This window comes from Solanum dulcamara, chromosome 3, assembly GCF_947179165.1.
Source record: "Solanum dulcamara chromosome 3, daSolDulc1.2, whole genome shotgun sequence".
In the NCBI taxonomy this organism is placed as follows: Eukaryota; Viridiplantae; Streptophyta; class Magnoliopsida; order Solanales; family Solanaceae; genus Solanum; species Solanum dulcamara.
In genome coordinates, this window is record NC_077239.1 from 6,310,632 (window position 1) to 6,382,720 (window position 72,089).

Sequence of the window (72,089 nt, forward strand, 5' to 3'; positions counted from 1 at the left end):
GTAACTTTTACAATTCAGTCAAAATTTTATGGGTTAGACTCAAGATAATATAAAGTACAGATTACACAAATCACATAGTGTTAAGAGCTAATTATATCATATCCCTACTCTTTTACAAATTACAAAATTTCTTAAATTTGGTGGAATCCGGATACATCCCAAAAATGCTCTGATACATCGCGTCTCAGTTTCGGGTACATATCTCAACTTCTTGATACATCACGTCTCAGTTTTGGATACATTACTCAATATTTTGAGACATCACGTAAAGTGATGTATCTGATCTATACATCACTTAAAGTGATGTATCTGATCTATACATCACTTAAAGTGATGTATCCTACATCCTGATACATCACGTAAAGTGATATATTCGACCGATACATCGCGTAAAGTGATGTATCCACGGAGAATGTAGAGAATTTTGTAATTTTTTCAAATGGTAGGGAATTTTAGAGAATATGGTAAAATAAGTTTTGTATTTAGGTAAGTTTTACTAATTTAAATTGGGTCAATCTTAACACATTCAAGCCTTAACCCATTTTAAAAAGGAAAAATTACTTAAATACACAACTTATTTTACCATATTATCTAAAATTTCCTACCATTTGAAAAAATTACAAAAATCTCTACTCTCTCCTATTCTCGGATACATCACTTTATGCGATATATCAGTCAGATACATCACTTTACGTAATGTATCGAAACATAGGATATAGCACTTTACGCGATATATTGATCGAATACATTATTTTACGTGATGTATTGGAACGTAAAGTCGAGCATGAGAATGATGTAGAAAAATGTGTTCAAGTACTTTAAAGCTTATTATAAGTTAAGTTTTAATTTATTTTTATTTTTTAATATTCAAATTATAAATAAGGAAAACAGTTGTAGAAGGCAACTAGGACTCTATATTTACTCTGTACCATTTTTTTTTATTTTTTTTTAGAATTAGGACTTAAATGCTAAAAATTGGGAAGGATTCAATATTGTATTGTTTTCATTGATGTCAATTTCTACTTTATTGTTGTTTAACACCATCGAAATTTGAATTAATTACAGCATCAACCTTTAAAGCAATCAGCAAAATAAACCTAAGCAATCAGCAAAATAAACCTAAGTAATCACCATCATCATTTTATTAAATATTAATTTTTAATGTTTCAATTTATAACGTGATACTTTTCACTTCGTGAGATTCAATTTTTTTTAATTTTGACATTAATTTTTTTAGTTTTTCGAAATAAATTTACATATTTGAAAAATACTATAGTATAAGTTATAGTAATAATTAATAATTTAAAATATTTAACATGCATATAAATTTTTTTTAATAAAAGTTAACTATTTAACTATCAAAATCCAAACATCATTACCTAAATTGGGACTAAGTTTTTTTTTAAAAATTTGTTAACTATGATTCTACAATCTTTGTAGAATAACTGTTAGTAGAATTTTTGGGATAAAGAGTGGTACAACAATTATCTTTTTAACACTGAGATGATATCGGCAGTAGCAAGGGAAATAATAAGTCCTAAGATTAACGGGTGGAAAGAGAAAAAAGTCAATAATTAAGGAAATGATTTAGAGAAAATCATGTGATAATTAGCTATTATTAAAATTACATGCCGTATAAAATAAAGTTTCCACTTTCCACTGTGGATATTTCACGGAGTTAAAAGGGCACATATGACTTTTTCTCCTATTCTAAATATTCCTTCACGGAAAAAGATATCTAACGAATCAATAATTAGTCCTAAATTTTAATCCAAACTGACTATGGCACCAATTTAAAATGAATAGAGCTATCAATTACAACCACATTTTAATATTCCCTGACTTTGCAAATATCACGTTCATCAAAATAATCAATAGATATAATATATAATTTACTAAATTATTCATATTTAATAAATATCATTTGAAAATTGAACACTACTAATAAAATAAGTATAAAGGTATAGTTTAAACAATATATTAATTTTTTATTTTAAATCTAATGTGATATTTATTTTGGGACAATTTTTTTGTCAAAATAACACTTATTTTTAGATAGAATACAATAATATTTATTCTAAGCCTTTAGAGTTTAGTCAATGTGGAAACATTACAAAATTACAAAACTAAGAGCTCATTTGTATTGGCTTATAAATTACTTATAAGTTGTTTTTAGTTTTTTTGAGTATTTGGCTGGCCAATTTAAAGTCATTTTCTATTTAAAATAAGTCCCAATAAATAATTGGGTTGTTTGGATGAACTTATTTTAAGTAACTTATAAGTTGAAAATAGCTTATAAGTCAAAAAAATAAATTGGGCTACACCTAATTTTTTTAAAAACTTATAAGCAATTTTCAACTTATAAGTTACTTAAAATAAGTTCATCCAAACATGTTCTAAATTGTCAAATAATAATAAACATTATTGCATTTGCTGTATTGCTAAGTAACTTCCCTGTTTGTTCCTCGATAAAAGAAGATTAGGCCTCAAGGGAGAATAACCACATAAAATTCCCTCAATATAGTAAAGATAAAAAAGAGTTGACCAGATTTGAGAGATGGCAGATGTTAAGTTGTTTGGTTTATGGTATAGCCCTTTTAGTCATAGAGTTGAGTGGGCTCTCAAGATTAAGGGTGTCAAATATGAATATATTGAAGATGATCTACACAATAAGAGCCCTTTCCTTCTTCAATCCAATCCAATTCACAAGAAAATTCCCATTAGTAAGTCTCTGGTAATTATTGAATACATTGATGAGACATTTGAAGGCCCTTCCATCTTGCCTAAAGATCCTTATGATCGAGTTATTGCACGTTTCTAGGCTAAGTTCTTTGGAGATAAGGTATATTCATTTCAGTACTTCATCTATTTCAATTAGTTTGTCTTAGGAATTATTAAAATAGTCAAAAAAAATTCTTTAATTATAACTTTTTAAAATACTTTCTAAATATTTTTAATTGCCAACGAAGTATAACTTAAACATTTTTTTACATAATTTTTAAATATATAAATTTTAGTTCCGAAAAATAAAGATTCTATGAACAAAGATTAGTTAGTTTGACTCTCATACTCAATCTAATAGGGACGGAGCCACATTGTGGCTGAATTCCCTTCGACGAAAAATTATACTATTTATAAATGGTTAATATAATTTTTTATGTATGAATAGTAGATGCCGAACCCCCTTCAGCTAGTTTGTATGTCTACTTTTTCAGATTTTGAACCCTTTATTGAAAATTGTGACTCCGTCATTGTTATCAAACCAAACAAATTGAAACAGAGGATGTAGTTCTTTTTTTCTTTAGATTTTATGTTTCTTTCCTCTAGAAAATATAGTGAATTTGTTGTGTATGCATCTAGTGTACGAGTTTGTTAGTATAAGTTTGTTAGTGGTTGTTACAAGTTGGTTAGAAAGTTAGTTATTTGTTAACTCTAGTTAAGTTAAGTTAACTAGTCTAGATAGTTTAGCTCTTGTTAATTGCACACTATATAAAGTGTAGCTTTGTTGTAATTGAACATAACAAACTATTATGAATCTATCTCTTAGCTTCTCCATCTTCTCTCATATGGCTTGATCACTAAGATCACCATTATTGAAGCTTGATAGAAGCTTAACATGGTATCAGAGCTCTAGGTATAGAGTTTTAAGATCTCTCTGTTTTCAGTACAACCATAGGATCTCGAAAGAGTAGTTGCATTGTTCGAAGAAGCAGTTAAGATCGTGACTATGATTCAAGGAAGATTCATCAATGACGCCTAATGATAATGCTACACCTTCAGTACTAGAAGAGTCACAACAGTTGATGCTCATCATCCTCTGCATCTTCAAGCTTGTGATACTCCAGGTAGTTCTTTGGTTTCCATTCAACTCATTGGATCCAAAAATTACTCATTATGGAGTAGATCAATGACAATAGGTCTACTAGGTAAAGAAAAATTAGGATTCATAAATGGTAAATGCTCCAAAGATAAGTTTGATGCATCACTGCATGATCTTTGAGAAAAATGCAATGCGGTTGTTCTTTCATGGATTATGATCTCTATTAGTAGGGAATTACAGAGTGGGATAGTCTATGCTAGTAGTGCTCAACAAGTGTGGACTGATTTGAGGGTGAGATTTGATAAGGTAAATGGCTCTAGGATCTTCTACCTACATAAGGAGATTGCTACTCTTAATCAAGGAATGTTGTCAGTTTCTACATATTTCTGCAGGCTTAAGAGTTAGGGATGGAATTTGACTCACTTATGCCTTGTCCTGGTTGTGCATGTGAAGTATCAAAGACTTATGTAGCTCACTTTGAATATCAAAGGTTAATGCAGTTTCTTTTGGGGTTGAATGAGTCCTACAATCAGTGTAGAAGCCAAATTATGATGTTGGATCCACCACCAAGAGTGAACAAAGCCTACTCTCTAGTTATGTTTGAGGAAATCCAAAGGATACTTGATAAAGCTAATGCAATAGGAAGTGAAAATACTGATTCTACCAACACTAAATATTTGAATGAGGCCGTGTTATTCTTCAGTGGTGGTAAAGGAAATATGAATATGACTCATTCAGGTTCTAGTTCACAATCAAGATCTAACTCACATTCAGGTAATGATCATAGGTCTCATCAGAAAAATTATAATAACAATCTGTACTGTGACTACTGCTACTAGAAAGGCCATATTAAAGGTATTTGCTATAGGTTGCATGGTTATCCTGCTAATTAGAAAGGTAAGAAAAGGACTAGTGCTAGTCCTATTACTGCAGCTAATCTTGCATCAGCCAACATGAGTAATGGATAGAGCATGCATTACCAGAATAATCCAAGTTACAATACACAAGTAGCTACTGGAAATAACTATCTTGACAAATCTCAGTCCAAGATTCCTAAGCAAGGTATTGACAATATAAATTCTAATATTTCTTATGCTCTTATGACTAATATGCAGCTTCAGCAAGGTCATTATACACAGCCTCTTATAACTAATATGCAGCCTCAGCAAGGTCATTATCCATAGTTACAACATCCTCATTTTCACCACAGAAATACAATAGATTCTCCATATACTAGACTAAGAGACAGAGAATAATAATTGTGATAACTCTATGAGAACTACAGGTATGTTGAACTATCCTAATCTCATCACTGATGATGATAAATGGATTATTGACTCTATAGCTTCCAAGCATATGGTCAGCAAATTAAATATGTTAACTAACTCTATTCCCTTAAATGAGAAAGTTCACTTACCTATTGATTCTTTTGCTCATGTCAGTCATATTGGTTCATCTCAGATCCTTGGAGGGATTGAGATAACAAATGTACTGCATATACCTGAGTTTAAGTATAATTTGTTGTTTGTATCCAAACTAACAAGAGAGTTGAACTACTGTGCTTTCTTCTATCCTGATTTCTGCCTCTTTTAGGACCTTTTCAGTGGGAAATTGAGGGGAATTGACAGATTGGAGAATGATTTGTATATGGTTCATGTTGATTGTTAGTTGAAGTCTCAAGGAACTCAATTGAATTCTCCAAAGAATCAAGCTAATGCAGTAACATCTAATAAGTCATGTGCTTCAAAATATTCTGTAAATTTGTCTATATGGCATTAGAGATTAGGTCATGTACCTGTGTCTACTATTAGAAAACTTAGTTGTTTCAAACATATGCCAATTCATTCTGATGTTCTTTGCACTGTATGTCCATTAGCTAAATAGTCAAGATAAGTTTTTCCCTTAAGTAATACAACTACTACTGCTTGTTTTCACATTTTACATGCTAATGTTTGCGGTCCCTATAGAGTGCCTACTTATGATGAAAAAAGATATTTTTTTACTTTGGTTGATGATTACTTAAGGCATACTTGGCTGATTTTGTTGAATTCCAAAGCTGAAGTCATAGTAGCTCTTAAACATTTCTTTAGTATGGTAAGCAGTGTATTTTCTTTCACTATAAAGGTCTTCAGAACTGACAATGGGAGTGAGTTCTTCAACTCACATGTAGTTTCTTTACTTCAGTCATTAGGTATACTACACCAAAGTTCTTGTACTTATACTTCTCAGCAAAATGGAGTGGTGGAAAGGAAACATAGGCACATTCTAGACACAGCCAGGTAACTGAGATTTCATTCTAGTTTGCTATTGAAGTTCTAGGGTGAATGTGTATCCACTAGTGTCTATTTGATTAAGAGAATACCATCTAGTGTCCTTAAAGGCAAGACTCCTCATGAGCTTCTATATCATGCTCCTTCACCTCTGGATCATCTAAGAGTATTTGGTTATCTTGTGTTTGCTACTAAGGTTAGAAAGGTTGATAAGCTTGCTTCTAGAGCTATTCTTACTATCTTGCTTGATTATGCCACCTTTCAAAAGGGTTACAAAGTTTATGCTTTGCATACAAAGGAGTTTTTTATGAGCAGAGATGTTGTCTTTAAAGAGGATGTTTTTTCCTTTAAACACATGAGTCCATCTTGTCCTTCAATATTTCCTGTTCTGTAACTTATAGAGGATGCTCCTACTTCCCTAGTAGTGTTTTTTTTACTAATGCTTCTTATCATGATCCTGATCCCACTACACTTCTTGATTCTTCAGTATTTCCATCTACTGAGAGTATTCCTACTCCTATTACTAAGTCTTCATCTTCCACTACACTTCCTATTATTAATAATCCCACTATTTTGAAGAGATCCACTAGATATACCAAACCTTCTATATGGATGCATGATTTTCACACTACTTAATCTAAGAGCAATTATCTATATCCAGTTATCAAGCATGTCAGCTATGCCAATCTTTCCATATCGTATGGTGAGGCCTTATCTGCTTATTCTAGTATTACTAAGCCTACATCCTTTGTTGTAGCTTCATTTCATCGTTAATGGGTTGCAGCAATGAAAGCTGAAATCGGTGCTTTAGAGGAACCACACTTGGAGAATTATTGATCTTTCACCTGGTAAACATCCTATTGGATGCAAATGGGTGTTTAATATTAAGTATCTAGCTTTAGGGGCCATTGAAAGATATAAGGCTAGACTAGTTACCAAAGGATCCAGTCAGAAAGAAGGCTTGAATTATTCAGAATTTTTTCCCTAATGGCTAAGATGGTTACTGTCAGATCAGTTATAGCTGTTATTGTTGCTAAACATTGGCATGTCTTTCAGATGGATGTGCACAATGCCTTTTTACAAGAAGATCTTTCAGAGGATGTGTACATGGTTATAACTCCTGATTTTTGCAGATAGAGGGAATATGGTAAAGTTTGCAAGCTTCATAAGTCTTTTTATGGACTCAACCAGGCACCTAGACAATGGAATCTTAAGTTGATTGAAGCCTTGATACAACTAGGCTTTGTTCAAAGTCATTATGATTATTCCATCTTTACCAAGAAAGTTGATTAGGACCTACTAATGAATCTTGTTTATGTGGATGATCTTTTAGTTACAAGAAGTTGTGACACTCTAATTGTTCAGAATAGAAGTGATCTGCAACTCAAGTTTAAAATGAAGGACTTAGGTGAGATGAAGTTCTTTCTTGGAATATAGTTTGCCAGATCAAAAGAGGGGTATGTGATGAGCCAATGCAAGTATACATTGGAACTAATATCTGAAATGGGATTAAGTGGTGCAAATCCTATACATACACCATTAGATCCTAATATAAGCCTAACATCTATTGAATATGACTCACATGTACAAGGGATAGATACTACAATAACAGACAAGCCTTTAAAATATCCTAGAAGATATCAAAATTTGGTAGGCAAACTATTATATTTGACTATGACTAGAGTAGATATCTCTTTTTCAGTGCAAGCTTTAAGTCAATACATGCATGCTCCAAAAGAGTCTCATATAAAAGCAGCGACCAGAGTAGTTAAATACATCAAAACAGCTCCTGGTTTAGGCTTATTCATGCCCTCACAAAGTTCAGAATTACTAACTACATACTGTGACTCTGATTGGGGTACTTGTGTACCAACTAGAAGGTCTGTTACTGAATATATGGTGAAATTTGGAGAAGCTCTCATCTCTTGAAAGTCTAAGAAACAAGAGACTGTGGATAGAAGCTCTACTGAAGCTGAATTCAGAAGTATGGCATCATCAACTGCATAGACCACTTGGATTATTAGCCTGTACAAAGAGCTAGGAGTGAATATTAAACAACCAGTGAATCTATTTTGTGATAGTAAGGATGCAATTCAAATTGCATCTTATCCTATATTCCATGAAAGAACCAAACACTTTGATATTTATTGACTACTATTTTGTTAGAGAGAAATTAGTCCAAGGAATGATCAAGACTCATCATGTCTCTACAAAGGATCAACTAGCAGATCTTCTCACAAAAGCATTATGGAAGACTCCGCACTTACATCTTATGTCCATGCTAGGTCTGAAAGATATCTTTCAACCATCAGCTTTAGAAGGGGTGTTGTGTATGTAGCTAGTGTACAAGTTTGTTAGTATAAGTTTGTTAGTGGTTGTTATAAGTTGGTTAGAAAGTTAGTTATTTGTTAACTATAGTTAAGTTAAGCTAACTAGTCTAGATAGTTTAGCTATTGTTAAATGCACACTATATAAAGTGTAGCTCTACTGTAATTGAACATAACAAACTATTATGAATCTATCTCTTAGCTTCTCCATCTTCTCTCATATGGCTTGATCACTAAGATCACAATTATTGAAGCTTGATAGAAGCTTAACAGAATTCCTAGTACTTATATAATTATATTAGACTGAGACTAGCTTAATTAATTAAGTATTACAATCAACAAGAATTTATATATTCAACCACAACTTATGGGGGATTGATGCATAGTTATTATTATTGTTATGCAGATGCAAACATTGGGGGAAAGTTTCTTTTCCAAAGGAGAGGAGCAAGAGAAAGCTAAAGAGAAAATTTGTGAGATGCTGAAAGTTATTGATAATGAGCTTAAGGATAATAAGAAGTTTTTTGTAGGTGACAAATTTGGATTTTGCTGATATTGTTGCTAATGGTATGGAACTTTATTTGGGAGTTCTTGAAGAAGCAACTAGAATTATTTTGGTGACATGAGAAAAATTCCTAAATTTTTGTGCTTGAAGAGATGAATACATTAATTGCAGCGAAAACAAGAAATATTTACCTTCAAGAGATGAATTACTTGTCCATTTCTAGGCTCGATATCAAGCTGCTTCGAAATGAACACCTCTCTAGAGAATTTCAAGATTTTATTTTTTTGTTTTGTTTGATTTGGTTAGTGATTATTGTAGAATAATTAATCGTATAATGAATTTTCTCATCGAAATGATAAAAAAGGAAAACAAGAAAGAATTGTTGGCTCAGTGTGTGATATCATTTTATATTTGTAAGGAAGCAGAAAATATACTAGAAAGTTTCTAGTGCTAGTGTTACTGTTTGCTATTTACTCAGCAATTATATAATAATTAACTACAATAACTAGTATAATTTCACAAAATTTGTTAAGAATTCATCATCAACTTAATTAATATAGAAGATATTTCATAAAGAATCTAGAATATATTCAAAGAGTTATAGATAATTGAGAGAAAAACTCTAGAATGAGAATTCTAGAGTTAAGAGCTCGTTTGAATTGACTTTTGGCTCATGACTTATAAGCTACAAGTCATAAATTAAAAATTATAACTTATGACTTTTGGCTTATTTTTCAATATTTTTTCTTAGAATCAAGTGCTTAAGATTTTTTTTTATTTTACCCAAACACTATAGGGCAAAGAAGGAAAAATCTAGAACTTCTAAAATAAGTTAATAGAGAAATAAGTCACTAGATCTTCTATCACCACCTATAAATAGAGGTGGTCATTTGAGCTCAAGAAAACAAAGTAGGCAAGAGAGAAAATAACAAGTGAGTAAGAAATAAGAGAGTTACTAGAGTGTGAGTATAAGAATTGTAAAACTGAAGTGAATCCTTACTTTGCAATAATAAAATTCAAGTTATGAGTTGTGACCATCAAACATATTCAACAAGTAGTATTAGATCTCGATGGATAAAGAGATAGATAGCAACTCAAAGAAGATCCAACAAGCTATTGCCAGAGGTAACAAGTCTCAAGACATTTATCAATGACAGATTTTACAAGCATTTTCAATAGCATTGAAAAGCTCAACACAAGTAATTACGAATTTGAAGCACAAGAATGCAATATTATGACAAAAAAAAAATATTAGAGTCAATATATGTCATGCCAGCCAGGATAACTTATGTGGAATTTGATGAAACACCAATATGATAGTACAATGAAGTCTCCCTGTCAGATTCAAGAGAATTGAAGCAAGAACTACAAAAAATTGAAGGAGAAGAAGAAGAAGGAGAAGGAGGAGGAAGATGAGGAGGAGAAGAAGGAGGAGAAGCAAAAGAAGGAGGATAAGAGGAGTAGGAAAAAAAGAAAAAGGAAGACGGAGAAGAAGAGGAAGGAGAAGGAGAAGGAGAAGAAGAAGAGGAGAGGAAGGAGAAGGAGAAGAAGATGGAGAAAAGGAGGAGAGGAAAAAGAAGAGGAGTAGAAGAGGAAGAAGAAGAGAAGAAGGAGGAGGAGGAGGAAGAAGAAGACGACTAACCAATAGGTAAGAAGAGAATCTGAGTCACTTACTGTTACACCCCACATTCTTGAACTCGGAAGGTTCCTTAAGTTACTTAGAAGCTATCATGTGAGCCCCCTAAGTTACGACACCATCAAGCGATTCTAAGGAAGGGAGAATGTGATACTCCATAGTAGGGAAGGTTGGAAATAGGGTCAAGAGAAGTTGGAAGGAGTTGGAGGCCAAGTAACGAGTCGTATGACTCGTCTTATCTACGTGAACTACTAATTTAGAAGTCTTACATACGTGAGTTACTTGATTATATATCAAGCTTGCGTAGCACGGATGACATAGGCTCTTAAAATAAGACGAGATTACGAATCCACGAGGAGGGAAAAAAAATTACACGGGGCAGCCAATGGGAGGGTGACACATGACAGCACCTCAAGCAAACAGGTGACCCACCTGCTTGGGGTCAAGTAGGTGACCCACCTGCTTGGGGGAGGTGGGCCCATTACCACGTGGCAGCCCTTCTTTGACTGCATGGATACGGTGGCCCAATAGGGGCTGGACACGTGTCACCTCTAGGGGCTGACACATGTCACTCCCTACAACCACACACACACATATATATATATATATGTATATACAGTATATACTTCAGTTCCTTCATCATATTTCCAACCAAAGTGAAGATGAACAAACCTTAAGCTAAGAGAGAAAAGGGTGACGGCTTTGGAAAGAAAAAGAGGTAACTCTCGATTTCGTTCCGTAAATTAATTATCTAGCATATACAACGATGATATGGAAGTATTAGTAGTATAAAATTAGAGTTTGGTGCAGCAAAAAACGGACAGCAAGCTGCCACGACGATTCAGCGCGCTAAAATAAGTTCTGAGGCGCGATTTTGACAAGTTCTAGCCAATTTCGAGAAAGGTAAGGTCTTCCCCTCTAATTTGAAGTTTATGATGTTATTATAGGGTGTATTACACACCTTGTGGGCTGCTGGAAGTTGGAAAAAAGTTGGTAAAAGTTCGGCGTTCGAAATAAACGAATTTGGAATCGCTATAGTTAAGTTATTGTCGAAATAAGGTGTTGTGCGCGTGGGGGATGCTACTGGTTGTGTTGTGGCGTGTTGTAGGGTCTAAAAGTTCTCTAAATGAGGTGGGGGAGCTGCTGGTTACAGCCACATGACCCACCCACCCCCACCCCCACCCCGCTTCGTATGGTTAAAGGTTTCGCAAAATAGAAACTAGAAACCCTCTTTTGGTATCGTAACTTCGGGCGAGTCGTTTGGAGTTTATATTGTGTAATGTTGCCATGTTATATATTTATGAGCTGCTGGTTGTATTTTGGTTGGCTTCAGGTGTTAAGGACATGGTTGGGAAATTCAGATAGGGCACATTATAGGGGAGGTGCTGTCCGATTTTCGTTAACACCTTAACTAGTTAAGAAACTAGTCGAGAAGGCAAGCGAGGGGATGAATGATATGAATACTAGTGGGTAGTATAAGTTGCTGAAAATTCCAAGGTTGTTAATACTTGCATTACTTCCATGTTAAATAGGTTTCGAGGACAACGACATAGACGTGATTAAGAGAAGTCCATACGAGGTATGTGAAGCTTTTTTTGGCGTGTTTTTGGAATAAATATGTAGAGCTATTCTTCTTTTCTTTTGGCATGTCTTAGATATAGGCTATAAATGATATGTATATGATATTTGGGATTCAATCCATTCGTAAAGCCCTGAGTACGAGTTGAGACTCTCGTTTACTTCTTGATATTAGAACTCCTACAATAGCTGAGTCATTGCCTTTAAGTCTTCTATGTGATGAAAGCTAGTACATATAAAGCCTATCTCTTCTTTCCTTTGGAATGACTTAATTTTAAGTGAAATGATATATGATATAAGTTTAGAGGAAGTTCCAATTATGAGCTCTGAGTATAACTTGTGACTCGTAGTCACTTCTGACCATTAAAAGTCTGAAAGTAGTTAGACTATTATTCTCGAGCCTCCTATATAGTGAATAGTAAGTGGAGATACAAGATCCTTTTCTTGAAGTCTTTGAAACGATCAATGTCTCTGATTGCATAACTGTGTCTCTGATTGCATAACCGTGTCTTTGATTGCATAAACCATGTTTCTGATTGTATAAGCTATGTGGTATTGTCTTGATGCATGTCTGTGATTCCTGAGGCCCCAATTGATGTAACCCCTAATGACATCTAAAGGGCACTTTGGATAAGTACCTTCATGGTCTTCAGGTGACGGTTCACTTGAGTGTTTCATTGAGTCTCAGAGGGTGACTTAGTTGCATATAGTTTCTCATTACTCTACTAGTGCATGCTGTAATCCTTTTTTCTTCGCATCCCACGATGGACCAGATATTATGTCGGGTGCAGCTTTACTACTTCTTTCACGGCGTCCTGGGCCGGATGTGTATAGTTCCACTCACAATGAGACGATGTTGTACGTGAGGTGTGATATATGTTATATGTTATGACGATACGATTATTCACCGAGTCCTGGGCCGGCTGTAATATGATAGTATATGTGGCGAAATAAAGAAGGAACACCGAGTCCCTCCTTAAAGGGTCGTGTACAGTATGTATATTATGACGGTACGCTATAGACGTACAACACTCCATTCACCGAGTCCCTCACTAAAGGGCCGGATACTTTATGTAGACATACATATGAGATTAGAGTGATACATTGTGACCCCGTGCCCCGCAGTGAACCGGGTGTAATACGATGACATACTTGATAAGATTATACCGTATACGATGATATGATGAAATGAAATGCATGATGATACGATGACATGTGAATATGAGAAAATAATTATGACACCGAGTTTACTAGAGGGCTAGGCACAACATACGATGAGGTATATGATTTACGTGTCCTAAGGTGCAGGTACAGTAATTCGTTAAGTTGTTATACTTGTCCCCTGCATCCCTATTTCAGTATTGGTCTCAGTTATGTGTGGTTATGCTTTGTATACTCAGTACATATATCGTACTGACCCCTCTTTCTTCGGGGGGCTGCATTTCATACCCGCAGGTACAGATGTCCATTCTGAAGATCCGTCGGCTTAGGAGTTTCTCTCATCTGTATCGGAAGTGCTTCACTATTCTGAAGCCTAAATTTTGATGCTGGTCACTTAATGTATATATTTGTACATTCTGGGGTAAGGTGGGAGCCCTGTCCCGCCATATGTTGCTGTTACTATTCCTAGAGGTTTGTAGACATATGGATGTGGGATGTTTGTGAGTTCATTTCGATTGTGCCTATACGACATTTTGTGAGTATTTTTATGTTACAGCAGCCTTGTCGGCTTGCATGCCTTTATGTGTTATGAGACGAGTGAAAGAGGTCATACATACACGAAAAAGTTTTAACTCATTGAGATTTTTTTTGTGAGTAGTATCACCTTGTTCATAGTTCAATTTGACTACAACTGATAGGTAGACATACGGGAGTCCAGGTCGGATCCCAGTCGCGGTCTACGGGGTTGGGTCGTGACACTTACACCTAAAGATAAAGAGAGGAAGAAGAAGGGGAGGAGGAAGAAAAAGAAGGAGAAGAGGAGTAGAGAAAAAAGAGGAAGGAGAAGAAGAGGAGTAGGAGGAAAAGAGGAAAAAGAAGACTAATCAGTAGGTAAGAGGAGAATCTGAGTCACCTACACCAAGAGATAAAGAAGAGTTCAAGCCAAGCAGGAGTAGGTCTACACAATAAAAACATTCAAGTACCAAGTATATAGATACAAGATTAGCGAATGTGATCAAGATAAAGAAGCTACTACCTTTGAGGAAGCTTTAAAGAGTAGGCATCGGAAAAATCCGACATAAGTGGAGATTTACAAAAGTTTGGACATAATAATATTTGTAGAGTTTCAAGAACCACTCTAAGTGAAGGCAAATAATGAATTAATATCTAAGATATTTTATGAAAAATCTAGAATATTCAAAGAGTTGCAGAAAATGGAGAGAAAAACTCTAGAATTGGAAATATAGAGTTATTCTAGAAGTATAGTTCTAAATAAGGGAAAAGAAGAAAAAATCTTAGAATTTTTATAATAAGTTAGCCGAGAAATAAGTTATTAGATACTTCTATCACCACCTATAAATATATAGATGGTCATTTGAGCTCAAGCAAGCAAACAACAAGTGAGTGAAAAATAAGAGAGAATTGCTAGAGTATGAGTGCAAGAAAATAAGTATAAGAATTAAGTATAAGAATTGTATGATTGAAGCGGATCATTATTTTGTAATAATAAAATTTAAATTATGAGTAACTGATTGTGTTTATAAAAAATATTCAAAAAAATTTAAAAGATTAAAAATATTTAAATTTTACCTTTATTTTTATAAAATTAAAAAATTGTTTTGATATATCCGCATTATCGGGCCCCAAAGAAAAAACGGGGAAAATGGCAATTATTGAGAACAATTTTTTCCATCGAATTGACTAAAGAAAGGTAGAATTGCTGACTCTAGTGTGAAAGCATTTTATATTTTTAGATAAATGTGGGTGACATGTGCACATAAGTCATCTAATTGGGAGTCTTCTCACAACCTTTAACTTATCAAAATATTGAAAAACTTTTCTTTTATTACGGATTTGCACACTCCAAATAAAACATATATTTAAATTTTAAACATTCTTTCTAAAACAATATATGGCCAAACATAATTTTAACTTTAATTTTTTTTAAAAGTGATTATTTTTTTATTTTCATGAACAAATACCCACTTAAGGAGAGAATAGGTTATTTTTGGATTAGTTATTTCAGAATTATTATTTCATTTATAATGTGGAATAAAAATAATATTATAATTTTAGAATAACTAATTTCAGAATAAGTTATCTCGCAAATTTATTTCAATTAAATATGAAATAAAATCATCCTAAAATTAATTTCAAAATTAGTTATTTCTTATATCTCGCATCAAATGAGTCGTTTGAATAAATACTATTAATATTCCCTTCTGTTTATTTTTACTTATCATCGAATATTAATTTAACATATTTTTAAAAATAATAAATAAAATAATAATTTTACTATATTATGTGTTTATATTTACTTATCTAGTATTATTGACTAAGTGGCACACCTCCTAAATTACAAAACTAGATTGTCAAAGAAGAAACATTATTGCATTTTCTGTATTGCTAAGAAACTTCCCTGTTTTTCCCCTATAAAAGAAGACATAGACCTCAAGAGAGAACAAACCACATAAAATTCCCTCAATATAGTAAACCAAAAACACAGTTAACCAAAGTTGAGAGATGGCAGATGTTAAGTTGCTTGGTCTATGGTATAGCCCTTTTAGTCATAGAGTTGAGTGGGCTCTAAAGATTAAGGGTGTGAAATATGAATTTATAGAACAAGATCTACAAAATAAGAGCCCTTTGCTTCTTCAATCCAATCCAATTCACAAGAAAATCCCAGTACTAATTCACAATGGAAAGCCCATTTGTGAGTCAATGGTAATTGTTGAATACATTGATGAGACATTTGAAGGCCCTTCCATCTTGCCTAAGGACCCTTATGAGCGAGCTATAGCTCGATTTTGGGTGAAATTTTTTGAAGACAAGGTATATTCATTTTAATACTTTCTCCGTTTCAATTTGTTAGTAATAGCTAATTACTATTAAGACAGTCAAAAAATATTTTCTTATATAATGTTTTCATATAGGTACTTTTTATATTGTTTTTTAATATAGAAATTTTCTTTAATTATTGTTATTGTTTTATATACAACTTAAGTTTGAGAGTGTTGTGCAGTTGCCATCAGTGGGGAAAATTTTCTTTTCCAAAGGAGAGGGACAAGAGAAAGCTAAAGAGGAAGCTAATGAGATATTGAAAACTCTTGATAATGAGCTTAAGGACAAGAAGTTTTTTGTGGGTGATAAATTTGGATTTGCTGATATTGCTGCTAATTTTGTGGGAATTTGGCTGGGAGTTTTTGAAGAAGCTTCTGGAATAGTTTTGATTACAAGAGAAAAATTTCCAAATTTTTGTGCTTGGAGAGATGAATATATTAATTGCAGCGAAAACAAGAAATATTTACCTCCAAGAGATGAATTGATTGCTCATTTCCAAGCTCGCTTTCAAGCTGCTTCGAAATGAACACTTCTAGAGAATTTCAACAATTTGTGTTTACTGTAATACTATTTTGTTTGATTTGGTCTGTGATCATAGAATAATAATTTTACTGGAGTATTTTATATTTGTACGGAAGCAGGAAATAGTACTTTCTTGTATTTTATTATGGGATAATATTAGATATTATTATTGTTGTGTTGCCTTCTTTATTTTATTTTTTGGATAGAATTTGCGTTACTATTGCTGGTTAGTCAAGCATTATACAATAATTATTCAGATAATTTTTCTTATTATCAAATTGACTATTGGCCCGAGTGTGAAAGCATTTATATATATATATTTAGGAGGAAGAAAAAATTAGTAGAAAAAGCAAGCAGTGACATTAATGAATTAAATATATAAATTTTATCGACACTCTTTTAAATTACTTTACTCTTATATACATAAGGGATTGTTTAGGGTAACGGATAAACATAAATAGTTCTAGATAAAAAATAGTTCAGAGATAAAATTTTATTATCTTGTTTGGTTGACAAATTTGGATAATTTATCTCATTATTTATATTATAGAGATGAGATAAGTTATCTCATACACATGATGAGATAAGTTATCCTCTTTTATCTTAAAATAACTAATTTCAGGATAATTAATTTTAAAATAATTTATTCCCAACCAAACGATCCTTAAGAGTGAGTAGAGGAGCTTTTCGTTAATTTTAATTTACAGGAAAGCCCTCAAATTTCATGTTATATCTATGCTTGCAAATGAGGGTAATTTTGAAAATTTAAAAGGAAAATTTACATAAATATACTACATTAAGAAAATATTTACCATTTATAGTAATAATATTTTTTTTACTGAACACTTATAATACAATTTTACTACATATTAGCGAGATTACTTTATAAAACTCATATAATACAAGTTTTATTTATGGATAATATATTTATGACATATTTTAATACACTTATAATATATTATATCAATTTCTTACCAAACAAGTATAATATATTTTAAAATACTTATAATACATTTATATTGCATGCATAATTCACTTTTAATACATAATAGATATATCATAATATTGCTATATATTACAATAAATAATAAAAAATAAAAAATATCACTAAAATCAATAATTATTTATTAAAAAGTATTTTTTCGTAATTTTTCCAATTTAAAATTGATATCAACCTTACATGTGTGAATTGCTGAAAGTTTTGGGGCCCACTTCACCCTGGGATGCCACGCGCTGAATTTTGCAGCATTTGAGATTTATTTCTTAAGCATGTCGGCCATTATATTGAATAATTTAATTTTAATTTATTTTATATTTAACTTTTTAATTTTAATTTATTTATCTTAATTTCTTTTTTAGTGTGTTATATATTTAAAAATTATGAAAAAATAATACTATAAATCACTATAATTAACAATTCAAAATATTTAATATATATATATATATATATATATTAAAATATAAATATTTTAATTAATTAATTTGGTTTATATATATTTTGTATTTTTTTCCGTTTCAATTTATTTGCCTTGCTTAGCTTTTTAGTATATTATATATTTAAAATTTGCATAATATTATAAATCATAATAATTAACAACTTAAATATTTTTTAAAAAAACATATTAAAAATGTGAATATTCTATTTTTTTTTAATATTTAATACACTTTCTCTGTTGTAATTTATTTATCATACTTTGTATTTTTAGTATTTTATATATCATTCGGTTTCTAATTTATCTTTATTATTAATTATAGTCATTTTTTGAATTAATATGATAAAATTGTTATTTTATTTAATTTATTCTTTAAGAGGTGTGTCAAATCAATAATAAAATTATCATTTTATTTATTGTTTCTTAAATGATGTGTCAAGTTAATATTCGAGGAATAAAAATGAAATGAAGGGATTACCAATAGTATTTATTCAAAGTCTCAGGTCAATGTAGAAACATTCTTAAAAACAAAAACTAAATTGTCAAAGAAGAAACATTATTCCATTTGTTAGATTGCCAAGGAACTTCCTTGTTTTTGCCCCTATAAAAGAAGACTAGACCTCAAGGAAGAACAACCACATAAAAATTCCCTCAATTAGTATAGATAAAAAACAGTTAACCAAAGTTGAGAGATAGCAGATGTTAAGTTACTTGGTCTATGGCATAGTATTGGCAGTAGTGTGCTGTGCACATGGTATGGTGCTGTGCACATGGTGTAATTAGTTAGTAGTGTGCTATGCACATGGTGTAATTAGTTAGTTAGTTATTAGTGTAGGTCTCACACTAATTAATCCATTAGAAAGTTGTTAGAGGGTGGTTATTAAGAGTGTTAGCTAAGTAGTAATTAGCATAAGTAGGTGTAGTGTAGTACAACTGTCTTCTTCTTCTACACAGTTGAAAGAAATCAAAAATCCCCAATTTTTCTTTTAGTCATTCTTCAACTTAGTCAATATACTCATCACAATGTGGTATCAAAGAAGGTTGCAGATTGAAGAATTGGAGCTCGTCGGAGAAGGATACAGCCATTGGAGTTCGGAACTGAAGAACATCGGAGAGGAAATTGAAGAATAATGGTTGATGATCAAAATTTAACAGCTGATCTTTCACATTGCAATCGTCGAGTAAAAAAATAGTTATAGAACATGGTCATCCCTTATATGTGCATCCATCGGACCATCGGGATGTGTTTTAGCACCAGTGAATCTCACCGGATCTGAAAATTATGGAGTATGGAGTCGAGCTATGAGAATCCCTCTTCTAGCTAAGAAGAAGCTAGGGTTTGTAACTGGCACATGCACGAAGGAATCGTTTAACGAATCACTTCATGAACAATAGGAGACAGTGAATGCAATTGTACTCTCGTGGATCATAAATACAGTATCGGAGAACCTATTGAGTGGCATTGTATATGCGTCAAATGCACATTTAGTCTTGGAGGATCTGAAGGAAAGCTTTGACAAGGTGAATCGAGTACGAATTTTCCAAGTACACACAGCTATTGCAAATCTTAAACAGGGAACCAATCTGGTGTCAATATATTTCTCCAAATTGAAGGAACTGTGGAGTGAGTCTTATTTGATAGCTCCTTCTCCGAATTGTGGCTGTCCAAAGTCTAGGGACTACATTGAATACCTGCAGGAGCAAAGGTTAATGCAATTTTTGAGTGGTTTAAACGAATCATATGATCAAGCTAAGCTTCAAATTCTGATAAAGTCTAATGCACCATCTGTAAATCAGACCTATGCCCTTATAGTGCAAGATGAAAGTCAACAGGTAAATGTTGAGAAATCCACTCCAATAGCTATGCAAGTCAAAAGAAATGACAACTATAAGGGAGACAGTTCAATGTATTGTGAGAATTGTCACATGCGAAATCATACAAAGAAGGATTGTTACAGACTTGTTGGATATCCTTCAGAAAGGGATAACAAAGCTAACAAAAAAATAGAAAGAGCTTATGATGGTTACAGGAAAGATAACAACTATCGTGAAGGATGGAGAAAGGACAGATACAAAGAAAGATACAAGAGGGATAATAATGAAGGACGGAGAAAGAAAACACATGCTGCAGTGGCTAACAATGCAGACTTTGCTCAAGGAAAATATGCAGATAAGGCTGATAATAGGGGTCAGTATGCTGATGATAATAGAAGAGGTGATGACAAGAGTAATCACCATGATTCAGAATATCAGTGCAAATATGGCAATGACTCTGAAGAATATCAAGCTCATATGACAGGTATTGTGACTTGTTTAATGTCTCAGTTAGAATAGTGTGAATGGATAGTTGATTCTCGTGCATCTCACCATGTTACTACAAATGACAAGATACTAAAGAACATTCAAGGCCTGCAAACTAATAAAGGAGTAAAGATGCATTTGCCAAATGAAAGTACATTACCAATTACACATACAGGATGTGCAGAATTATTTGGATAGGAAAGGATGACAAATGTGTTGTTTGTGCCTGATTTTAAATACAATTTACTGTCAGTGTCACAATTAACCAAGGAACTATGTTGCTCAGTCAACTTTTTCCCTGATCATTGTATCTTTCAGGATCTCTACAGTGGCAGGGTGAAGGAGATTGGTACATTGCAAGGAGGACTATGTATTTTCCAAGGATCAGCAGATGCTAATGGAAGGTGCAGTTTATGGCATAGAAGACTGGGTCATCCTTCCATATCCACAATAAAGACTATGGTAGAATTCAAAAATAAGATTGACAAGAATGTGCATAATAATTGTAAAATTTGTCCTTTAGCAAAACAGACCAGATTACAATTTTCTTTAAGAATTTCTAGAGCTGGTCAGCCCTTTGAACTGGTTCACTTAGATTTGTGGGGTCCTTACAAAACTCCTACTTTTGATAAAAAGAGTTATTTTCTCACTATTATTGATGATCATACCAGATATACTTGGATTCATTTGTTACAACTACAGACTGAAGTAATTGTTGCTTTGAAGCAATTTTTTGCCTTTGTGAATACTCAGTTTAATTGCAAAGTCAAGACTATTAGATCTAACAATGGTACTTAATTTTTTAATTCTCAAAGCTGCGATTTATTACAGAGCATAAGGATAATTCATCAAAGTAGCTGTCCTTATACACCTCAACAAAATGGGGTGGTTGAGAGAAAGCATAGGCAGATTTTGGAGATAGCAAGAGCTATTAAGTTTCAGGCTACTTTTCCAAGTAAGTATTGGAGTTTTTGTGTAAAACTGCAGTGTATCTTATGAATAGGCTGCCATCAAGTACCTTGAAGGGCTATACTCCTTATGAGTTGCTAAATCATAAAAAGGCCTCTCTTGATCATCTAAGGGTACCTGGTTGCCTGTGTTTTGTCACTACATTGCCTAGATCAGACAAGTTTGCTTCTAGAGACAAGAAAGTTGTATTCATGGATTTTTTAGAGACCCAAAAGGGATATATTGTTCTTGATCTATCCACTAACAAGCTTTCTGTTAACAGGGATGTGGTGTTCAAAGAAACTAAATTTCCTTTTAGTAACACTGCAGATTCAGATGGTAGCACATTTCTTCAACTGAGTCCTGTTAATGCTTTATATGACCCTCCTGCTCCTGCTCACATCTACCAGTCTCCACTAGTAGTAGCAAGGGGGCACACTCTGCTGACAATGACAATGATACTGCTGCAGATACAATAGAAGAACCTGATGAGGCTGAACAAGTTCCATTGTAGGATGGTGTTGCTCCTCCTGTTGTCACTGGTAACAGACCAGTTAGGATAACCAAACAACCTGGATGGTTAAATGACTATGTTGTAAATGCTAGTCATAATGGAAATCACATCTATTCTATAAACAAGTATCTATCATATGCAGGAATATCAGATAAGTACAAAAGCTATTTAGCTAAGTTCTCTACCTTAGCTGAACCTAAAAACTTTAAGGAGGCTTCAAGGGATACAAAGTGGGTAAAAGCTATGTAGCAGGAGATCAAAGCTCTAAAGGATAATCATACTTGGAAGATTGTTGATCTTCCAAATGGAAAAAATGCAGTTGGATCTAAATGAGTATATAAGATCAAGTATAAGGCAAATGGGGATGTTGAAAGATTCAAGGCAAAGTTGGTGGAAAAAAGATATAGTCAAAATGAAGGTCTTGATTATCATGAAATCTTTTCTCCAGTGGCTAAAATGATCACTGTGAGATTAGTGATTGCACTGACAGCTTCAAAAGGGTGGAAACTTCATCAAATGGATGTGTACAATACATTCTTTCAAGGAGATATTTATGAAGAAGTATATATGGAGTTACCAGAAGGGTTCAAGAGACAGGGGAGACTAAGGTGTGCAGGTTATTAAAATCTTTGTATGGCTTGAAGCAGGCATCAAGATAATGGAATATAAAGTTGACTGATGCATTGATAGCTGCAGGATTCACACAGAGTCTTCATGATTACTCACTCTTTACAAAGAGATCAGGTAACAACATTGTTATAATACTTGTGTATGTAGATGATCTTCTTATTAATGGAGATAGCAGTAGTCTCATTGAGGAAGCCAAATAGATTCTGCATCATGACTTCAGAGTGAAAGACTTGGGGGAACTCAAATATTTCCTTGGTATAGAGGTTCTGAGATTACAATATGATATTATCCTTAATCAAAGAAAATACATATTGGATCTTATATCAGAAATGGGCTTACCAGGCACAAAGGCAGCTGCCACACCACTAGAAGTTGGAAACAAACTGACTACTGTGGAATATGACAAAGCTGTTGGAGTCATGGATGATAAAGGTCTAGAGGAGGTCTTAAGGTATTAAAGGTTGATAGGAAAGCTACTGTATGTCACCATTACTAGACCAGACATTAGCTTTGCAGTCCAAACACTAAACCAATTTATGCAAGAGCCTAAAGTTTCACATTGGGAAGCAACTGTTAGAGTAGTCAAGTACCTGAAGAATGCACCAGGTTAGGGTCTTATTTTCAAATCACAACCTACACAGCTGATAACATGCTAGTGTGATTCAGACTGGGCAACATGCTCAAACACAAGAAGATACATCACAGGTTATGCAGTGAAATTTGGAGAGTCATTAATCTCCTGGAAATTAAAGAAGAAGCAAACCGTATCTAAGAGCTCAGCTGAAGCTGAGTATAGAAGCATGACAACTGTTGTAGCAGAAATTACTTGGTTGCTGGGCTTGTTCAATGAACTGGGAGTGGAAATTCGTCAACCAGTAACAGTTTGGAGTGATAGTAAGACAGAGCAATTCAACTGGCATCAAATCCAGTTTATCATGAGAGAACAAAGCACATTGAAATTGATTGTCACTTTATAAGGGACAAGATAAAGGAAGGAACAATAAACACTGAATTTGTGAAAACAAATAATCAACAAGCAGACTTTGATGACAAAGGGAGTGAGCCAACAACAAAATGTGTATTTGACGAACAAGTTGGGAGTGTTGGATGTTATGCACCCTCCAACTTGAGGGGAGTATTGGCAGTAGTGTGTTGTGCACATGGTGTAATTAGTTAGTAGTGTGCTGTGCACATGATGTAATTAGTTAGTTAGTTAGTTATTAGTGTAGGTCCCACACTAATTAATCCATTAGAAAGTTGTTAGAGGGTGATTGTTAAGAGTGTTAGCTAAATAGTAATTAGCATAAGTAGGTGTAGTGTAGCATAGTTGTCTTCTTTTTCTACACAGTTGAAAGAAATTAAAAATTCCCAAATTTACTTTTAGTTATTCTTCAGCTTAGCCTATATACTCATCACAATACATAGCCCTTTTAGTCATAGAGTTGAGTGGGCTCTCAAGATTAAGGGTGTCAAATATGAATTTATAGAACAAGATCTACAGCCCTCTGCTTCTTCAATCCAATCCTGTTCACAAGAAAATCCAGTGTTAATTCACAATGGCAAGTCCATTTGTGAGTCAATGTTAATTGTTGAATACATTGATGAGACATTTGAAGGCCCTCCAATCTTGCCTAAAGACCCTTATGACCGAGCTATAGCTCGTTTTTGGGTTAAGTTCCTTGAACATCAGGTATGTCAACTTTATTTACGTGTTATGTTTTTCAAGAATCCTTTTATCTTATCGTAGATTTATATGCCAATAAAAAATATTGAGAATTCCTAGTACTTTCATAAGAGTTGTTTAAGATGAGCTTAAATATTATATATAACGATATGATCAGTGAAGATTCATATAGTCGACCCTACTTTGTTATAGAATTGCGGAACTTTTGTTTTTTGTTGAAATTTGAATTTTCGAGTGTTGAGCAGGTGGCAGCCGCGGGGAAAAATATCTTTCTCAAAGGAGAGGAACAAGAGAAAGAAAAAGAGGAAGCTTGTGAGATGTTGAAAATTCTTGATAATGAGCTAAAGGATAAGAAGTTCTTTGTTGGTGACAAATTTGGATTTGCTGATATTGCTGCAAATGTTGTGGGATTTTGGCTTGGAGTTTTTGAAGAAGCATCTGGAGTGGCTCTGATTACAAGAGAAAAAATTTCAAATTTATATGCTTGGAGAGATGAATACATTAATTGTGCCCAAAACAAGGAATATTTACCTCTAAGAGATGAATTACATGCACATTTCCAAGCTCGCTTTTCAGCTGCTTCAAAATGAACACCTCTAGTGAATTTCAAGATTTGTGTGACAATAAAAAAAAATAGAAATGGATTTAGGATATGTTTTTGTGGGTTTAATTTAAATTGATTTTGAGTTGAACTAGGTGTATGTGAGCATCAAAATATTTGAATAAGATGCATGTTATAATTATTTAATATAAATCTTGAATTCGAATAAAAGTATTGTTAGAGAAATCACAAAGTGTCTTTGAGTCCAGAGTTAAAAAGGATTATTTTTTTATATAAAAATATGGGCTACTGATATTTTGAAATAACTAAAAAGAGACAAATCGCTGACATTGTAGTGATTTAGTTCAAAAAATTTAACGTCGTTATTTTTTATCAAAATCGCTGTTACAATTTTAAAAATATATTTTTTATCAAAATCGCTGCAGTTGTAGCGTTTTACAATTTTGTTTATCGGAAATTGCTGTAGTTGTAGAGATGTCTTTAAAAAAAACTAATGGCGTTAATTTTTTTTTACTAAATCATTAGTGTCAATAATTTGTCCCTTTTGTTATTTCAAAATATGAGTGACCCTTTATGCATTTTTGTAGAAAAAAATAGCTCTTTTTGACTCTGAACTCAAATATCGTCTGTTACTCATGTTTGGATAGTTGAGCGGTGATTCACCGACGGCTCAATAATATGGTCACTAAAATAATAGTTTGGAGCTCCAACTTTATTGGCCACACTTTTTCCTAAGTTGTATTCTCTATACATATATTGTTAAAAAAAATTATATACGGTAAATTCGAAAAGGCATTTTTAGGTAGAAATATAACTTTTTATCTTATTTAATGCCACGATCGTGTAATAGTTGAGAAATAATGTAATATTTAGGTAATATAACATTTGTTTACATGATTATATATTTTGTTGTCTCATTTATATTCGAACGATTAACATGAATCACATTATTTTTTCTATATTTATTCATTCCCCTTTCACTATTTTTAATTCTTATTATTGAATATTCTAAAGTCTCACAAATGGTCAAACCTTCAGTATTATGCAAAATCTATTGTTATATGTTTACAAGAAGATCAAATTTATTTAGATTTCAAGCACGACAACAAGTCAACACTATTTCAATATCATTAAATCAACTTATCAAATTCATCGCAATTCTATTTCAATATCATTATTTCAATTTCTCAAAATCTTGAGCTACATTTTATTATTATAACTTTATATTATATTTTTTTCGCTGAAAATTTGCATTATTACATTTATACTTCATAAGGCCTCCGTATGTTCTACTATCTTCACACCTCACTTATAGAATCACATTAAATATGTTATTGTCATTCAATTTATATATACTGACTGTATAAAAATTATGACCTTTCTAATATCTATAAAATTTGACTTTATACCCCAATGATCCTATAATTGTACAATAATTAATTAAATACTCCATTAATTTTCTCATAGGATTGGGAAAGAGCAAGAAATGATGATTTGACTAAAAGGTGAGTGGCATGAGCACATATGTCATCTTAATTATTATTCTCACCAGTCACCCAATTGATTTGGTCAAAAAGTCAAAACTATGGCTTCTTTTTCTTTCTTCTTTTCAATTAATAATTTCACTATACTAATATATAAACAATCTCAAAGAGTTAAATAATACGCGGCAACATCAATTACAATTAATCCAACAACAATAAAATAGAAAATTTAGCTAAATTAATCGCTAGCATATTTCAAGATTTAAGAATATGTATCTTCATAAGCTTTCAAATATCATTATCACTAATTTTTACTATCCTTTTTGAAACTAAGATTCTTTACAGTATCATATTCATCATATTTTAAACTATCTAAAATTTTAAATTTAATATATTAATTTGATCTATTCTAAGTCAACTTCAAAATTTTGTCAAATTAACTTTTAATAAATGAAAAATATCGTATAAACTGAGATTAGTAACCGTAAAAATCTTGCATTCGTCTATGAATAAATAAAATAAAATTGCTTGTTAGAGATAGCTAGCTTAACCGACTATTCACATACTAGAAGGGAAGCATCTCGAATTACTATTTTGCTGATTGACCAGTGATTATAACTTGCGTAATTCACATAGTATAAAGGCTAATTATTATTTTTTTCTATTTTTTTTTAATTTACAAAAATCTCTTTAAAATTTGATAATTCGAATACATTAATTAGAGTTTTATGTATCAGCAAGTAACATTTAAAGCATGATACATTAAACATAGAGATAACTTATGAATCAAATTACTGAATTAATGTATCCGAATGGAAAAAAAAGAATTTTTGTAATTTTTTAAAATGGATGAGAATAATAAAAAAATATGATAAATAAATGAATGTTATTAGGCAATTTTTCCGTAAATAATCATATCAATTTTTCTCATTGAAAAGAAAATGAATGGAAAAGTTGGTGTCTCATAATGTTAAAATAATCAATTTTGTGGTTATAACGGACGAGAAAATATTATTCCAATGACAAAGCAAGCCACGAGATTTGATGAAGGAATCTTATAGCTAGGTTGGTTAGCTAATTGAGTTTTTATTATATTGATGAGAAATCAATTCTCATCTTATATTTTTCTTTCCTATTTTGCCTCGCCTTTTCACTAATATTATTATTAATTTTTTAAAAAAACTATGAGGTATGATGATGTGGGTGACATACACACAAGCCATCCCTGCTATTTTTTTAGGGAAAAGGAAAACTTCAATTGTACATAGAGATATTTAATTTTTCACATGATTCACTTAATTTGTTTTAATTTGAGCGGGCCTAATACATCGGTGGCCCCTTAAAGTTGGAACCAACTTTCACATCTAAACCAGGAGATGTTCATTTTAGACACCTATTGTAAGGGTCTGATGTGTCATTTTGACACTTTTTACACAACTGGCACCTCGCGTGTTTTCCACTTACCTGAGGCGCGTAGAAGCTATTTTTTCATCTGATGTGGCATCAAACAAGGCCTATAACGGTCATATCTCTCTTATCTATATATTTATGCCCCTTCTTCTTCATTTTTGCCCTAATTTCTTAGCTTGTTTCTCTGATTTGGAAAAAAAAGAAGGCAAAAATCAATTCTCTCTTCTTCTTTGTTTTTCTCTCTTTCATGTCACTCTTCTCCTACACTTCCATGTCGAGCTTCTCCAACTCTTCCATGACCTCTTTGGATGAATGTCGATATTGTAAATGTGCTAATGAAGCACTATTAAAGACTTCTTGGACCCAACTAAATCCAGGTCGTAGATTTTTTACTTGTAAACTTTCAAAGGTAAAGTAATTCTTTATGTTAATATTTTTACTCATATATTGCAACTTTTATTCATTGTGAATCTTAAAGCTCCATTTATTTCCTGTAAGTACAACAAAAGAGGAATAAGTATTTTCTGTTAATTGTGGGTTTTTAATTTTTTTTTTCTGATTGATTTTGTAGAAAATGGGTGATTGTGATTTTTTTTATTGGTATGAAGATCGACACCCTCCTCAAGCAAATAAGGTGATCTGGGGTTTGTTGAAGAAAGTTAAGGCTTTTGATGAAAAAATAAATCGAGCAAGAAATATATTTATTGTTGGTGTGATCGCTACTAGGTTGGTAATGTTTGGAATATGGAGATTGAAGCCTAATTGTAAAAAAATGTGTTGTGTTGTTGCAGTAAAGTTGTCTATGTTTTGGATAGGTGGTGGTGTAGTATTATTTTGATGTTGTTGTTGCTGTAAAGTTGTCTATGTTTTGGATGAAATAAATCTTCATGTTGTTGTTGTTGCTGTAAATTTCTAGCTAGGCCACATTTGTATGTATTTTGATGTTATTGTTATATACAATTCACAATTCACATCTTGTTGAAGTGAATACATATCTCACTTATTAAAAGTTCAAAATCCTACAAATTGTTGGATATTGTGGTAGCTTTTCATTGCCTTCATCAATGGTATTCTGCAGCATCTCTATTTGAGAAACAAGGCGACAATTGCATTATGTGACATGATAATTTAATACCAAAAATATTTAACAATATCACAATGTAACACAAAAACATAATCCACAATGAACTCAAAGTTAGCATTATGCTAAATACCACGATCAGTGGACTGGTTTAACAAGGTTACAATCCTCAAAAGTGATTACGTTACATAGCAAAAAGTATTCAAAACTTCAAGCTGCTGTTACATCTTCTTTTTGTTTGTCATTTGCTGCAACTGAAAGGTAGTGACAACATCTCTATTTTTCCATCTCAAGCCTCTAGGCTTAAAATCAAGGTCTATGCCTGTTGAACTTGCATCCTTAAAATTTGAACCTGTTGGTAGAATCCTTTGACTTGAAGTCCCTGGCTGTTTTTACAGAAAAAGAGAAACCAAAATTAGTAAGTAAGCTGCACTAGTGAAGATTAGTATGTAACCAAAGGAGAAAACAACATACATTGAGTCTTTAGGTTCCACTTGCACTTGTGAATATGCTAAATCCAACATTACTTGATCCACCATATGATGGCTTCTTTGTCCCCCCTCTTGTAGAGTCTTCTCCAGTTGCTGCAACTCCTCTCTTTTGTCCAATAGTCTCTTTTCTTCTCCGAGGTAGTTGACTTGTTATTCCTCTTATAAAAGGAATACTTGTATCCACATATGATGGTGGTTGGCTTGAGCTTGTATCATTCACCCTCTTAACTCTACTTGTATCAGCACAAACTGTTGTTGAAGAAGCATGCTTGCTTGATGTTGTTGATGCAGGTTGGCTGAAGTTTGTTGGTTCAGGTTGGCTGAAGTTTTTTGGTTCAGGTTGGCTATTTCCTTGTGAGCTTTGACCAGTAAATTGTGAATTATGGGTAGCTGCTTCTGAACTTTGACCAGCAACCTGAATATTTAAGCACAAAATATATGTTCATTAAAAATTCAACAAGTGATTAAAAAAGACACAAGCAAGTATAAATTATGTTACCTTGCAATATCTCTTGTTATGACCTTGTTGTTTACACATGGAACAAGTCTGTTTCACCCCTTGTTTGGATATTTTTCCATACTTCTTTCTTGGTTCATCTTTGTCCTTTCTTCTATTTCTTACAGGTCTGTCAGGCATTAGTTTAGGTTCAGGAGGTTCAATCCTTGGATTGTTAGTTTCAGGCCACATCTTCATATTTGGAATTGGTTGGATGAAATGACTATAAGCCTTTAAGAAGGTATCCTTCTTATATCAATGCTCCACAAGAGGTTCAGGCTCCTTTTCTATGTGGCATAAAGCAGCAATAGCATGTTGGCATGAAATGCCTCTCAGTTGCCAAGTTCTACAACTACAAACTCTATCAGCCAAGTTAACTGTATGCCTGTACTCCCCTTTTCCAATCTTAAACCCAACATCAGCATTCCAAAGCACCTTGCATGTCCTAGACTTGTCCTTATTCTCCTCTAAGATAAGTCTAGCCATAGGTGCAATATCAGATATCCAGGTGTTGGCAAACTTAATCATGTCTATAGTTCTTGTCATTATCTTTCTCCTAATTTCCTCCAACATGGTTATTATAGATTTGTGTCTACATGATATGATCCATGAGTTAAATGTCTCACACATGTTATTTTCAACTACATCACATTTGGAATGCTCTTGAAAGAATGCCCTAACCCATGACACCTTTGGATAATGCAATAAGTCAACACAAATATCCTTACCAAGTTTGCTCATTTTATGAAGCTCATCCTTGAACTTCACTTCAAAACTTGCCTTTGAACATCTCCAGAATTGTTTTCTCCTTTCCTTTACAGGTTTGATTCCAATTAGACCAAATGTGTCTAGCACACCTTCTAACTTCAGCATTTGGTAGCAGTTCATCAACAGCTGCATGAAAACTCTGCAAAGAAAACAAAATGCAATTCAATACTTAATAGATAATCTAATAGCTTTAGCAAATGTAGTATGTAATTACCTTTTGCATATTTGCCATCACAGTAAGACCCTTTCCAGTACCCAACTGCAGGTCCTCTTTCAAGTAATTTATAAAGAAACTTCAACTATGCTTAGTTTCCTTATCTACAACTGCACAGGCTATAGGAAACATCTCATTTTTTCCATTCTTGCCAACTGCTATTAGAAGTTCACCCTTGCAAGCACCCTTTAAGAAACATCCATCAAATCCTATTCTTCTTCTACATACTTCCTTCCATCCCCTTTTCAATGCATCCAAGCACACATAGAAGTATACAAACAAATTCTTTCCTGGTGCAGTTTCTCTATCCATTCTTAAAAAAATAGAACTATCAGGATTGGTATATTTTATCACCTCAGCATAATCACATAATCTTGAAAATTCCATATTCCAGTCACCCATGGATTCTCTAAGAATCATTAACTTTGCCTTGTAACAAATGGTCCTACCCACATACAATTCTAACTTCTTCCTGCACAATTCTTGTATTTCCCAAATCTTTATGGATGATTGTTTAGTTATTTCATCCCTGAATTTGTTTGCTAGGAATTTACTTGTACATATTTTGTTCTTATTTGATGGAGAACACTTATGTATAGGATGGTAGTTCTTGATCAAAAAGTTACTAGAATCTCTATCAATTGCACCATAACACAACCATTTGCATTTTTCTTTGAATTTACATTTAGCCCTCACTCTATGAATTTCATTAGGCCTTAACTTAATCTGATAATTATTTTCTACTGCATAATTTGACAAAGCCTTTGTAAATTGTTTAGCATTTTCAAAAATCACTCCAAGTTCAAAAATAGAGACTTCACATTCAGCATCATACCTGACATTTTTACTCTTTCTTCTTCCTGGTTGATCAACACCCCTAACAGCTTCTACATCTACCACATCTATGCTATTATTACTATCACAGTCTGAGCTATCAATATACTCTTCATCTCCTCCTAATCTGCCAACATATCTATCCTTCTTATTTCTTCCAATATCTTCAAAGCATCTATCAATACTAGCTTCACCTACTGGTATTTCTTCAGGTACTTTCTTTTTTCTCTTAGGATTAGGATTTCTTTTGTTCCTCCTTTCAGATATAAAGGATCTCAATTCTTCATCAACATCTGAACCATCTTCATCAGGAATGACATTTATATCTGAGTCACTACTATGCAGATCTGACTCATTCACATCTGAAACATCCTCAGTCTCATTCACATCTGAAACAGCCTCATTCTCCATATTTCCAACATCAACAGAGTCTGGCCATGGTAAAAGACCAGCTGGAGTTGGCAATTCCTCTAACTCATCAATTTCATGGACCACATAAATATGAAAGTCATCACCATATATTAAGTCTTTCACATAGTCTAACAACTGAATATCAGAAGTAACTTGGACAAATTCATTGTTAATTTCATTTTGACAGTAAAAACCCTTCACATTTGTGTACCCAAGGTCTTCAGTGTATGAAAGAAACTCGACAAGGCTAAAATGATCTTTATCAATGGCAACGGCAAATACATCTACTTCTCCTCTGTAAGTAGAGTTAGGATCTGCGATAACATGACCCCTATGATGAAAACATGCCAATATATAGTCGTCCATATCTCAAAAAGGAAATACCCAAAAAGCCCCTTGCTTTATCAGTACAATTTCCAAAAAAAACCTAGTTACAAAATGCTAACAGAGAGTGGACACAACCAGAACATACACCTTCTTCTTCAAGGATGAAACATGCAAACACAAGAAGTAGTTGATAGAAATGTCAAAACGCTCAACAAAAATGCAATCTCCAACACTTGATTTCAACCTTTAAACCTGGAAATTGGCAACATAAACTAACATAATAGTTAGTACTAACTAAGAATTGAATGAAAATCAAGAAAGATTGAACTTTCATCCACTTATCTAGGTTTTGATCGGTGAACTTGAAGAGGGTTTCGTTTGAACTGAAAAGACAATGGAGAGACAGTGTTGAAGATCAACTTTTGGCCATTTAATCTTAAAGTTATATGACGTGTAAAGTTGGTAGTGTTGGCAGGATATAATTGGTCAACTAATCTATGTGGACGAAAGTGTAATACACGCTCTAGACTCCAACTTCAGATTATTTAAAAAGTGTCAAAATGACACATCAGACCCTACATTAGGTGTCTAAAATAAACATTTCCTGGTTTAGGTGTCTAAGTAAAAGTTGGTGCCAACTTTAAGGGACCACCGAAGGGTTTGGCCAATTTGAGCGGATTGAACATAACATATTTTCATAATAAGTCATCGAGAGCATAAAGTGGAGAAAATTGAGTAAGAGCTGATAAAAAAGTTCTTAATTAAAAGAATAGTGACATTGACTTGATTAAATGTGGTTATTGGTTAAATGAAATGTGTACATGATTAAAAACTTTGAATTGCATCTTAGAATTTTGAATTTTAAATTTTTTTTCTTTTATTTAAAATTTTAAAATTTTAAATTTCTCCCATTTTTTAATCATCTTTCAATCTTATTCTCTTTTTCTTTCTTTCTCTCTTTATTCTCAGATTTCTTTCTCTCCCTCCTTCCTCCATCTTCTTTCTGTTTCCCTTCCGCCATATTTATCTTTTTCTTCTACTTCTTCCTTTTTAATGTTGCCAGTGTTGTTATTGTTGTTGTCGTCGCCATCATTCATTCTTTTTATTTTTATTTTTTCAACAGTTTTGCTTTGATTTCGAGACTTTTTTTAAAAATAATATTTACATTGTCGAGTAAAATTTTATAAAAACTGAAGCAACTATGATAGTTGCCGCAGTAATTGTGATGTTGTTGCACTAACTATGATAACTGCTATAACAATTATGATAATTATTATGATAATTGTTACAATAGTTATCATAGTTGCTACAGGAATTTCAGCAGTTGTTTGAATTGTTGCAACAACTTTAACAATTATTTGAGTTGCTGCAGCAATTGTTGAAATATCGTAGCAACCTATATATTATTTTTTCACCCACTTCAATAATTATTTAATTTTTTGACAGAAAATGAGGTGGAGGAGCTAGTGAAAGAGATAGTGGTTGGCAGAAGAAAAAGCTGGTGGTGTTGTGATGACGGTGAAAGAAGAGATGATGGTTGTTAATAACGACCTGAACCGTCGTTAATTATGATTTTAAAAAAAATCGCAAGAAATTTACTCGACTGGATCGCATCGTTCCGCTAGAGTAGCGCCGCCAGAGCGAAAATATGGCTGCCAAAGCAGGAGGTCGTGGGACAGAACTTAAGTCGCGAATTTCTTATTTCCCCCACTTCTCTCAAGTGAAGCTGGAGGCGAGGATTTCTGCAAAGCCCTCTAAAAAGGCTGCTCTTGACCTGAGAAGAAGATGGGAGGGGTAAAATAGGCATAACTTTTTATTCCAAACTCCAAATGAGGCAAACTTGGTGGCGCTAGAAAAGAGACTCATAGATCTTTAATTTAATAGGTCATGGTCCACCTAATTCATTATAGGTTGAGAGATATGGTCGTTTGAAGTTGACCCTAGTCTAAACTCAAGTTCGAAACTAAATCGGAACGACACTTTCAACTTAACTTTGAGATAGGGGCATCATACGACCTTAATTCACAACTAATGCACTCGCGTACCAAGAAATTGATCCTAATCTTATGACGAATGTGATTCGTATATCTTTATCGCAAATATTTTTAGTAATGACGGATTAGGTCTTACATATGTCCTACAAAGCTTTTGCCTAGGTATTAATGTTTTATTTCCTTGGTTCATTTTGCTTGTCTGATATTGAATCGATACATCCCTTAAAAAATTGAATAAAATTTTATTGTATCACTCTTAGAATATAATAAATTTAAATAAAATTTAATACTTTGAGATATGCATTTAAAAATGACTATAATTATTAATAAAAGTAAACTAAAAATTAAGTGATAAATTATCTATTAATTTATAAAACTGGACAAGTAAAAGTGAAATATACATTTTCAGTATAGTGAACAAGTAAAAGTGGACAAAGGGAATACACTCTCCGTTTTGCTTTACTTGTTCCATATACCAAAAATATAGGTTTCAATTTACTTGACTATTTTAACAAATTAAGAGAATTTTATTAATTTTTTCATACAATATTAACTAATTATATAAAATAGTAATAATTAAATTTAAAATTTCAAAATATTCTTAATAAGATAATTTAATAAAATACACTATTAATTATAACTTTATTAAGGGGTGAGGTTAATAAAAAATAAGTAATATAAAATGAAAAGAGTAATATTATATATTAAATTACATTACGTAATATTTTATAATAGACAGTATATTCTTAAGAGATTTCGTTGTAAATAAGTAAAAGTGAACAGAAATGATAATAAAATAAGTATTTATCATTAGAAATGTTTCAATGTTATGCTTCACAAAAAAGCCATAGTTTTGATCATATTTTAAGGCATGTTTGGATTGCTTATTTTAGGTGCTTTTAAATTATTTTATGGTGTTTTGATAAAAAAAATTAAAAATCTTATAAACACTTATTTTTAAATTAAAATAATAAAAATAAACTGAAAAACATAAATTAAAATAACTTTCGACTGATTTAACTAATCTAAAGTCTAAACAATCGGTGCTGGACTTATGGGGAGAACAATATGATGACTTATGTGCTTATGTCACCCACTTTTTTCATTAGTCTCTCTGCTACCTAAAAATATTAAAGCACTTTCACATATTCAATGGGAAAATTGATAGATTATTTATAGTACTATCACTGACTAAGCAACAAATTAGTAAATTAATACTAATGGTATGAATTTTGAGTTTAATTTAATTATAAAATTACTATAATAAAAGATTATTTAAAATATATAAGGAATTCAATCTTCATTTCACATTCACGACTTGGGACTCAATATTCATGTATATTTTAGAAATGAATATATAGAACATGAATAATATAAGATAGAGAATTTTCTTCTTCTAGGAGAGTTATCTGCAAAGTTATATGTTTTATCTGTATTCATATTGAAAGTTGTCAAGGTTTCATTGTTTATTTATTTTGTCTGGTTTAATGATATCGTTTATTTTAGTGAATTTTACTGATTTACTGGACCAAAAGCTATGCATAATCTTAGATTGATTTTACTTAGAATCATAAAACTCAAGTTTATTCATGAAAAGCGGATCTAATATTAGTGTCTATAATTAATTTTTTTCATGTAATACTAATTGGTAGGTCTTCATTAATTTGTAAGTGAGATAAAATCTCGTGCATTGAAACAGTAATTATGAATTTGAACTTCGTTGATATGGAACATTTTCTTTTCCAAATGAAATTCCTTTCATATATGAAAGACATAAAATGTATTTATAATGTTATGGAATAAGAAGCTTTCGGATTTTGATGCACATATTTATTTAGCGAAATTCACTTTTTGAGAATATGAGTCCAAACAACAATAGAAATATATTTAGTTAAATATTTTTTACGGTCCCTAGAGAGATGGTTCAATAATAAGCCCAATCACATAAGTGAAAGAAAAAAAGTATAGATTATCATTAAAGCAACTCAAGTAAAATTTACTATATCCATACGAATTATGTGCCCATATAAATTTGCGGCAATATCAGCAAATTCAATCTGCTATTCCACAAAGAACTGAGCTCATTAAATTAGAGGTGTGAAGATGATGAATTGGATTGAATTTAAACAGATTAAAATAGATTGAGTTTTTTAAATGATTGATTAAACAGTACTCCCAAAGGGTATTTGAACTAAAATAAATTAGATCAAAATGGGCTAATAATGAATTATACACGAACTCAACTCTGTCAAATTTTAACTTTTATTTGTTTTCTTACAAATTATTTAATTACCAAACAAAATTGATATTTTCTTTGTTCTAATTTAGGTGAAGGTGTTGGATTGGGTATGAAGTTAATGAATGAATGATTTTTTTTTTTTTGAAATTTGTGGTTAAAGATAAGTCATAGATATTTGTGTGACTAGAAATCATTTCTTTAAGGGTAAAATGAGATGTTTAAAAGTTCAATTGTTAATCACTCCATCCCAATTAATATGAGATTTTTTTCTTTTTAGTTTGTCCCAAAAAAAGTGAAACGTTTTTATATTTAGTGACAATTTAATTTTCAGCTTCTCATTTTACTCTTAATGAGATAATTTGTAGTCACACAAATATTTAGGACTTACGTCTTCTTTTCATTCTTAAACTTTGTTATTAGTCAAACACTTTGACATAAATTGCGACAGAGGGAGTACTAAATATAAAAATGTATTATTATTTTTAGACTAACCAAAAAAGAAAAAGTTATATAAATTGGGACAGAAGAAGTAGAAATTTTCTTATGATAACTATATTTAACATATTAAACAACCACCAAAGGTTGTAATGGAGTGATAGAATTAGTATCTTGAATACGGAGTGATCGAATTAGTGTCCTGAATATAGAATTGTCTTTGATAGAAAGTGTTATACATCCCAAAGGGAGACTTTTCAGCTGAATTTAAAAAATATTTTTCAAAACATAGGTAAAGGCTGAACTAATTTGGCTATATATATAATTTAAATTGATTCTTAAAAGAATTTTTCCGAATATATTTATATATATTAAAAAAGATCATTTGATATGCCTTTTTTTTTATATATATATATATATATAATTTTTCATCTAATGTTTGTACCTGCTTTTAAGTCTATAATGGCTTTAGCTCCATTACAACATTTACCTATGTTTTGGACCTGACACACGACTTCAATTTGAGACCCAACTGTCAAGTCCCAAATCAGATTGGGGTCGGATTCCAATTTGAGTGTCATCTCCCGAATCAGGATTCAAGGTCGATCCCGAGTTAAATGTTGGGTCTAATTCCGAGTAAGGTGTCCAGATGGGGTTTCAAATCGAAAGTCAGAGTTGAATTTCAAGTCAAGAGTAGAGGTTGGGTTCCATGTTACTTATCGAGTTTAGGTCCCAGATCGATCATTGAGGCCAGTTGTCGAAGTTGGGTATCGAGGAAGAACTCCGATTCAGAAATAGAGTTTCGGGTCAGGTATTGAGGTCATATCCCAATTCAGAAGTCAGATTCTGAATCGAAAATGGGGGTTAGGTGTCAATTTGTAAGTCGAGTCTGGGATCGGGAGTCAAAATTGAGTTCTGAATTTGGTGTTAGGGTCGTATCCTTCGAGTTGGGAATCGATATCGAGTTCTGGTTTGAAAGTCGAGTTTCAAATCAGGAATCGAGATTAGGTCTTAATTTGAAATTCATGTCCTTGATCGAGTTTTGGAGTCGAAAACCAGGTTGAGTGATAAGGTTGAATTCTGATACACAAAAGTTGAATTCCAGGTCTTGTGTTGGGGTCGGGTCCCAGTTAAAAATTAGTTCCTAAATTGAGATTTAGAAGTTAGGTCTTGGGTAAAATTGGGGTTGGGTCTCGCATAAGGTGTCGGAGTGTGATCCAGTTCATAAGTCTAATTCCAGATCGAATATAAGGGTCGGATCCCAGATCGGGAGCTGAGGTCAAGTCTTAATTTGAAAGTCAGGTTCTAGGTTGGAGTCGAGTCCGAGTTAGAAATTGGGTCTTGGATCAGGAATTGGGTCCTGATTAGAAAGTCATGTCTCAAGCCGAGAGTTGGGATCAGGTCCCAATTTGAAAGTCGAGTCTTTGATCAAGAGTCAAAGTCAGATCTCAGATTGAATGTCAAGGTCAAGTTTTGCGTCGGGTGTCAGAATTGGGTCTCGAATCAAGAGTCGGGGTCAAGTCCTAATTTAAAAGTTGGGTCTTAGGTTAGGAGTTGGTCTCAGTTTGAAAGTTAAGTCCCGGATCGAGAGTCGGGATCAATTTAGAGTTTGAAAGTTGGATCTTGAATTGGAAGTGAGGGTCAAATCCCGAATTAGATGTCACGGCTAAGTCTTGCATTGGGTGTCGGGTTCAGAGTCCTGATTTAAAAGTCAAAATTTGGGTTAGGTTTTGATTTGAAAATCGAGTCATGGTTGAGAGTCAGGTCGAGGGTCGGGTCCCGATTCAAATGTAAAGTTCAGGGTAGGGAGTCACAATCAGGTCACAGATTGAGTGTCGGGGTCGGATCTCAAATTGGTCATCCGGGCTGCGTTTCGATTTTGGTGTCAGGTTCGAGTCCCAAGTTGATTATCGGAGTTGGTTTACATGTTAGAAACTATTTTTCTAAACAATATTTTCTACTCTTTAGCCAAATATAAAAGATATTTTCTGAAAAATATTTTTCATTTATAAACCAAACACTTAATTTTTCAGAAAATATTTTTCACTCACCAACCAAATATGATAAAATAAATTAAAAACCTACTTGTTTTCAATTAAACATTTTCTAGAAAACATTTTCAATAAAAAACACATTTTCCTTCGTACCAAACACACATAACTAACCTTCAAATGGACCAGCATTTAATTATATATTATGTAATGAACATAACGTTCAACAACTCATATTTATTGAATTATATTTAATTGAGGCTAAGTCGTCGGTCAGCATGGAAAACATTAAATATTCGACATCTAAATTGTTAACCAAGAAAGATTGCACTTTCTTGGTTGCATTTAAACAGTTTTCCCATCTATAAAAGAAGACAAGAAATCAAGACTAAAAACCCCAACACATATATAAATTTCCTCCAAAAAATTTGAAAAGTAGTAAAATCAAAGGAAATCTAATTAAGTTGTGAGATGGCAGAAGTGAAGTTGCTGGGTGTTTCTTTGAGCCCTTTTAGTCGTAGAGTTGAGTGGGCTCTTAAGATTAAGGGCGTTGAATATGAATTTGTAGAAGAAGATATACAAAACAAAAGTCCTCTTCTTCTTCAATCTAATCCAATTCACAAGAAAATTCCAGTGCTAATTCACAATGGCAAGCCAATTTGTGAGTCAATGGTAATTGTTGAATACATTGATGAGACATTTGAAGGCCCTTCCATTTTGCCAAAAGACCCTTATGATCGAGCTATAGCTCGTTTTTGGGCTAAGTTCTTTGATGATAAGGTAAATTCTTTTGGATTTAAGAGATATATACTCTAAAACGTAAATATTTTATTTGTCGCAATTTATATGAAATAGTTCAGATTCTATTTTTTTACCACAATTTATTCATATGCCCTTTTAATATTTATAATTGTTAATTCTTGTGACTTATAGTACTTTTTATAAAATTTCTATGTAAATTAGTTTTCAAAAACTTAAAAATTATAGGTCTGAATGTAGGGTTTAAATAAAAAAAAATTGATTCGAATATCAAAATGTAAACTGTGTCATATAAATTAAATTAGGGAGAGTATTCTTTTATATAAGTATCAGTATAATTTAATATTCCCTCGATCTCGAGTTGATCATAACTTGTCAAAATTAAAGATTTCATATCCGAATTAACCGTCAAGATCTCAAAAGTTTGACTTTTCAAATCGGAAAGGTGTGACACATATTTGTCATATTTTGCAGTGTATGCCAGTAATGGGAAAAGCTATGTTCGGCAGTGGAGAGGAGTCAGACAAAGCTAAAGAGGAATTGGGTGAGTTAATAAAGATTCTTGAAAATGAGCTCAAAGACAAGAAGTTCTTTGTAGGTGACAAATTTGGATTTGCTGATATGGCTGGAAATTTGATGGCATATTGGATGGGAATTGTTGAAGAAGCCTCTGGAAATGTTTTTGTAACAAGTGAAAAGTTTCCAATATTTTGTACTTGGAGAGATGAGTACATTAATTGTAGCCCAATCAAGGAATATTTACCTTCAAGAGATGCAATACTTGCACATTTCAAAGCTCGTTTTCAAGCTGCTGCAGCTGCCCCTAAGTAAAAACCTTGTGAAATTTTCGAGTTTTTAATTTGTGTGGCAATATAACTACCTATTTGAAGAAAAATAGCTTTATTCAACTTTACACATAGTAGGTAGTATGTTTGCTGTTTTTTGTTAGTTTGTGAGTGCATGTGCGTTGTAATTTCTTCGAAGCTAATAAATGCTAAGAGTCATCTTTTTTGTCTTCACCTTTCCCAATTTTGTATTATAATGACTGAATCAGTTGTATTGGAATTATTTTTCATTCAATAGTTAGTTTAGTATATTAAAATTGACACGTGTTAGCATAATATCTTAAAATATATTTATTTATAAAAATATTCTTAATAAATACGATGGAAAAGATTTTAAGAGTCAATTATGTTTGTAATCATGTTAAATTATGTATTAAAATTTTTTGTGTTACTAATATCATGGATTTTCATGTATTAATTAACTATGCATATTTTAATACTAAATAGAGTGTATAACTAATGTATAGGTTAAAAAAGTGTACCAAATAACATATTAGTAATACACAAAGCAAATACATGCATTATTTTTTCTAATGTGTTATATCAAAATGACCCCTAATTATACATAACATAATAAAACATATAATTAATATTTGTAATAATACACAAAAATCTAATACATGATATGTATTGTTTTTTCTAACCCTATATAGTTGATGATAAGTAGCCGGTCAACATGGAAGGGTCAAAAAGTCAGATAATGCATTTGTTGGTTTTCATGTATAAAAGAAGACAATGAAATCAAGAATGAAAACCCACCGCACATATATAAATTTCATCAACATAGAAAAGTAGTCAAAAAGAATAAAAAGAGAGAAACTTAAGTGGTGAGATATGGCAGAAGTGAAGTTGATTGGCTTTCCACTAAGCCCTTTTAGTCGTAGAGTTGAATGGGCTTTGAAAGTTAAGGGAGTTGAATATGAATTTATAGAAGAAGATCTACAAAATAAGAGCCCTCTGCTTCTTCAATCGAACCCTGTTCACAAGAAAATCCCAGTGTTAATTCACAATGGAAAGTCCATTTGTGAATCAATGGTAATTGTTGAATACATTGATGAGACATTTGAAGGCCCTCCAATCTTGCCTAAAGACCCTTATGATCGAGCTTTAGCGCGTTTTTGGGCTAAGTTCCTTGATGATACGGTACGTTGTATATACTTGACTCTAACTTTATTTTATACTATTCGTACAATTATAAGCTTTGATCATGATTTATAGTAGATTAGTTACTATTTTTTACAAAATTTGCAAATTACTAGCGTTTATCATTAAAATTTATTTGCACTTATCTTATTAGTAATTATGAAACTTAAAGTTTTTGAGTGATATTGCAGTGTATACCAGTATTGGGGAAAGTATTGTTTGGCAGAGGGGAGGAGGCAGAAAAATCCAAAGAGGAATTTGGTGAGCTGTTGAAGATTCTTGATAATGAGGTCAAGGACAAGTTGTTCTTTGTGGGAGACAAATTTGGATTTGCTGATGTAGTTGCTAATTTTATGGCATTTTGGCTGGGAATTCTTGAAGAAGCCTCTGGAGTTGTTTTTGTGACAAGTGAAAAATTTCCAAATTTTTGTGCTTGGAGAGATAATTACATTGAATGTAGCCAAGTCAAGGAATATTTACCTTCAAGAGATGTGTTACTTGCCAATTTCCAAACTCGTTTCCAAGCTGCAGCTACTCCAAATTGAACACTTATTTATTTGTGAAAAATATCAATATTGGTTGTGGCAATAAAACTAGCCAAGCTTAGCCAGCTTTTCACTTTGTATGGTTGGCAGTAATCTTTATGTTTCTATTTTGCTGGTTTGTTAGTAATTGTATGAGTGTGTAATTAATTTCTTCCATCTATAAAATTACCTATTAGTAAATTGTGACTCCTGTTTTTATCTTCGCCTTTTCAAAGTTCAAATTTGTGAAATTTGGAAACAAAAGGTGGTTGGGTAGACTTTTCTTTTTGTATTTCACCGAGTATTCGGTATTTAGATCGATGTGTAATGAGGTTGAGACAAATTTCAAGCTACTGAGAGGAACTGGTCCTTTAGATAAAGAATTGAAGAACTAGAGATTGTTTAAAAAAGTTGTTCCACGCAAATTTGGAGAATTAGTATTAAGACTTAATTCATCTCTACAAGGAACTAGCTTTCAAGTTATGAAAATATGATCATATGCGCGTGAAGTAGAAATCTGAGTTAAACAAGGCTTAACCCAAGTCTTGGTTGAATTTGAAGAACTACAAGGTGGTTGTTTTATGTTTTGAAGCTTAACCACAATCAAAAAGAGACAAAAGAGTCTACACGAAGAGAACGACTTGTTCCTATCAAGATGTATCATTACTATTCTTAAGCTGAAATAGCCAGATTCTTGTGGTTTTAAAATAACATCTCAATCACATTCTTTATTGATTGTAGTAGGTATTGTTTTATATTGCAATTGCATAGTTACTCTAAAAATAAAAAAAAGGGCAGCCCGGTGCACTTAAGCTTCCGCTATGCGCAGGATCCGGGGAAGGGCCCGACCACAAGGGTCTGTTGTACGCAGCCTTACCTTGCATTTCTGCCAGAGGCTGTTTCCAAGGCTTGAACCCGTGACCTCCTGGTCACATGGCAGTAACTTTACCAGTTACTCCAAGAATATATTTAGATATTGAAAAATAAATAATTTTAATTATTCAATAATCGAATTCAAAGAGAACTTCCTCAGAATCGGATTTCTATTCAGATTAGATTTGAATATCTTAATCTACTAAAGATAAATATTTTATTTCCAAAATGGATCACCAGTCTTAAATGGACAAAACCTTTAACCACTACCTCATATTTTTTGACTCATAATAATTGAGGAAAAGTCGCCGGTCAATGTAGAAGCATTAAATTAGACAACTGAGTTGTGTAAGAAGTCCATTTGATTATTTTTTGTTTTTCTCGATATCTATATTAGAGTCCTATTAAATTTAAATTTGTATTAAAATATCTCATATAAGAAAATAAAATAATTCCTAATAAAGACAATTCATATTCAGAGAGACTCAAACCCGATGTCTGCTTAAGAATGAAGTTGGGGAAGTCCATTGGTTGGTGTTTCACTTAGCCCATTTACTCATAGAGTTGAGTGGGCTCTGAAGATTAAGGGAGTAGAATATGAACTTATAGTTGAAGATCCACAAAACAAGAGCTCTCTACTTCTTGAATCCAATCCAGTTCACATTTGAAGGCCCTTCAATCTTGCCTAAAGATACTTATGATCGAGCTATATCTCGTTTTTGGGCTAAGTTCCTTGATGATAAGGTAAATTTATCTGGATTTAAGTTATAACTTATATGCATACATATTTTGTGTAAGAAATTTTCATATTAGTAGTATTGATTAATTTGATAGCAGATTAGTTAATATTTTTATCAGGTTATAAATTATATTTTTTCCGTTTTAATTTGTTTGGCTTGATTCCGATTACACAAGAGAGTCAAACTAGCTGATGTATGGTTTGAATTCGAAAATAAGTCTTTTATTTCTTTTGACATAGAATTTACATATTTAGAAATTACATAAAAATTACTATAAGTCAAAATAGTTAACAATCCAAATATTTAAGAAGTATTTTAAAAAATTATGGTCAAAGTAAATATCCTTCAATTGTCCAAACAGTAACTAAGAAAACAAATTGAAATGAAAGGAGTAGCTAATATATTTTTTAAGAAAAAAAATTAAAAAATTAGGGGCGGAGGGAAGGAAATGGGGGGAGGGGATTAAAAGGTGAAAAATTGGGTAAGGAGATTATAAGATGAAAAATCAATTATTATTAATAAGATGAAAGTTCATGTAGTCAACAGGTGCTACAATTGTCCGAGTAGCTAATATCTATGAATAATGTAGATAATCTTTTAATTTATTAGGTTATCTCTTGTTATAACACATAACCTACCTAATTTCAAGATTATAGATCTCATATTTTATGAGAAGTGGCATGTAGATATCATTTGGATGATTAGCTGTGTAAACATATCTTCTTACAATATTGTATATATTTCTTCCATTTCAATTTTCTTGTCTTATTTTTCTTTTTAATTTGTTTTAAAAGAAGAATCTTTTTTTTTGTTGACAATTTTTTAATTCTAATTTTTCACATGACATGTTTAAAACCACAAAATCATAGTGTATTTTGATACATTCTACAAATCTTTAGTTTAAAAATCACAAAATTCAAAAGTGTTTTTAACTTTATTAAACTCTGTGTCAAATCAAAACCAGATAAATAAATTAAAAAAAAGAAAATATAAATAAAGCTCATGCTTATAGTATGAATTCACTTTTAATTGCCTCGTAAATGATCTGATCGTGTAAATATCTCGAGTGTTTTGCAGTGCTTGCCAGCAATGGGAAAGTTTATGTTTGGCAATGGAGAGGAGCAAGAGAAAGCTAAAGAGGAGTGTGGTGAACTGCTGAAAATTCTTGATAGTAAGCTCAAGGATAAGAAATATTTTGTTGGAGACAAAATTGGATTTGTTGATATTGCTGCAAATGTGTTGGCATTTTGGATGGAAATAATTGAAGAAGTCTCTGGTGTTATTTTGGTGACAAGTGAGAAATTTCCCAATTATTATGCTTGGAGAAATAATTACATTAGTTGCAGCCCAGTCAAAGAATATTTACCTTCAAGAGATGAATTATTTGCACATCTTCAATCTCGATTTCACTCTGCAGGAGCTCCTAAATGAACAATCTCTATTGTGAAATTTAAAGATTTTGTATGGTTGTAACAAAATACTACTTGTGTATGTAAGGGTGTTTTCAAAAAATTGAAAAATCAAATCAAATCGAAAATTGAATTAAGAAAAAAAAATATATAGTTTAGATGGTACCATGTGTTTTTGTTTCGTCGGTTTGTATGAGATACTCCTTTGTTTACTTTTATTCGTGCATTGTTTAAAAATAAATTTTATTTTTATTTTGTCACTTTTGACATATTAAGAAAAATATAATTATTATTTTTCGTATTTTATTCTTAACATTAATTACTTATTTCGCAAATCATTTTCCAAGACTTATTACTCCTTTATTTCATATTAAGTGAATTTGATGCGCACTTATTAAAAAAAATATTCAAGAACATAATTTAAATCCTATTTTCTGCTATTGCTCTTTTATCTATTCCCAAGTAGTGCAATTTATCTTTTAGAAAATATAAAACTTCATTAAAGGAAAGGACAAATATGAAAAAAAAATTAAACATTTATCTTGCACTTTTCACAATTTAATTATTTTAAACAATGAAAAAACCACTTAAAATTCAATTAGTATGGAATAGAGAGAGTACAAAACACCAATTAATAAGAGTAGTGTGAAATAATCATGTCAATCATTATTTTTTTAATGAACGTGATCAAGTCCAAATGTGCAAATAAAAGTGAACGGAGGAAATGTTAGTCTATTTGATCAAATTTCTAAAATTATTTTTTTTAAATATATTTTTGATAAAAAGTCATTTGTATTTAACTAATCAATTCAAAATAATTTTGTGCGGTAGCTAGTGCTTGGCCAAACTTTTAAAAATAAGTGTATCTTCTCATTGGAAAAGTTTTCTTTTAGCTTATGTTATTCCCCCCCAAAACACTTATTTTGTCCCAAAAAGTTGATCAAGCACTTTTTTTTTTAATAATAAACACGTTTGGCCTCTCAAAAATTTGACCAAATGAGCTAATAATTTCTTCTATCGTTCCTTCTCCAAGACCACGCAGTACTTACTTCGGACCACTTTGATTGTTGTTTTTATTAAAACTAGATGGTTCAAAATATATAATTAAGTACATTCTTTTCATTTTGTCTTTTTTAATAATTATTCTTGAAAGTAACATAAATGTATAAAGCATATACACATATTTCAATATTGTGATTTGTTTAGATTAACTATCCTTTTATTTATCAAAGAGGGATTAAAGAGAGAATATTTATCGAAGAAAAATTAACATTTTAAATAATTAATGACAATAAATAAGTGTATAATAATCAAAATATATAGTTTTTAAGGAACGTGTAATTAAATCAAATAATGTTACAAGTAAAATGGTCCGGAGAAAGTATATTTTATCATATTAATTTTTATCCAATTGATAATTAAATAATATTTCTTCTATTTCAAGATTGTCATTTGTGTGTCTAACGAAAATATTCAACGATCGGCTGTATAATTTAATATTCAAGCAAAGTGCAAGATACGAAAAATGTGGTAAAAAAGATGGTCAACAAGCACTTCACGTTTGAATAAACATGGAGGCAGATTTAAAATTTATTAATTAATAACTTAATTTACAATTAAATATTTACATATTTTTCATGAATTTCCTAAAATATATACAGGGCATAACTGTATTGAATTCATGTAATTTTTTGACCGATTCTCTCCGAGATGAACATGTGGGATATCAAATTTATTATTCAAGTTTTTTTTTCCCCAATGAAATCAAGTTGTATAAAAGTATGCCTTTTTTGTGAAGGGTACATCACACATATCCCAAATCCCATTCCATAGATCTAGAATTGTTATAGTCAACTAAGACTTTGAGCAAACAATCAAGAATTGGAAGATGGAGGATGTGAAATTGGTAGGTTTTTGGGCAAGTCCATTTAGTAGAAGAATTGAGATTGCCTTGAAACTCAAGGGCATTGAATATGAGTTCATTGAGCAGAATCCTTTTGACAAGAGTCCTACACTTGTCAAGTACAATCCTATTCATAAGAAGATTCCAGTGCTTTTGCACAATGGAAAGCCAATTGTTGAGTCTCTTGTGATTCTTGAATACATTGATGAAACTTGGAAGGATGGCACCCCTCTTCTACCAAAAGACCCTTATCAAAGAGCCATGTCACGTTTTTGGACTAAGTTTATTGATGAAAAGGTATGTTCCTATCTTTAAATATTCTCTTTTGATCTAACAAAAATGAGTCAAAAATGTCCTTCATATATCGGGTTAATAAATAAAGAAAATGTAATAACAATTGCTTCTTTTTTTTTTGTTTAATTTTAGTGCTTGCCGGAGATGCAAAAACTTGGTTATGGTGGCAAAGAAGAGAAGGAAAAAGCTAGGGATGAACTTTCTACGCTGTTGAAAATTCTTGATAATGAAGTCAAAGAAAAAAAATTCTTTGGAGGAGACAATTGGATTTGTTGATTTTGTGTCCATTCTCATAACATATTGGCTTGGAGTTATTCAAGAAGTATTGAAAGTTGAAGTATTGACAAATGATGAACATCCAAATATATATGCTTGGGCTCAAGAGTTACAAAGTTGTAGCATTATTAAGGAAAATTTGCCTCCTAGAGAAAAATTACTTGGAGCTTACAAAGCTTGCTTCAAAACTAAGGAAGCTACCTAATAAATGTCAAAAAATAATTATATGTATGCTTATGAATAAGTGTTGGATTTTTCTCTATGCAAATAAGGCAATTCCCATAGACAGAGAAAAAAAAAACTAAGATTATTCTTCCTAGTTTCTCTTTCAATGTTCTTACTTTCAATAATCATCTTCTAAGAATTTGACTTCATATACGTAAAATCAAGAAATCAGTTCAATTTATCTTTGCTTCGTCAACACCTTGTCATTGATGTTTATTCACGAATATAAAAAGAATTGAATAATGTCACCTTAATATAATCTTTCTTCATTAGACTCCCAAATAATTTGTATTTTCACGATTAATATTTGAATGATCCAACCAGACATGAAGATTGAAGAGGAGGAAATACTTTTGATCCAATGAATTCAAGTTTTTGTTCTTAAAGACAATATTTATTAATAATAAATATATTAATAAGGGTAAATTAATCAAGCATGAAATTTAAAATTAATAATAAATAGATTTAAAAAATAATAAATTTAATCGTAATGTTGTCAATTACGAGAAATATTATTAAGCAAAACTTGAGGGGTCTTGATAAATTAAAAATACACTTGAACTACGAAATACTTCAACCATATCCCAAATCCCAGCCCTTATAAGAAGGTAGAATTCCAATAGTAAGTAGAGAGTTTGAACAACCATAATATAATTAATTAGAAATTGTTTCTTACATTTCAAACTTAACAGATTCAAGATCGTCTGCCTAACCAAAATATTATTCTATGGCCGGTTATCTAATTATAATATTCAAATAAAGCGCAAGGTATGAAAAATATATATGGTCCGTAGATAATTCGGACATCAATTCAAAATTTAAAATTTATGCGTTTATATAATTTCATCATAATAATTGGCATTAGTCAGCAAAGGATCAAAAATGTCCTTAAAGTATTGAAAATGATTTTTAAATGTCTTTCTTTCACTTATTAGATCAAAATTGCCTTTTCATCTAGGATAAAAAATGTCCTTAAAGTTAAATTTAAACCTAAAACTACCTCTTTCTTTAACAGAAGTTGATGTGGCATAAATAATATTTATGCCACATCAGCTTTTGTTAAAAGACGAGTTTAATTTTGGGCTTAAATTTAACTTCAAGAATCTTTTGATGTGAGGTATAAGGTAAAATAGTTTCGGGAATAAAATGCAGGATTATTTTATCCTGTATTTGGTTGGAGGTATTAGACAGTCTCGAGATTATTTATGCCTTGGTGATGGAATAACCAGGATAACTTATTTCAGGATAACTTGTTTCCAATCAAACGACCCCTCATGCCATTTTTTATTCAAATAGGTGGATAAAAGAACATTTTTGATCCAATAGATGAAAAAAATATATTTTAAAACCATTTTCAATGCGTCAAGGAGAGCATTTTTTACCATTTTCCGAATATTTATATATATATATTTATATATATATATATATATATTTAAAAATTTTGCTCAAAGTCGTGTGAGCTTTGGTCAAAATTTTCTGGAAACATTATTCTCTAGACACGTGTAAGATAGTGAGTTGATGAAAATTCAACTAACTCCAAATCAATTTTGTATAAAAAGGGTATAAAGGTCTAAGAAGATAAAATTGCAAACCAAGCCACAACTTAATTTGAGGAATGAAGAAGTAGAAAAATGGAAGAAGTGAAATTGTTGGGTTTTTGGTCAAGTCCTTTTAGTAAAAGAGTTGAAATTGCCCTAAAGCTTAAGGGTATTCCATATGAGTATATTGAAGAAGAAATTCCAATAAATATGTGTCCTAGAATTGTCAAGTATAATCCTATTCACAAAAAAGTTCCAGTTTTTTTACACAATGGAAAGCCAATTGCTGAGTCTCTTGTGATTCTTGAATATATTGATGAAACTTGGAAGGATACAAACCCTCTTCTACCAAAAGATCCTTATCAAAGATCTATAGCACGTTTTTGGGCTAAGTTTATGGATGAAAAGGTATGTTTTCGAGTTTATTTGAGAAGGTAAACGGTTAAAAATATATCTAAAATATCAATTTTGTGCGGGTTTTACATTTCAATATTAGTCATTCTCTTTTTTTTATCTAAAATATTAGTTGGATCTTTTTTCCTATCAAAATTATCTCCATTTGTGTATTAAAACATATCTAGTTGAGCAGATAATGATAATTTAAATAGAAAAGGGATCAATTGATAATTGTTCTAATTAATTTTGAGGTGTGTTTTAAAATTGTGATAGTTCAGATAAAAAAAATATGAATAATTGATAATTGGGATATGAAACTCATGAAAAAACTGATTTAATGATGTATTTTTTATCATTAATTTTTTTTCTGGAAATTGACTTTCTAGAAAAAGAAAAAAACAACATTTTTAGGCATTTGGTTGAAAAGTGGAAGACATTTTCTGGGAAAATTATTTTATGAAAAATTGATTATACAAATATTTTAGCAAATCTGATTTGCTGATGAAATTTGTTGAGGATTGAAGATTGATAATAATGTCTTAAGTATTGGTTAAATAAGTTATTTGAACTGATCAAGATCTATGATCTAGGATTTGTTTACTGTTAAAGAAATTATATTTTGCAGAAAGTAAGTCATTTTCTAGTAACCAAATATCTAAAATATTTTAAAGTCATTTTCTAATAACAAATATCTAAAATATTTCAAGTCATTTTCTAGTAACCAAATATCTAAAAAATATTTTTCTACAGAAATATTTTCCATTAAAAGGGAAATTGACTCCTTTTTCTTTCCCTCGTGTGTTTCTCTGGGTTAGTAAATTTCAAATAATTTCTAAAAAGTTGTACCAAACTACCCCTAATTAAAATAAAATGTTGTGTACCCTTTGGAGGAAACTTTCCTAGAAAAAAATATTTTGACAACTTTTAAAAAAGAGAATAGTACATTTTTTCTATTTTGACAATTTTTTAATTTCAACATTTCACGTGGCATGTTTAAGATTACATGATTAAAAGATATTTTATTACATTCTTCATTCCTCAAGGCATGTACAACACCACAAGATTAAAAGATATTTTTAGTTTAAGATCACAAAATTCAAAAACTTTTTTTTTCTTAAACTTTGTGTCAAATTAAAATCAGACAAATAAGTGAAAATTCATAATGATCATTTTCATGTAATCAGGGTGGCTCGATAGAGTTAGAAAAAAGGCAAACGTCTTAGGCCCCAAATTGGAGAGGCCCCAATTTTTTTTAGCAATAATAGGTTATAGATTTTTTTAGAGAAAAATATTGAGACTATTTATAAAAATATATATTATCGCTTGAAAAAGAATTATTAAAAGAATCAGTCATAAAAAAAAATAACAATTCTGCATTCCAAAAAGGTAGAAGAATAAACTCCGTAAGAAAAATATATTAATTTATTTTTTAAAGTTTAAGGCCTTCATTCAATTTTTACTTTAGGCCACTAATATACTTGAGCCGCTCATGCATGTAATAACAAGTGTTTATTGTCCAATCTAATTTCAGTGTTTGCCAGAGATTCTAAAAGTTTGTTATGAAAGCAACAATGAAATAAAGGTGAAAGCCATGGGAGAACTTCAAGAGCTACTTAAAGTTCTTGAGAATGAATTGATGAATGACAATAACAACTTATTTGGAGGAGAAACAAGTAAAGTTGGATATATTGAAATTGTTTCCATTTTGATAACTTATTGGATTGGAGTTATTCAAGAAGCATTGGAAGTGGACATATTAAACAAAGAGGAATTTCCAAATATATGTGGATGGGCTGATAAGTTGATGAGTTGTAGCTTTATCAAGGAAAATTTGCCACCTAGAGAAAAATTACTTGCATTTTACAAAAAATATACCAAACCACTAATGCTACCAAGTAATGAACTTTCTCGATAAACAAATCACAAGAGAAAAAAAAATCCTCTTGTTGGTGTTGGTGTTGGTTTTTCTTTTTTTTTTTCAGTGTCATTGTTCATCTTTGCAATGGTGAAATAGTTCAAAGATGAAATTAAAATAATTCTATGGAGCACTTTTGTTTTAAGCTAATATATATACTAGGGCATACATTGGGTTGGTTCAGATTATTCAAATATCAAATTAAATTATTTGTGTCGGAGTTTTTAAATCTATATACCAAATTAAATTAATTAAACTCAAATTTTTCAACCTCGAATTTTAAACTCGCACAAAAATATGATAAGATACATAATATTGCAAATTAGACTGTATCTAAGTAATTAACTTCTAAACTAGTGAGATTTATGTAAGTTTTTCTTTTTCATGTGAAAAAATTACGCGGATAAGCAAACATATACTAGTTAATTAGCTAACATAGCTATAGTTTGAATTAATTATGGCTTGCGACAAACATCTAGCTGTAATTATAGTTTGAGTTTTGTATAATTAATGCGATTATACAGTTGAGTTTCATATAATTCGCACAATTTATACAAATATTGTGCGCGAATCGAATTGTATAGCGAAATATACAAACACTACAAATTGTATAGTGAATTATACAAACGTTGTGCATGATTTGTATAGTGAAATATACAAACGTTATACAAAAACTGCAAATTGTATAGTGATTTATACAAACGTATACAAATATTGCGTGAATTTTATAAACGCTGCTATAACTATATCTACAAACTGTAATAAGCAAACTATAGCTATGGAGCATAATTAAGGTGTTTTTGAGTAGCTATATGTGAAATCCCATTTTTCATATTATCTCAATCCATGGGCTTAAGGCCAATCCCCTCAATATTTTAAGGACATTTTCCTTGTCAAATTCTTATTCTTCATTTCCGCATCTTTATTTTAAGAGGAAAGACTCATAAATATTCTTAACCTATGAGAAAAGACTCATAAATATCCTTTTTCTATCTTTTGGGTCTAAAAATATCATTAAGATTTACCCTTCAAAGTAGAGGCAGATCCAAGATTTTGAGGTTTTGGGTGCCGCACGACATACACTTTGAACAATAGTGTGGTTCCAATATTCACATTAGTCAACTAAATAAGTTTTATGATTAAGTTTTAACAACAGCAATAGCTTTGGCTAGTTGGTTTTCTTGATTTATTAATTATAAGAGACCTAGGTTTTTTTTTAAAAATTAACAGACCTAACCCGAGTATCTTATCACTCGTGGCGGTCAAGGGTTGAGCCAAACACCCCCAAGCCTTAACATAGATCAAATACAAAAGTACAAAAGAGGGGAGCATAAACCTTACCTTCGATAATAGGTGGTTTATAAGTCGAAGGTTAGTCGACTCATCCCCAATACAATCAAAATGTAAACCTAGATACTAAGCACCTAAAAGAGAGGACTACTCTTAATACAAATATCTAGGAAAGCATTAAATGAGGGAGACTTTCCCCTTACAATAAAAGAAGAAGAAAATCATAAACCTAAGCCTATTCAAATGAGCTTTAACTTAAGATAAGAAATAGCTAAATTAAATAGGAAAGAGCATCCAATATTAGTCATAGAGACTTCCATATCAGAAAATCAAGTATACCAAATCAAGGTGGTTGTTTGATCCTCTTAAGTTTCCTTTTTCTAAAACATGACATTCCCATCTTGTCTAGCTTGAAGTACCCTTTGATTTCTTGTGGCAGTTGCTGGAAGCCATAAAACTGATGAGCAGTGTCAATGTTGTGACTGTATTTTGAAAGAGTGCCAGCTGGAAAATTTGCCTCCCTACATATATGCTTGCATCGGAACTGATTAATCAATTTTACAAGCTCCTGTAGTTCTTTAATGTACTGTATAATGCTCCAAGGTGGTGTGCTATCTTTCTTCAGCCATGTTATCAGCAACTTTGAGTCAGTTTCAAGAATGATTCTACTATAACCATGTTGGATACACCAAGTCAAACCTATCACTGCAGTTTGCACCTCTGCTTGGTTGTTAGAACCCACCCTTAAGGGAGTAGCAAAGGCATAGATCAAATTGACTTTGTGATCCCTTAAGATCCCACCTGCTCCAATCTTTCTAGGGTTATCTAAACCACTCCCATCAGTGTTTAGTTTAACCATAGTATGGTGAGGTTTGTACCAGTTGACTTGAATTACCTTTATGTCATGACTGTAGTTTTTCACCTTAATAACCAAGTCTTTCCAAGTGCTAGGCCAACTGATTTGAGGATATGCTATAATAACCAACATATACCAGTCTTTGGTGATGGAGTATATAACTTTGGAGATGCTAGATTTCTTGCCTCCATACTTACTAGCACACCTATTTTTCCATAGGTTCCAACAGAAAAATAGGGGTAGCCTAAAACATCAACATGTGAATGTCATTGTTGGTCTTGGTAATACACCATTTAATTAGTAAGTTGTTCATGGGGGGTAGTGTTGTGTTGTATCCCCAGAAACTAGAAAAGTGCTTCCATATGTGCTTAGCAAAATTACCAGACACAAATATGCGATCAATATCATCCAAACCAGCCCTGTGACAATAAGAACAAGCTGCATGATCATATCCAAAAGAGACAAGCTTGTCAATTGTTGGCAATTTGAATCTAAGTGCCATCCATATCAAAAAGGAGACTGTAAATGGGATGTGGTTATGCCAAATGTTACTAGCAATCATTGTTGTTGCTTTTTTCTTCAGGAGCTCCTAGGCTGAGGCATAAGTGAAGTTTCCTTGAGTATTTGGGGTCCAATAGGCTTGATCCTTCTTATTTGGTTGGTATATGAAACCTGTGTTAAGGATTCTATCTACAAGTTGTTGAGGGGCATATTGTCTGACCTTCTCCTCAATCCAGTCCCCATTATTCAAGTATTTTGACACAGTAGTGTTGTTCAATCTTGGAAGATATTCATTATGATGAGCTAAAGGACCATCCCCTAACCAATTATCCCATCAAAATCTACAGTCACTAGAGTTGATGGAACATTTAATATGAGGTTCAATGTTAGCTTTGTTAATCATCATATGCTTCCACTTGAGGGATTGCCAAGTATTCCATTTCTTTATAACTAGGTGGGCTTTTTGATAATATTTTGCTTTAAGGAAATCTTCCCATAGATTTCTTTTAGATCTGAAAGTCCACCACTGTTTGTATTGAAGGGATAAGCAAACATCTTCCACATTTTTGACTCCAATACCACCCTCCTCATAAGGAAAATTACGTGTATCCTAAGAGGCCCAATGATATTTCTTTTTATCCTTCTCCCAATCCCAGAAAAATGCAAAAATGAGTCTCTTAATCTGCTTCATAGTAGTGGTAGTAGGAGTGATTGCAGACAACAAATGAATAGGGAGAGATTGTAAGACAGATTTAACCAAAGTGACTCTTCCCCCAAAACTGAGCATTTTAGTTTGCCAACCCCTGATCCCGTTTAGTACTTTAGCAATCATGCTAGTAAAATAATTGATTCTTTGTCTTCCAATATAAAAAGGACATCCCAGATAAGTGATAGGACCATTGGTACATTTGAATCCAGTGATGGTGCCAACTCTGTCAATAATTTCATTAGCAGTGTTAGCAGGGATCAATAATTGACTCTTGTCCTTGTTAACAAGTTGCCCTGAAGTGTTCTCATAAACCTGCAATGTAGTGATAATGAGCTTCAAAGAGTACTTGCAAGTGAAGGTAAAGATAATGATGTTTTCTGCAAAGCTAAGATGGTTAATTTGGGGACCATTTCTCTCCATATGAAACCCTGTATACATGTAATGATGATGAAGATTATTCAATATTCTGGATAAGACCTCTGCACCAATAATGAAAAGAGCTGGATATAGGGGGTACCCTTGTTTAAGACCTCCTATTGAATGGAAGAATTCATGTCTTGTTCCATTGAGTATGATAGAGTATCAATTGTTGGACATTATTCTCCACACAATATCAATGAATATATCACCAAATCCCATCCTCCTCGGGACTAAACATATGAATGACTAAGATACCCTTTCATATGCCTTGGCCATATCAAGTTTAATCACTACATTGTCTCCAATCTTAGGCTTCTTGATGCCGTGGATGATTTTTTATGCTAATATTATGTTCTCAAAGATACTTCTCCCTTTGACCAACCCAGACTGATTTTTAGATATGAGGTAAGGCAAGATAAGAGCAAGTCTAAGACATAAAAATTTGGAGATGACTTTGTTGGTAAAATTACTAAAGGATATGGGTTTGTATTAGTAAGGGTTGTAGGATGGTCCACTTTTGGGATTAGAAACAAACATGCAAGAGAAATAAATTTGGGGATACAATGACCATTGAAGAAGTAATGGATCAGATTCAATAGGTCAACACAAATAATGTCCCAACATGAGTGAAAAAACTTATCACTCGTGCCATCAAGACCTGCAGCAGAATTAGGACTCATAGAGAGGACAACTTTCTTCAGTTCTTCTATGGTAGGTAGTGATTGTAATGTCTCATTTTGTTCAGCAGTAATCATCTCTGGAATACATTGAAGCACTTCCTCATTAAGCATCCTTGTTCATTATTGATCTGATGGATATATAACATTTTTCTCCTTCCTCTGATAATGGTAAGAATATACTTAATGTTTGCATCACCATCTTTAAACTATTGCAATTGAGTCTTTTGTTTCAAAATGGATTGTTCCACTTTCAAATATCTGATGTACTGAGCATCGACCTGATTTAGCCTGGTTTTGTTACAATCAGTGTTATCATTGATGATGTCCTCCTCAGCTTTTCTAACTTGATCCTCAAACTCCTTTACTGAAGCAAATATGTCTCCATACTGCTGCTTTGATCATTTACTGAGAGTATTAGATACCCTTTTCAGCTTTTAATGAAAAATTCTCATAGGGGTTCCTTCCATATGTCCCTCCCAACATGTCCTCACGGTGTCAAGAAAACTCTCATTATCTACTCAATAGTGCAAAAATTTAAAGTATTTAGTATTACCATTCTAATTATCAATGCAATTCAAGAGTAAAGGACAATGGTCAGATCCAGTGTATGCTAAGTGATTAACAGTGGTAGTTGGCATGACATCTAACCATCTATCATTAATCATAGCTCTGTCCAATGTTTTCCATATTCTAACCTCCTTATCCCTGCTGTTGCACCAAGTGTATTTCCATTCATGAAACCCCAAGTCTATGAGGCCACAAGCTTCAATAGTCCTTATGAATTCAAAGTTTTATTCATGTTATAAGGAAGCCCCTCCCCCCCATCTTTTCCCCAATGTCAGTGATAACATTGAAGTCTCCTATGGTACACCAAGGTTTGTCATATTCAGAAAAGTATAACATCTTGTCCCAAAGGTCCCTCCTCATGTAGTCTTTGCACTTAGCATATACAAAGGTGGTCATATAGGTGATAGGGAATGAGACATGTTTGAGTTCACAAGTGATTTGCTGATCATCCTGGTCCATAATACTGCAGGTAACATCTTGGTTCCAAAATAACTAAATTTTACCATTAGAGTTATAAAATGCATTGTCCATCCGCTGAATTTTGTAGAAAATAAGTTGAGAATTGTTTGAAAAAGGTTCAAGAATTGCCATCATGGAAAGATTGTAAAAATTCTTGTGTTTTTGGAGCCTATCTAATACACCTTGAGTATCAATACTCCTTGCATTCCAGCATAGTGTACTAATCATCAAGATTTCTGGATTTAGATCTTGTGTTGATCCTACTCTTACACATAGCATTATCTGAATTTGTGGCTGCAACCTGTTTCTTCTTGTATTTCTTTTCATGCTAGCCTCTAGGTGACAGACTATTCTTCTCAGTAACCTGCTGCATTTCATCTTTTATAGTAGTATCTATAGTAGAACCAAATGCCTTCAATAAATGAACAATGGTTTCCTCCTCATCATCATGAGTTTGTTCCCTCTTATCAGAGTCCTCCTCATCTTCAGATTTGATAACTTTGTACTCATCATTGAGTTCCTCTGATATGGCTCTCTTATTAGGCACAAAAACCTCAGTAGAGTTGGCTTGAACTTGAAGAGGGGGCACATGTATACATGCCTGCTCTTCAACCAATACATAGTTAAGTCTCTATTGAGTAGTTTCAGCTTGCTTTTTCTCTTCCTTGACTTATTTTTTTCAGTGCATCTCTCTTCTTCTTACTCAAGGATAAGGTGGGACTTATTATTCATCATCTGAGGGTTAGTTCTCTGGTTTTTATGACTGCTGTTGATATTTTCAGTAACTAAATTGCCAATGTCAGTCTCATTATCCTGTAACTTGTCCTTAGAATTATTTCTTTTGAGATTTCCTTCTTCTTGGGAGGCATGGTGTTGTTCATGTATCTTTGGCCTACTGGTAGATTGAGGAATGATAGTATGGGCTATAGAGTCATTCCTATGGTCAACCAAAGAACATTCCCTCCCTCTGGTATCCCATTCCTGCAGGTTAGTAAGTGTCTCTTGTATTCCCCTATCCTCATCTCCATCAACTTCTTCAGCAGCAACAGTTAAAACATTAAGTACATTAAAACTAATGGGGGAGCCTTGGGGTTGGGGAGCATTGAGTCAATACCTGGGTTCTTTCCTTTTGTAGCATTGCAGTTCATAACATCCAATGTATTAATTGGATCAATTCTGGCAGCATCATAGCTATTTTATCTCTATTGTGTAGGTTTGCTGTTCTCATGTCTTTAGTAACCTGCTTCATAGGGTTATAGGGAGTGGGATTTGCATTTTTATGGGATGAGGGAGGTTGCCTCTAGACTTCAGGGGCAACATTACAATTTTGGATATTATAGTCATTAGTATTAGAGATCATACCTGACTGCTGCATAATCCTTGCTTGCTGATTGTCTCTTGTGAGAGGTTGGGAAGGTTCAGCACTTTCTCCATGTTGCAGCATGCCTTGTGCCCTTTGTTGTTGTGTTTCTTGTTGGTGAAGTTGACCATTCTTCTTGCTCTTTTTATTTTGAGTTTGCCACTTCTCCTTTTCTTGACTAATTTCCTCTTCCTCAGTAATGCTATTATCCTACTGCTCCTTGGTGTTTTCATCCTCTTGTGTCTGCAACTCATTACTCCTATCAGTGGTACCTTTGTTTTTGTTTTTTGCAACTTCTTCTTGTTCTTTCTTGTTCTTATTGTCTACATCTCTTTTTTTTTCACACTACATACATGACTAGTATGCTCCTGGTGCTTGCAGTACTGATAGTACTCTGACACTCCTTCATATTGAATAAGTTGCCACCTATCATCACTATGCTCATCTTCATCAAGTTTCATCCAAACATGCTGGGGTCTTTGTTTGGTGAGATCAATTTGCACATTAACCTTAGCTACTGAACCCCTTATTTTCTTGGAAGTGGCCAAATCCAAGAACAACACCTACCAATAGGAGATAGTAAAGAAGTTACCACTTTAAGACAATAATAATGCCAAGGTAATTCTAGTAGGATAGCCCATATAGGACCTAGAGGAGTTTTCACTTCTGGTTTAAAAGTGGGAGTCCAAATTTGAAGCCTCATAAGTTGTCCTTGTATAAATAGTTTCCCTTTAGACTACACAGTTGAATGATCAAATTCATTTTCAAGATCAATATACAAGTGTCTAGAGTTGAAGTGAGTGAGTTCCACCCCTCCTCTAAGTTCAGTTTGGAGTATGAATTCCTTCCTTATAACCTCTATTTTTGGCATAGTATTGATAAACTTACCAATGAGAGTATATTTACACCTAGCAACAAGTTTGATCATGAAGTCATCTTTTCTGAAAACCACAGCAGGAAAGCCTTTTTTAGTAGTGATCTTGGGTGGACTTATTGCAATAGAAGCATTTTGCACAGCCTCTTGAGCTCTTAATCTGGTCACAAGTGCATGGGGCACAATAGGATTTGGAGGATTAGGGATATTGATATTAGGGGAGGTCTGGTTTGGTTGGGGTTTTTGGAGCTGGGGTTGTTTCTATTTTCAGGATAGGTAGTTTGATCACCTTTAGGATTGTTAGGATGGAATGTATCAAAATTACTGGATACTTTCAGAGAATTGTTATTAAGGATATAAGGTTTGTGAGTAGCTTGTTGGTTCCCTTTAAGATCTTTGGAGTTGTTCACAAGACATAAGTTGTTGGTATCCTTCAACTTTTTCTGATTTTGTATTCCCTGAGATTGATTCTTCCCTTGATCACTTTGCTTGGGTTCAATCCCATTATACAACAACAATTTTATTTTTAAATAATAAAAAGCCTTGTTAACTATTTTTCATAAAAACATCTCTAAGAATAGATTCGAACGCATAACCATACTACAACTTTATTTTTAAACAATAAAAAGCTTTGAAAGCCTTGTTAACTATCTTTCATAAAAACATCCCTAAGAATAGATTCGAACTCATAACCATACTACAACTTTATTTTTAAAAAATAAAAAGCCTTAAAAGCCTTGTTAACTATTTTTCATAAAAACATCTCTAAGAACGTACTCGAACCCATAACAAATGTAAATTGACTACTTACTAGTGGAGCTATAGAATCAGTTGTTTTTCTGAGTGGCATGTGATATATTTATACAATTTATATATATTTATACCTATATATACAGAATTTTAAACGTGACCATCAAGTGTCACGACACCCCCAAACTTGTACATAGATTCGCCCCTGCTCCAAACTAACAGAAATTAAGGTTAGATTTAATTCTTTAAATGCCATGTGTCATTTTCTAATTGGTTCTACATTTTAATTCAATAATTAAATCCCACCCAAATTTTAAAACCCAAAATCATGACCAACCCGTTTCCACCCCCAAAATTAAATAAATTCTCTGGCTTTTCCAATCAACTAAAGTCTAAACGCCTATTTAGTGATTTCACAACAATTTATTTTGGCAGTTGAAAAAGTTTATGATAAACTTTGGTTCATTCAGAAATTCTTTCAACACTAGTTGTACATTCACATTTATTTGACAGAAACATTAAAAAGGAGAAAAACAAATGGGTTTGGATTTTAAAACATACAGTAGAAGGAGTTAGAACACCTAGAATGCATCGTTTAATTTTTGGAGTGAAAACGAGTCGGTTATGCTTTTGAGTTGTAAAATTTGGGTGGGTTTAATTATTCTAAATTAAAATGCCGCACCAATTAGAAAATGTCAGTGGCTTATTTTTAAAGAGTGAAATTTAATCTGAATATATCTATTAGATTGAAGGGTATGTTTGAGCAAAAAAATAAATCTTAAGGATATTTTTCAATCCAAAGATAGAAGAAAAATATTTAGGAGGAATGACCTTGGAGACCCTTGTATTTGGCTTCGTTTTTCACCTAGATCCTTCTACTCACGACTTTGTCAAGTGAACACTTAAAGTTCTTAAAATAGATTATTTTAAACTCATTTGACCATTGACCAAGCTTAGGTGACATTGTTTTGATGAATAAGATAAAAAGTGTGGTTACACACGTTTAAAAGCAATTCAAGACAATTATTTTAATTTAAAGAAATATTGAAGTTAAAAAAAATATATAACAATTAAAAAAATAAATCTCCACCCCCAATCTATTGTACGCTTCTTCTCCTTCCTCATAAATTCCGCCCAACCCCCACCACCAACACACACACTTCTTTTATCTCTTCTTATACTCTTACACATAATTCTTCTTCTCTCTCTGTAACATCTCAAATTTTTTTTGCCAAGACTCGAACCATTCTTTATGTGTGTGTAGGATCAAACTTGTGACTTCGAATTGTGTATATGAGTTAGGATTAATTCCTAAGTATTTGAAGCGTATTAGATGTGGTTTAGGGTCGTAAGGGATCTCTAACACCAAGCCGATTCCAAAGAATTTCTATCGGCTAAGTTTTTCGATGAGTCTGTATAAGGGTCAACTTCGAATGACCATATCTTCTAAAATATACCGAATTAGGTGGCCCATGACCTATCAAATTAAAGGTCTTTGAGTCTTCTTTCCAACGTCACCAAGATTGCATTTTGTCCGAATTTGTAGTCAAAATTTATGACCATTTTACTGGAGACGCTCTATCCTGATAGAAGTCCGCGATGGATCCACGACGCTGAGAGGAAACGGACCCCACTGCCTAAGACGAACGACGCCCCCTTTATTTTTTAAGGGTATATTTGTCCTATAAACCTTTGGGGCGTTATTCTAATGTCCCTAAACTTGTAGAAATCAGTTTTTCTCATTAAAGCCCTCTCATTCACTTCTAAACATCAACGCTCAAGAATTTTCAAGAAAACATCAAGTTAGGGTTCTTTTTCAAGATTCTTCAACAAGGTAATTCCTTCATAGATTTAAAGCTTTCCAAACCAAACTTCTTCATCTATTCATGAATCGCTAAGAGAAATCTTCAATCCTAACCATAGAGTTTTCAAGAAAACAAATTCAAGAATTTCAAGAAAGGGTCTCTTGATTGTTCTTCTTCAAGTTAAGATTTTTCATCAAGACTTATGGAGCTTTTAAGGTATGTAAGGATAACATAAAATATGGATTGAGTTCTTCCATATTCTCCATAGATGTGTTGGATAGAAATTGTGAAAGACTTGAACCCTCCATGAACGTTTTCTTGATTTTTCCTAAAACCCTAGAATATCTTCACATACTATTAATTGATTAATGATTTTCATGACTTGAATAATTTTTCTTTCATATTTATTTCACAAACCGTAATTACATATTGACTACAATAATTTTTTTTGTTTATAAATTCATATGTATTGATGGTGTTCTCGAGTTGAGTTTTGTTTAGAATATGAATTTATGTATTCATTTACATGAACCCAAGATGAGACTTTTTTTTGTTATAATTTGTTTTGAGGTTGAGATTGATAGTTTTTATGTAAATATTGCTTTCAAAGGGAGATGATGTATTTTTGTTAGTGAGTGTGAATGAAATTGAATATAGAGATAAATGAGAATTTTGGAGCAAGATGTTTGATGATGATGTGAATGATGGTTATCTTTAACATAGGTAGAATGATTGATGAAGAGGTATGTTGATGATGATGTTTGAGATGAAATGGATTGGAGTCTAATGTGACTACATGATATGTGATTTGAATAATTTGATTTGATTAGAGTCATATGAGTATAAATGATTGTTTGAGAAGGAGTTTTAAATAAATGATTTGTGAACATTTGCATAAACTATTTATACACTATTTTGAGTTTAAAGATTGATTATTTTCATCTTTGGTTTAAAAAGAGTTTAAGCATGAATTGAGTTTGAGAAGTCTCTAAATTATCATTTTTTGAACATGAGTATTTTGAGTATAAACGAGTTGAGCATTTTTATATAAAAATATTTATTTTGAGTTTGAGTTGAGGAGTTGAAATTATGTTTTAAATGCATCTAATATTTTCTGCATTCATTGAGTTGAGATGGTATCAAATTCAAAAAGGGAAGAGTTTGATGATTGAGATCAGTTGATTGTGAATGAAGGTCCAATGAGACCAGATTGATTGAGTTTTGAAAAGAGTCCAATGAGACTAAATGAGTTGATTTGAAAACTAAGTCCTAAGAGACTAAATGAGTATTTTGAGTATTTTACTCACTTGATAGATATGAGCATATTTAGTCTTGGGAGGAGTATTGAGCACCGAATTGGGTAAGAGTATAGTTCATACTCGAACCAATAACTACGTCGCCAAACGTAGGAAAAGATTGGATCATTAAAGTCGGATGTTTCCCAAATTACTATCCTGACATGATATGACTTGATTGGTTATGTATCCATGATTGCTGATTAGTTCTTACCCTAGCAAGGTATGAACGGACGTGGCAACAACGTCGGCTTAGTATACTATCACTGGCTCATAGGTGATAGTTGTCGGTTAGAGAAACTCCCAATTTGAGTGGATTGTGCATGATATGATTGGTTGATTGAGATTATTGATGATTGAGTTCGATTGTAAAACATTGCTAAATTCTAATTTGCATATCTATTGAGTTGAGTCCTTTGACTTTATTGTTAATTTAATTGTATATGATCGGATTAGATCGGAGTGTATATGATCGGATTGGATCGGATTGTATATGATTGGATTGGATTGAATTGTAAATGATTGGATTGGATTGTATATGATTGTTTTCTCTCTAAACTGTGTCCTTACTTTAGACTTATGACACATTGATTGAGTCTCTCCTATCTTTATGACTAGAGATATTTGAACCGGTATTGTTCTATCTTGACACATATTTCATTCTATCATATTACATACTCGTATATTCCACGTACTGACATTCATTTGGATCTGCATCATGAATGCATCATTTCATGATGCAGAGACAGATTTAAGAGATCATCAATAGGTGCACCGTTGAGGATCTATTCACACTCAGCTTATTGGTGAGTCCTCCCCTACATTCGGAGGACACCACTTATGTTATTCTTGCGTCGATTTAAGTCTTTCCATTTCGATTTGAGGTAGCCATGAACCTGTCATTGGCACCAATTAAATAGTAGTGATAGAGGCTTCATAGACTAGATAGTGATGGGTCGATTGAGTATTTTACTTCCTTGAATTGTTCTTGTCATACTATTTTAATGACATAGATTGGAGTTTGATTTGTTGGCCCATGACCTTTCTCTCTTGAGTTAGATTGTTGATTTGGATTGTCCACCTAATATTCTCTTTATTTTAAGTCTTCCGCTGATTGAAAGAATGAACGGATGTGTGATCAGGTCAAGTGGTTTGCTTGGGAGCCAGCAATGGTTTCTGAGTGCCGGCCACGTCTAGGTTACTCTCCCGGGGCGTGACACTCTCTTTCCATATTCTTTCTATCATTTGAGAGTTTTAGTATGATTGAGAAAAAAGATATTTATTCATATTTGGGTAAAAAAGACCAAAAAAGGAGATTCTTGATTGTAAAATAGAGCCGGATTTTAGATAGATTTTTGAAATACATATGTTTGATGCTTTCAAAATTGAATGCAATTTTATATAGAACATTTTTGATGAATTTTTCTATAGTGACCATCTTCTTCTTTTCTTTCTCTCACCCTCCATTTTAGTCACTTTATCACCACCATTAAATAACAAAAATTATAATAAAATACCATAACAAAGCTTTATTTGTCTCTAATTCCTCTTCAACGCTAAAAATTTACAAGGAAAGAAAAAAACAAAAAAGATAAGATAAGATCTAAATAGCAAAGTAGGTGAAAGATCTCGGAAGAGAAGAAAAGTTGGAAAGAAATAAAGAAAAAAGGGGTTTTGAAGATGAGTTTGAGATTTCTTTTAAAAATATATTATTTATAATTAAAAAAAGATGTGGTAATTTACATCTGATGTGGATAGTGATGTGTTATCCACATCAACACGATTGAGAGACACACATGATCAGAGGGATTTAAAGTAATGTGTTTTAATAACTTTAAGTGTTCACTTGGCAAAGACGTGAGTAGAAGAGTCTAGGTGACAAATGGAACCAAGTACAGGAGTCTTCGAGGTCATTCCGCCAAATATTTATGAGTCTTTTTTCATATGTTAAAGATAATTATGAGCTTTTTTCCTTAAAATAAAGATGCGGAAATAAAGAACAAAAAGTAGGCAAGGAAAATGGTCCTTGAAATATTGAGGGGATGGGCCTAAAGCCCATGGATTGAAATAATATGAAGAAGGGAGCTTACATAAATCTCACTAGTTTAGGAGTTAATTACTTTTATACACTTAGTTTGAAATATTACGTATTTTGCTATATTTTTGTGCATCCAGATATGTTTAGATACATGTATCTCCGGATACTTAGGGTCAAAATTAGGTGTATTTTATTCTAGATATATTGTATCCAAGTGGATTCACATGTATTTGGGATACATAACAAATCTTGCTCACCTCTCTCCCATCTCGCTCGCCATTCTCACGTGTATCTGGTATCTCAAATACATGTGAATCACGCCAAGTACACTGTATATATAAGGTCAAATTCTTATTTTATACATATATATATATTAAAATGAACTCCATCAAAACTAAAGAGAGGATTAGCTCAGTGGCTAATGGGTTCATTCTTTATCAAAAAGGTCTAGGTTTGATTCCCATTGCACCCGACATATTTTTGCATCCTTTTTGTGCTGGAAAAGGCTGAGATGGGCTCAAGTTGTGGGCTCAGAATCCCAACCCAATGAAAGACCTCATTGTTTTTGGATCCAATATAAAGATTTTTAATTTTTTTCATTGTTTTTCTCTCTATGCTATTTCTTTTTCTCAAATTGTTTTTGTTTAAATTTATTAGACACATTTTTGATAATTTTTGTGTTGTATTCTTCTTATTCATATTGTTCATTTTGCTTCTACATAACTCTCTTCCCATGTATTAACTCGTAGAAACTCTTTTAAAAAATGATGAATTATTATTAAATTTGAATTGAGTTAGAAAAAATATTATATAAAATAAAGTAAATTGAAATTAATCGAATGAAGAAATTTAATAGTCGTGAATATTCTTTTAACAAAATCTATTTAATTGATTTTTTTTCTTAATTTTATAGTATTTCTTTCTTTTTTTTCAATTCGATTCTAAAAAAATGAAAACTAAACTTGTTTGATCTATTCATCTTTTGTCTTTTTTTACAAATGATTAACCTAGTAAATTGAATGAAATGAACTAAAAAAATCGACGATGTCATTTATTTATTTCCTAAATATACATTATAATATTAGTAACTCAATGCTTACCCCTTATTAAAGAATCTTAGTGATTTTTAAAGTGACATATGATTGAATGAGCAGTAATTCAGAATTTTAAAAAAGTTCAAAACGAAGTAGAACACTGCAAAAAAGGCACAAATAATATAAAAAAATTCGATGAAACAGATTAAAAATAGAAAGAACCTTAATGCGGCATGATAAAAACAAGTTAAATTTAACGGGTTAAGAATGTTATTTTTCTCCTATCTTGCTCCATTTTTCATCTTGTGATTTTCATTTATTTACTTTCCCCTTCATAGAAGTCCTGGGTCCGCCACTGAATAAGAAACAGAGCTAAAGAAAGGAGAGAAGATCAGAATACAGATTATGAACTCACTGAATTCGGCGCTTTTCACGTTGTCTCTCCTCCCGGCAGTGCTGATCTTCTGTAAAAACCCAAAACGCCCTATAACTTTTTCTTGTTTCTTCCAACAACGCCTTGAATTTGTTCTAACTTGTTTTAAACTTATAGCTCTGCTGATGCACATAAATTATCTAGGTGGGATACATAACAAATTTTGCTTGTCTCTCTCTCATTTCGGTCGCCATTCTCTTATCTATTTGGTATCGCAGATACATGTGAATCACATCAGATATATATAGATATATGTATCTAGTGTGTATCAAGTGTGTCGAAATGGAAGCTGCAGAGAAGATTGAATCGGAGAAGATGAGAGGATGACCTAACAGATTTTGGGAGGAACTTTGGACTGCAATTTCATTCTGAAGAAAGAGTAAAGTGAAGTCCTAATTTTTACTTCACTACTGTACATATATATATATATAGTGTGGTTAGTTTATAATTAACCACAGTTAGCCATATCTAACTACTATTTAACAAACTAACTACTCTTTAACAGAAATTATTAACAGAATAACAACTACACATTTACATCACTAACTACTAACTAATTGTTGTTGTGTTTACTGTTATGTGTCAATACTCCCCCTCAAGTTGGAGGGTGCATAACATCTAGCACTCCCAACTTGTTCATCAAATACACATGCTGCTGCTTGTTCAGTCCCTTTGTCATCAAGTCGACCTGTTGATCATTTGTCTTTACAAATTCAGTTTTGACGATTCCCTCCTTTATCTTGTCCCTTATAAAGTGACAGTCAATTTCTATATGTTTCATTCTCTCATGATAGACTGGATTTGCTGTAAGTTGGATCGCTGCCTTGCTATCACTTCAAATAGCTACTGGCTGATGAACCTTTACCCCAAGCTCACTGAACAAGCCCAGCAGCCAAGTAACTTCTGCAACAACTGCTGCCATGCTTCTATATTCAGCTTCAGTTGAGCTTTTGGACACTGTTTGCTGCTTCTTTGATTTCCAAGAGGTTAGAGACTCTCCAAACTTTACTGCATATCCTGTAATAGATCTCCTTGTATTGGGACATGCTGCCCAGTCTGAGTCACACCAACATGTAATTTCATGTGCAGGCTGTGCTCTGAAATAGAGGCCCTGACCTGGTGCATTCTTCAGGTATTTGACTACTCTTATAGTTGCTTCCCAATGTGAGACTTTGGGCTCTTGCATGAATTGACTTAGTGTTTGGACTGCAATGCTGATATCTGGCCTAGTGATGGTTACATACAATAGCCTTCCTATCAACCTTTGGTACCTTAAAACATCCTCCAAGGCTGCATCTCCTTTAACTCCAACAACCTTGTCATATTCCACAGTGGTTAGTTTGTTTCCAGTTTCCAATGGAGTGACAGCTGGCTTTGTGCCAGCTAAGCCCATCTCTGATATGAGCTCCAATGTATATTTTCTTTGATTAAGGATGATGCCATGTTGGGATCTCAGAACTTCTATACCAAGAAAGTACTTGAGTTCCCCCAAGTCCTTCACCTTGAAGTCATGCTGCAGGATCTGTTTGGCTGCTTCTATGAGACTACTGTTGTCTCCAGTGATAAGGAGGTCATCTACATATACAAGTATTATGACAATGTTGTTACCTGATTTCTTTGTAAATAGTGAGTAATCATGAAGGCTTTGTATGAATCCTGCAGCTATCAATGCATCAGTCAGCTTGATGTTCCATTGTCTTGATGCCTGTTTCAGGCCATATAAAGACTTCAGCAATTTGCATACCTTGGTCTCCCCCTGTCTCTTGAACCCTTCTGGCATCTCCATATAGACTTCCTCATAAAGGTCTCCTTGCAAGAATGTATTGTATATATCCATTTGATGAAGCTTCCACCCTCTTGAGGCTGCCAGTGCAATCACTGATCTCACAGTGACCATTTTTGCTACTGGAGAGAAGGTCTCATGGTAAACAAGGCCTTCTTTCTGACTGTATCCTTTTGCTACCAGCCTTGCCTTGAATCTTTCTACCTCCCCATTCTCCCTATATTTGATCATGTACACCCACTTGGAGCCAACAACATTCTTTCCATGTGGAAGATCAATAATTTGCCAAGTTTGATTGTCCTCAAGATCCTTGATCTCCTGTTGCATAGCTTCTATCCACCTTGCATCCCTTGAAGCCTCCTTAAAGTTTCTTGGTTCAGCTGAGTCTGAGAACTTAGCCAGGTAACTTCTATAGTTTTCTGATGTGCCTGCATATGACAAATATTTGTTTATAGAATAGATGTGGTCATGACTAGTGTTGACAACATAGTCATTCAACCACCCAGGTTGCTTGGTTGATCTGGCTGGTCTATTGCCAGTGACAGCAGGAGGAGCAACAGCCAATGGATTTTGTGCTTGTGCATTCTCCTGTGCAGCATCATCAGCATCAGGTTCTTCAGCATCAGCAACATCCTCTTCAGCATCATCAACATCCTTGTTAGTGTCAGTAGCATAGTGTGGCCCCCTTGCTCCTACTGGTGGAGACTGGCAAGGATGAGCAGGGGCAGGGGAATCATATGCAGCATCAGTATGGTTCAATTGGAGAAATATGTTATCTGTTGAGTCTGCAATGTGACTAAAAGGAAATGTATTTTCATGAAACACCACATCCCTACTAATAAAGAATTTGTTAGTAGATAAATCAAGCACAATGTAGCCCTTTTGAGTTTCAGAGTACCCTATGAGTGCAGCTTCTTTGGCTCTATATGCAAATTTATCTGATTTAGGTAAGGTAGTAACAAAGCATAAACAGCCAGGTACTCTTAGATGATCAAGGGATGCCTTCTTGTGATGTAGCATCTCATAAGAAGTATTGCCCTTCAGGGCACTTGATGGTAACCTGTTCATGAGGTATACTGCATTTTTAATACAGAAGCCCCAGAATTTTGTTGGAAAAGAAGCCTGAAATTTGATAGCTCTTGCCATCTCCAAAATTTGCCTGTGCTTCCTCTCCACCACCCCATTCTGTTGAGGTGTATAAAGACAGCTGCTTTGGTGAAGTATTCCCGGGGTCTGCAAAAGCTCACAAGTTTGAGAGTTAAAGAACTCAGTACCATTGTCAGACCTAATGGTCTTGACCCTGCAGTTAAACTGAGTATTCACAAGTGCAAGAAACTGTTTTAAAACCACAATCACTTCAGTCTTCAGCTGTAATAAATGGACCCAAGTGTATCTGGTATGATCATCAACAATAGTGAGAAAGTAATTCTTCTTATCAAAAGTAGGAGTTTTATAAGGACCCCACAAATCTAAGTGAATCAATTCAAAAGAGTGTTTTGTTCTGGAGACACTTGAAGGAAATTGTAATCTAGTTTGTTTTGCTAATGGACAAATTCTATAATTGTTATGCACATTTTTGTCAATCTTGTTTTGGAATTCCATCATATTCTTCATTATGGATATAGAAGGATGGCCCAGTCTTCTATGCCATAGGCTGCATCTTTCCTCAACATCTGCTAAGTAAACCTGTCTCACTTCTTCTCTTCCTTGTTCATCAGAACCTTCAGCTGCCCCTTGGAAAATGTATAGTCCTCCTTGCAATCTACCAATCCCCTTCACCCTGCCACTGTAGAGATCCTGAAAGATATAGTGATCAGGAAAGAAATTCATTGAGCAACATAACTCCTTGGTTAATTGTGACACTGACAGTAAATTATATTTAAAATCAGGCACAAATAACACATTTGTGATTCTCTCCTATCCAAATAATTCCGCATTTCCTGTGTGTATAATTGGCACTGTACTTTCATTTGGCAGGTGCATCCGTACTTCTTTATTGGCTTGTAGATTATGAATGCTCTTAAGCATTTTGTCACTTGCAGTGACATGGTGTGAAGCACCTGAATCTACTATCCATTCACTTTTTTCTAGTTGGGACAGTAGACAGGTTACAATACCTGTCATGTGGGCTTGATATTCCTCAGAATCATGGCCATGATGCCTGTACTGGTATTCTGAATTATGATGATTACTTTTGTCATCCCTTCTTCTGTTGTCTTCAGTATATTGTCTTCCATTATCATCCTTTCCTGCATTACCTGCATGCTTTTCTTGGCAGCAATCTGCATTATTTGCCACTGCAATATGTGCTTCCTTCTTCCATCCTTCATTGTTATCTCTCTTGTATCTTTCTCTGTATCTATCCTTCCTCCATCCTTCATGATAGTTGTTATCCTTCCTGTAGCCATCATATGCACCTTCCACCTTTCTGTTGGTTTTGTTATCCCTTTCTGAAGGATATCCAACGAGCTTGTAACATTCCTTCTTTGTATGATTTCGCATGTGACAATGCTCACAATACACTGGACTGCCTCCTTTATAACTATCATTTCTTTTGACTTGCATTGCTATGGGATTGGATTTCTCAGCACTTAACTGTTGACTTTCATCTTGCACCATTAGGGCATATGCCTGATTTACAGATGGTGCATTGGACTTCATCAGAATTTGCCGCTTAGCCTGATCGTAAGATTCGTTCAAACCACTCAGAAACTGCATTAGCCTCTGTTCTTGTAGATATTCGATATAGTCCCTGGACTTTGGACAACTACAGTTTGGAGAAGGGGCTATCAAGTCGTATTCACTCCACAACTCCTTCAGCTTGGAGAAATACACCGACACTGGGCTTATTCCTTGTTTGAGACTCACAATAGCTGTGTGCACCTGGAAAACTCGCACTCGATTTACCTTGTCAAAGCTCTCCTTCAGATCCTCCCAGACTAAACGTGCGTCTGATGCATACACGATGCCGCTTAACAAGCTCTCTGATACCGTGTTCATAATCCACGACAGTATAATTGCATTTACCGTCTCCCACTGTTCATGAAGCGATTCATCGAACGAATCCTTCGTGCATGTGCCAGTTACGAACCCTAGCTTCTTCTTGGCCAAAAGAGATATCCTCATAGCTCGACTCCATACCCCATAGTTTTTAGATCCGGTGAGTTTCACCGGTGCTAGGACACATCCCGATGTGTCCGATGGATGCACATACAAGGGATGGCCGTGATCTATAACTATTCTTTCAATCGATGCTTGTGATTGTGAGAGTTCACCCATGATTTTCAGTTCTGAACTTCAATGGTGATATTAGGCCTTTCCGACGAATTCCAATTTCCGACGAACTCCAGCTCTTCAATCGTTTCTCCAACAGACTTCAGCTTCTCTGATCGAAGACCCGCTCTGATACCATGTCGAAATGGAAGCTGCAGAGAAGATTGAATCGGAGAAGAAGAGAGGATGACCTAACAGATTTTGGGAGGAACTTT

General features: G+C 32.9%; 6 protein-coding genes and 3 pseudogenes across 7 annotated transcripts; 8 read left to right on the forward strand and 1 right to left on the reverse strand.

The window, feature by feature from the left end:
- The first annotated feature begins 2,557 nt into the window (after positions 1 to 2,557).
- On the forward strand, positions 2,558 to 9,145 carry LOC129881501 (probable glutathione S-transferase; annotated as a pseudogene).
- A 6,593-nt stretch (positions 9,146 to 15,738) lies between these two features.
- LOC129882310 (probable glutathione S-transferase) lies at positions 15,739 to 16,849 on the forward strand. The gene is made up of 2 exons (XM_055956556.1): positions 15,739 to 16,129; positions 16,320 to 16,849. Exons 1-2 carry the CDS (start codon positions 15,821 to 15,823, stop codon positions 16,662 to 16,664), a joined length of 654 nt encoding a protein of 217 aa, XP_055812531.1. The 5' UTR covers positions 15,739 to 15,820; the 3' UTR covers positions 16,665 to 16,849.
- Positions 16,850 to 23,913: 7,064 nt separating this feature from the next.
- Positions 23,914 to 24,814, forward strand: LOC129882311 (probable glutathione S-transferase). 2 transcript variants are annotated; one of them, XM_055956557.1, is made up of 2 exons: positions 23,914 to 24,176; positions 24,416 to 24,814. In XM_055956557.1, the coding sequence occupies exons 1-2, from the start codon at positions 24,066 to 24,068 to the stop codon at positions 24,758 to 24,760; spliced, it is 456 nt and encodes a 151-aa protein (XP_055812532.1). In that variant the 5' UTR covers positions 23,914 to 24,065; the 3' UTR covers positions 24,761 to 24,814. The 2 variants fall into 2 exon arrangements, with proteins under 2 accessions (XP_055812532.1, XP_055812533.1); XM_055956558.1 differs by having other exon boundaries at positions 23,941 to 24,155.
- A 14,368-nt stretch (positions 24,815 to 39,182) lies between these two features.
- On the forward strand, positions 39,183 to 40,752 carry LOC129882312 (probable glutathione S-transferase). Its single transcript, XM_055956559.1, has 2 exons — positions 39,183 to 39,687; positions 40,141 to 40,752. Exons 1-2 carry the CDS (start codon positions 39,379 to 39,381, stop codon positions 40,495 to 40,497), a joined length of 666 nt encoding a protein of 221 aa, XP_055812534.1. The 5' UTR covers positions 39,183 to 39,378; the 3' UTR covers positions 40,498 to 40,752.
- Positions 40,753 to 41,236: 484 nt separating this feature from the next.
- LOC129882313 (probable glutathione S-transferase) lies at positions 41,237 to 42,379 on the forward strand. The gene is made up of 2 exons (XM_055956561.1): positions 41,237 to 41,654; positions 41,846 to 42,379. Exons 1-2 carry the CDS (start codon positions 41,346 to 41,348, stop codon positions 42,197 to 42,199), a joined length of 663 nt encoding a protein of 220 aa, XP_055812536.1. The 5' UTR covers positions 41,237 to 41,345; the 3' UTR covers positions 42,200 to 42,379.
- Positions 42,380 to 43,563: 1,184 nt separating this feature from the next.
- Positions 43,564 to 45,338, forward strand: LOC129882314 (probable glutathione S-transferase; annotated as a pseudogene).
- Positions 45,339 to 46,909: 1,571 nt separating this feature from the next.
- On the forward strand, positions 46,910 to 47,959 carry LOC129881502 (probable glutathione S-transferase; annotated as a pseudogene).
- A 1,528-nt stretch (positions 47,960 to 49,487) lies between these two features.
- Positions 49,488 to 51,956, forward strand: LOC129881503 (glutathione S-transferase U8-like). Its single transcript, XM_055955697.1, has 2 exons — positions 49,488 to 49,844; positions 51,364 to 51,956. The coding sequence occupies exons 1-2, from the start codon at positions 49,530 to 49,532 to the stop codon at positions 51,745 to 51,747; spliced, it is 699 nt and encodes a 232-aa protein (XP_055811672.1). The 5' UTR covers positions 49,488 to 49,529; the 3' UTR covers positions 51,748 to 51,956.
- Positions 51,957 to 55,004: 3,048 nt separating this feature from the next.
- LOC129881999 (uncharacterized) lies at positions 55,005 to 56,314 on the reverse strand. Its single transcript, XM_055956107.1, has 2 exons — positions 56,182 to 56,314; positions 55,005 to 55,531 (listed from the first exon to the last, which is right to left on the reverse strand). The coding sequence occupies exons 1-2, from the start codon at positions 56,312 to 56,314 to the stop codon at positions 55,005 to 55,007; spliced, it is 660 nt and encodes a 219-aa protein (XP_055812082.1).
- Positions 56,315 to 72,089: the final 15,775 nt, after the last annotated feature.

Excerpts from the sequence above, each read along its gene's own strand:
- LOC129882310 (XM_055956556.1), top strand. The coding sequence starts at position 15,821 with ATGGCAGATGTTAAGTTGCTTGGTCTATGGTATAGCCCTTTTAGTCAT. Across the intron at positions 16,130-16,319 it reads TGAAATTTTTTGAAGACAAG|TTGCCATCAGTGGGGAAAAT; the intron begins GTATATTCATTT and ends AGTGTTGTGCAG.
- LOC129882311 (XM_055956557.1), top strand. The coding sequence starts at position 24,066 with ATGTTAATTGTTGAATACATTGATGAGACATTTGAAGGCCCTCCAATC. Across the intron at positions 24,177-24,415 it reads TTAAGTTCCTTGAACATCAG|GTGGCAGCCGCGGGGAAAAA; the intron begins GTATGTCAACTT and ends AGTGTTGAGCAG.
- LOC129882312 (XM_055956559.1), top strand. The coding sequence starts at position 39,379 with ATGGCAGAAGTGAAGTTGCTGGGTGTTTCTTTGAGCCCTTTTAGTCGT. Across the intron at positions 39,688-40,140 it reads CTAAGTTCTTTGATGATAAG|TGTATGCCAGTAATGGGAAA; the intron begins GTAAATTCTTTT and ends CATATTTTGCAG.
- LOC129882313 (XM_055956561.1), top strand. The coding sequence starts at position 41,346 with ATGGCAGAAGTGAAGTTGATTGGCTTTCCACTAAGCCCTTTTAGTCGT. Across the intron at positions 41,655-41,845 it reads CTAAGTTCCTTGATGATACG|TGTATACCAGTATTGGGGAA; the intron begins GTACGTTGTATA and ends GTGATATTGCAG.
- LOC129881503 (XM_055955697.1), top strand. The coding sequence starts at position 49,530 with ATGGAAGAAGTGAAATTGTTGGGTTTTTGGTCAAGTCCTTTTAGTAAA. Across the intron at positions 49,845-51,363 it reads CTAAGTTTATGGATGAAAAG|TGTTTGCCAGAGATTCTAAA; the intron begins GTATGTTTTCGA and ends ATCTAATTTCAG.
- LOC129881999 (XM_055956107.1), bottom strand. The coding sequence starts at position 56,314 with ATGCTTAATGAGGAAGTGCTTCAATGTATTCCAGAGATGATTACTGCT. Across the intron at positions 55,532-56,181 it reads GAGTCCTAATTCTGCTGCAG|GGTTTCATATGGAGAGAAAT; the intron begins GTCTTGATGGCA and ends ACATGTATACAG.